This window comes from Corvus cornix, chromosome 1A, assembly GCF_000738735.6.
Source record: "Corvus cornix cornix isolate S_Up_H32 chromosome 1A, ASM73873v5, whole genome shotgun sequence".
Classification (NCBI taxonomy): domain Eukaryota; kingdom Metazoa; phylum Chordata; class Aves; order Passeriformes; family Corvidae; genus Corvus; species Corvus cornix.
Window position 1 is genome coordinate 41201534 of NC_047057.1, and position 72089 is coordinate 41273622.

General features: G+C 37.6%; 2 protein-coding genes and 1 long non-coding RNA gene across 9 annotated transcripts in view; 1 reads left to right on the forward strand and 2 right to left on the reverse strand.

The window, feature by feature from the left end:
- Nucleotides 1-28251: 28251 nt before the first annotated feature.
- On the reverse strand, nt 28252-54975 carry RASSF9 (Ras association domain family member 9). 7 transcript variants are annotated; one of them, XM_019279893.3, is made up of 3 exons: nt 54581-54850; nt 54233-54495; nt 28252-31898 (listed from the first exon to the last, which is right to left on the reverse strand). In XM_019279893.3, exon 3 carries the CDS (start codon nt 31880-31882, stop codon nt 30623-30625), a length of 1260 nt encoding a protein of 419 aa, XP_019135438.1. In that variant the 5' UTR covers nt 31883-31898; nt 54233-54495; nt 54581-54850; the 3' UTR covers nt 28252-30622. The 7 variants fall into 7 exon arrangements, with proteins under 7 accessions (XP_019135438.1, XP_019135440.1, XP_010412071.1 ...); XM_019279895.3 differs by lacking the exons at nt 54233-54495; nt 54581-54850 and adding an exon at nt 54889-54975; XM_010413769.4 differs by lacking the exon at nt 54233-54495 and having other exon boundaries at nt 54581-54849.
- A 14504-nt stretch (nt 54976-69479) lies between these two features.
- LOC120411920 overlaps nt 69480-72089 on the reverse strand; it is a 12190-nt gene continuing 9580 nt past the window's right edge. The window contains exon 2 of the long non-coding RNA XR_005604509.1: nt 69480-70794. This is a non-coding gene — a long non-coding RNA (uncharacterized LOC120411920). The remainder of the gene's footprint in view (nt 70795-72089) is intronic.
- Nucleotides 71568-72089, forward strand: part of NTS (neurotensin) — a 12655-nt gene continuing 12133 nt past the window's right edge. Inside the window, exon 1 of the mRNA XM_010413776.4 lies at nt 71568-71794. Within this exon, the coding sequence (XP_010412078.4) occupies nt 71734-71794 (61 nt within the window). The 5' untranslated portion in view covers nt 71568-71733. The remainder of the gene's footprint in view (nt 71795-72089) is intronic.

Sequence of the window (72089 nt, forward strand, 5' to 3'; positions counted from 1 at the left end):
CTTTCTCTTCATGATAGATAGGAATGGCAAAACTCAGAGGAATTATGAAAGAGGCACTTCAGAAAATGTGAGACTGGGGACTGTATAGCAGTTCCAGTGAAGGGTGAGGTTATTCTGGGGCTTGGTTGGGTGGGAGAGGTTAGGATGACTTCCTTGAGCAAGGTAGGAGGAGAACCACCTATCGCAGTATTCATCTACATCACCTCAGGACCACTGCACAGATTAAAATTTTTTAATTGTTGCAATTTGGGGAATAAAACTCATTTTCATACTCCAGAAGATTGACTATTACTCCTGACAAGATTCCAGACACTGGTCATTTCCACACCTTCGTGGGCCTAGTCTGTGTTCCTTTATTTAATCTATCTCAACGAGCTACATAGCACTGGATAAAATTAAGCAATTAATTTTGAAAAACATTTTTCAGATTATGTGTTTCACTTCATCAACTGCAATATAATAATCCATTATTTTTCCTCTTGTATATAATGCCACAGGAATGCTCTCTTGCCTAGATAAATGGTTGCATTTGCATAATTGCAGTTTGAAAATGGGGCCTCGTGAGAGTTTTAGAAGAGGAATATGATGCAAAAGTAGATATCATCACATTTTTCAGTATTTTGGATATTAATTTCAGATACATTAATTTCTTCTAATAATTGGTGCTTAGTTAAAGTCCTTTTTTAATATTCGTTACTTATAATTCATCATGCATTACCAGGAAGCTCTGTCCTATCTTCTAAGAAAAGTTTACTATCTGAAATGCTTCAATGATCTTCTACTTTTTGTCAATTAAATTCAAATTTGAAATTATTTTTATCTCTTCCCAGTGTCACAATTTAACTCTGATTTAGCTAATTGACTAAGCCTGAAAATCAGGCTTTTAGATAAAAGTGACTTTTATTGTCTCTGAAACTAGCAAAAATATTTAATAATTCTTTAAGACTATTATATCTTCTTTGTTTTAGGAATAATGTACTGATAATGAAAAGTGTTCCGTTCAATTACAAAAGAAAATGGAAATTAATTATTCAAGGAACATGAAAGGTTTCAAAAATTTTTAAGGATATATTGCTTTCTGCTAGATTTTTTTGCTAATGCCTGTTTGCTTGTACAATTTTAATTGCAAGTGTAGAATGTAATGTTTCTCAGAGGAAACCGTAACCTTAACCAGAAAATGGTCAGAAGAGTGCTTTTTAAAACAATCACTTTTATTATTACCACATACAGAGATCAATAAAACTTTAGATCATATTGCTTTTAACTTCATCCAGGCTAGTTCAGTCATCCAGAAGACAAAAGGCTCAGTAAGAGAGCACAAGCTCAGCCCATGGAACTTCCACTACCTTGAACACAGCATTTTTTCTAGTTAAAGTTTTCCACAAACAGTAAAATCTCTATCTACTATGTCCATATGCTAGAAATAAACAAAGTTCTAGCAAAAACTGTAAACATGCAATGAAGCCACCATTATTTTTGTGGCTTTTTATGTGGCATACTGACATCAGTTAACATTCTTTGTATCAAGTTACTTTTCATTTCTGAAAGCATTTTTTGAAACACATGTATTTACACTTATGTCTTATGACATGGAAGAAGAAAGGATTCATAATGAAAGTTAGAATGATGATTACTTAGAAACACGACCAACTCTTTTGTCACGTGAGGCTTTCTGATTTTCTTTGTGTGATGGTAGAAAATTAGTCAGCTGAAAGGTTCCATTCTCTTCTCTTCCTTGAAGAAGGAAACCATAGTGGTTTTCAGGGTGTACATTTACTACTGCATTTATCTTGTGCAGGATATAGGAATCTTAGGTTATCTAGTCACTTCCATTTGCAACATTATAGCATTGTATTAGTCCCTTTGCACAGACATACAAGTCCACTGTGGTGTGCAAGGCTTCCTGGATTTGACACTTAGTCTTTGGAGAGAATATCTCAAAAATTTTAATGCCTCACTAAACAAAGCATTCATGAGCTGGTGCACAAAGACATTGAGTGGTAGCAGGTCTGTTCTTCCCAGACTAATAAAGGGATTTGGATCATTGCTGCTTATATCTCAGGCACTCTCAGCTCTGAATATGTAGATTAAAAGTTGCATCCTCTGGGAAATAGCTCTTTGAGTCTGATTTGTATATGGAATTAGTGTGTTAATTGATTAAAGGTTAATCTCCATGAAAACTAAGAGCTAGAGCAACACCGACAGGCAGAAAACACAGAAATGTTACTTTGAACTGGAGATTTATGCGGCAATGGCAAATGGAATTTACCAGCAGAAGTTAGGAGTAACTACCTTTGAAACAGAAGTCAGCTCATGGAGAAGAGGTTTTCTGATCTGAAGGAGGGTCACCAGCAGCACAACAACTACCAGTAATCCTCTGTTTGCCCACATAATTCTATGTTAAGTTTCAGTTTTTAATTTTTGCAAAAGCTTCACATGAAAGACCTATTTTGAAAATTTTCAAAATTTGCTACAGAGGATTGCATAACAGCAGTCTGACAAAAAGAATCTTTTTGTAACCGTTAAGCAAGAAAATGCTGTAACATCATTTTAAATGCAGTTTTGAGACATAACCAATCTCCCTCATGCCTCAGCAAGGAAATGAAACCATGATCTTTAAGCATCTGGCAGACTCCAGTTGCATTAACAATCATAAGACAGTACTGATGTGCTCTACACATGTGAAGGAAATCTAAATACTTTGAAGCAAAGCGAGGTGTATAAACATTACTTAACATGCCCTAGACAGCTAAATATGGCCATTTCACAATGACTGGTGTCAAGAAACTGCTGACTGCAACCCTAGTCCATATAATCAGAAAATGCTGGAATAAAATCAGACACCGGGGAGTGGAGAGTGATTTTCTGTGTCTATGATTACCTTAGAAGGTGATTTAATTTAAAAAATGGGAGAATTTTTTAATTAAAAGAAACAATAGAAAGTATGAGAAGTATCATACATTAACCAAATCAGTGAAGGCTGATCATTATATAATGCTTAGAAACAGTATTAGCAAGCTAGACTTTCATCTTCCATTACAGTTCACCTCCTTGAAAGACAGAGATGATGAAACTAGAGCATGTGCTTTATATCTTATTAAGGAAAAAAAAGACTCATCTCTTCTTTTGCTACAAGACCAAGGCCATGGTTTAATATATCAATTATCTTGCATAATACTCTCCTGCGTATCATTTTAAATTCAAATTTGCTAGTACATACTGGTCAAAGAGAAGTATGTTTCACAACATATTTTATTTTATATATATATATTAAAAAAAATCTGTTCAAAAACACAATTGCAACAAAACCATCTATGAATATTGTTAGATATTGTTTCAGTATCATTTTAGTCAAGTCAGTTCCCGAAGTGCTAATCTACATGGAGTGTAAGACAAGAAAATTTTTCATTTTTCAGGGCATGAAAAAGATGCATCAGGTAGGGCGAAAAGCTGTTTAGATTAGGACAAAAGGAAGATGAGTCATGTCAAGAGGCAATGTCTTCTGTGTTTACATTCTTGCCTCACAGTCACTTGGCTGATGAACAAGGGCAGGTCAGGTTGCTAAAGGGAGGTACAACGTGTTCAGTTGTGACATACACTTCTCTGGCAGCAACCCTGGGAGCTGCCTCCACTGAGCCACCTCTAAGTAACCACTCTGTGCTTTCCTGGGAATGGCCCCTCTGCCAGGGGTGACCAATGACCAGAACATGGTTGTTCTGGACAAGTGGAAATCACGCTGAAGATCTTTCTGGGGAGAAGTGCAGGTAGCCACACTTTCACTGGCTCTACAGATTTCATGACAATTAGGGATGGAGTTCACAGTTCAGGTCTGTTCTTTATACTCTGAAATCCTAAAGTGAGAGTGTGTGTTAGGCACAACACATGCCTAGCTGTCCATTTGAGTCTGGTGTTCAAACAGGGATAGGGTATAGACAAGACACACTGTAAATCTGTAAGAACAAAATCTGGCAGTGTTCCCTCATTATGCTCTTTTTAGGCTCAGGGCTGACATTGTAACCCCTGTGTCCTTAAAGCCAGGACCACAGACACTCCAAGAAAGAGACTTGAATAGAATAAAAATAAAACAAAAAAATTAAACTGAGAATTCTGGTTAAAATTTCAGCTCCCTGGGAGTTCCCAAATTAGACTATATTAAAGGTTAGCTCAGAGTTTTCTATTTCACTTTCACATTTAGCAAGCTTGTTGTTTTTCCTGTGTTCTGAAGGGAATTAATGGACTAAGCTTCCACTGGGGAGAGGAATTGCAGACAAAGCCAGACGTCCTTCCATAAGGATTAAAAGTAAAGTTTTTGTCCTATTATCAGTGATGCAAGGTTGAAAGTCTAGTATGACTTTCAAACAAATGGCAGGTTCCAGGGGTTTCAAAATGTATTTTTAGAAGAAACATATGCTAATCAAGATATGCCCCACATAGATTAAACAGCATGATTCACAAGGGAACTTCATTAGCCTCAAAGATGAATAGTGTTACAGCTCCTGGGAGATCCAATAAAATAACTAATTTAAAAAAAAAAAAAAAAACCTGCATCCTCCTAGTTAATCCCCATGGGCTTCCAAGAGGGTTGGGGTTTTTTTCTGTTCTTCCATTACTATTTTGCTGTCACACAGAAGGTAGATTGCCACCTCAGAAAAAAAGCAGCATTTCTCTACATTCTGCCTGGAACAGACAGACAGATCATTAATGCTGTATAATAGCAGGTTGAGCATGTCCTGTCTTCAGGAAAACTGACAGGTGAGCAACTCATCATCCAAAGAGGACTAGACAGGTAGGGTCACGAAATGCACCTAAACCATAAACCCAGCAGATTTACTAGAATAAAAGTAGTCATTAATTTTAGGTAATTTGGAATATTATGCCTTGAAAAAATAATGTCTGCTATATCTGAATTATGATAAATGGAGAAAAAATGTGAAAATGTAGAATATTAAGAATAATTTTGTTCAGAATGCATTGTAAAAAGAGCAATCATTGCTAATTTGTGACGTAACAGCTACTGTATTCTTTTTAACACACAATTGTAAGTGACATTTTAAAATATTATTTCTGTGCTTTTTTTTCTGTATTAGGCTATTTTCAGAAAATGAAAATGAAATAGAAAGGAACAACAGGCAGAAAATTTTCAGCATTGTGCCAGACTTTGTACAGCTTGTGAATTTTTTCTTGAACAGAGAAGCCAAAGAGCAAAGCCACTGCTGACATCTTGCAGGCTTCATTTAAATCCTAAATCAGTCTCTCCTCTGTGACAGGAACAAATTCTGAGATACCAGAGAAAATTCTCTCCTGGAAAAGTTTCATAGGAGAGCCTCGGGACTCTTGTGATATTTCATTCCTGCACCTGAACTGTGAGTAAGGACACATGAAAACTATTCAGGAATGACTGGGAGTAGGATGAAGTCACTGTGTCTTCACTGTCAGGTCCAAAGTCAAACTGACTGACTGTCCATAATCCATTTATCTTCCAGAGCTCACTAAGGCCAAGCTGTAAAATATTAACAACTCCTAGCTTTCTCTAGCACACCCCTGGGCCATAGCAGAGAGGATTTGATCTGAAGGCTCTTGTTGGCATGAGAGGCTGGTGGAGCTGGTCTCTGGCTGCTTGCTGGGCTTTGGGCCAGGATTACCCAGTGAAGGAAAGCTACAGCTGAAGCCAGTTTAGCTTCTGGCAGCAAGAAATTAGCATCTGTCCATGGACCATTAATCCCATAATGTCTCATTAATCCTATTCTCCTCAGAACTAACTGAAGAATTCCTCTATTCTTAGACAGGAAGGTAGCTTTTCTGTGTTTCTGTTAGGGAATTAGCAAGGCCTTTCCCTTTAAAATAATTAGTAGGACCTACAAAGGATTTGAAGTTGCCACATGGCTGCTTCTTCAAATGCATGTGGACATTTTTCCATGAAAACAGTTTGCAGTTGGAACCCAAACTGAAACCTTTTTCTAATGGTAGGCATTTTTCATGTGGTTGTTCTCCAGTGCTCTGTGATTTGAATATTTCCATCTATATCGAGCCTATATTAAATTTTGAATTTAGAGGTGGAAAGCCATGGTACTTCTTTTTCCTCTCTTTGTTGTTTTGGTAATCAAAAGATTGCAGAAAAAAACTTGTACATTTTGCTTACTAAGTGTAGAAAATGGTAATTTTCACTGCCAATTGCTCTTCACCTGAGAGTTATTTCACAGTGTTACATACGCATTTTCTTGTTCAGTCACTCTAAACCACTTCTCCCTAACACATTTTAACTAGTATTCCATTTCAACTAGCTTTAGCATTCAGTTCCTACTGGTTTTCATCTCTGACTGTGTTTTCAGCTCATCAGTACCATTTCCCATCGGTGGGGAATTCAGAAGTGCTTCATTATTAACTATTAAGAATAAATACTGCATGTTAGACCTAAAACTAAATGGACTTTGCAATAGTAAAATGTAACAAACTCACAAAGTATTCTCATCCTTTAATCTGGTTATTTGACTTGGAGATATTTTTGATAGAGCTCATTACTAATAAAATATCTCTTGAGAGAACAGTTACTAAAAGTGTAGAACTAAGAGAAGAGAATTTTTGCATTGAAACTTGAAAAAGAACTTGTAAGGACAATAAAACTTATTGGTGAGATGGAAATACATTGCAGTTAGAGCCCCATGATTTGGAGAACCTTACCCAAGAATCAGGCTGTTTAGAACAGTCAGAATTTGCAATCAGAAAATATCCTAAAACATACATACTTCTCAAAACGAAATCAATGAACACAAGCTAGTCCACAGAGTATGACTTCTAATCCTCCATGTTAGTAGGGGTGGAAATAATCGTAAAGCAGAGCAGACATCACTAATCTTATTGGTTTTCTTTTTGGTGACATTAAACTTTTTCTCACAGTACAATTTTCCTTATTATTACTGCTTGACTTAAGATTTGTTTGGAAAATTTTGGATTAAAAGACTGTTGAAAAGTTAGCCCCATTAGCTGCTGATAACAGCAACTGCTGCTCTGTTTACTTTTGCATTGAAATAAAGGATGGAGTTTCCTGCTGCAGATTATGTTAAGTCCAACCATTGTTAATCAAAGGAAGCTACTTTCCCTGATATCTGAATTGAGATCTGATCAAAATATTCCAGAGAGTTACTAAGGTTGGACAGAGTTTTAATGACAATCATTTTTGGCAGATTTCCTCGAGGGCTCCTGAAAATATTAATCTTCAAGGAGAACAGTTTGCAAAGGCTGGAGAGCTCCCAGCTTACTCAGGGTGCTGCAGCTCCCCAGCTCCATTTAGCTTTGCTGAGCCCATCAACTCACAGCTCACATGGGAAAGCCAGAGAGCACCAAAGGGACTGCTTTGTGCCTTGGAAAAGGCCACATATACAGGCTCCTCATCAGTAGTAATAATACTAATAAAAACCATAATATATTTATATATTAAGAAATGTATAGATTTAATATATATAATGCATAGTATGTATTACGTAATATATTGTACATATATTTACACTAACTTTTTAGAAGAGGAAGTATTGACTGTTTTTCTCCATATTTGTACAGACTATAGGCATCTTGCATTAGGAAACTGCTTGTGCTGCTTCTCACTCTTTTATACATGAATGTCACAGGAAGGGCAAAACACTGACAGAGTGGTCTGAATTTAATCTACTGATTTTCCAGGAATACTTCAGCTGTAACACAGCTGAAAACACAGGATTTTTTCTTTTTATTTTAGTTATTGCAATCAGAACTTATATTTGTGATAATGATAACTCAAGAAAAATAGAATCACAGGACACTGTTTTTAAGTTGAGACTGCATACTTTAGGAAACCACAAAACTCCTACTTTCATATATAAGAAATATTGCATACAAACAGGAGAATTATTCATATCAAACTGTAAAGTTAGGATGATGTTTAACATCACTTTAACCTTACTGTTAAATAATGAACTGGAAGGGTGATTTTCAGTATATATGAAGAAAAATAACTGTTAGACTATGGATTCATTTGACCAATAATTGAAATAGTTATTGAACCATTTAAATGCATAATGCCAATTCCTGTTTTAAATAACTTGCTAAAATTGTTTTTATTCAGTAGCCCATTTTTCTCTTTATATAAATTTCTTACTACTTCAGCTCTTTCTACTTTTTTGCAGTTTTCTCTTTTCTGTTAATATATTCACATTCATGACACTTTCATTGAATATATTTCTCTCTCTTTCAACTGTTTCAACTTCAGACAATGCAATATAACAACAGAATATAACACCAAGGACTGGTGATATGCTGTGTATCTGGGCATACAGTAAATAACTTCATTCAAACTAAGAGAGCATTATTGCCAACATCTTCTTTTAATTTAACAAAAGGCTCAGAAGCATATATATATTTTTATCTGAAATTCCAATGACTGCCTTATAGAACATTGAAAAAAAAAACCCCAGCCTTGCTAGGTAAATGAGCTGAATAAAGGCTGCAATAGACAGAAGTACAGGGGCTCTACATATAGAAAAAGGTTCAGTCTCTGAGGACAGAATACACATATAAACTCATCACCTTTTCTCACTGAAGAATTTTAAACTTTCTTCTATTTTTCTTGCCTTGCTTTTCTGCCCATGGTACATTTTCAACTCATACAATGTTTCTAGGTTAGTTATATATTTATTTTTCAGTCTGTATTCCTTTTTATTCTTGAGAGATAACCAAGATTAAACAAGGTCCAGACCCAATTTTGCATCCTCCCTATATAGTAAATTTTCATTATATCATTAAAGTGTCTTCCTGATTTACAAATTTAAAGTGAAAAAATATTTTTAAAGCTCAGATAACTAATAGAAACAGTGTGGGGTTATTTTTTTATTTCTTTCCTTCTTTGTTTTTCCTGGGGTGTTTTCTTTTTCTTCACCAGAAAATATCTCTGATAGGGAACGTGCCCAAACACATATTAAAATCTGAATGTATTTCAGCTTCCCATTGAGAGAAAAAGAAAAATTCTGATTTCACCTGAATGAAAATCACTTTGATGTTTTCAGCATTCGTCTTTGCGTACACCAGTGTTATGCTGCTAAAACTGGGAGCTTCCAAAGTACATGCTCTCTCTCAGCCTGTGTTTCCTAGTTCTGCCTGTCTGACAAGTCTGCATGTATCTGCTGCCAATTAGAAAACTGTTTGGAAATGTAGGACATGTGTATTACAAACATAGTCCTCGCTTCTTAGAGGTACTTGTATTGAACTGGGGGCAGCTGGGTATGTAAGCACCTAGTAGTTAGCCTAAACTAACTATTTCAGGGCCCAGCTTCCATCAGTTTAACTCTCTAAATGTCTTTCAGGAAGTGGGCTTTAAAGACTTCAAATTTGTTTTTTTCCCTTACTTTCTTAAAAATCTCAATTGTGTACTACTGTGAGATCAAGTTTCCTGTCCTTGCAAGCAATAAATATTTTTAATAGAGTAATTTACTAAAGGATTTACATTAGTTTTTACCTTTCTAAAATTCTAATATTAAATGCAGTCTTTAACCCATCTATATGTGCCATGTTGGGTCTTCTTTTGCTTGTGGAGAAGTGAATTTAAGAACCCTGCTTGGCTTCATTAGATGCTAGAACTGTTCTATAATAATGTGTATGTATAGCAGGCCAAGGGACGGTGCCACCACATCTATTACAGAGCATGTATTCTGTGCCTAATGGCACTGCAATAAATGTCCTGCAAAATAATGGGACACTAGCATATGAAATAAATTTCTATATGTTTGCCTGCATTTGTGTTACTACATTTTAATGATGTTTCCTTATTGCGTTATTGTATAATATTGTATAATATGATATGATTAAAGATTAAAATTGCCGTGAGAATTAATGGATTGTCATTATCTGTTACTTTGACAAACTTTCTTTAAAAGGTGTAAGAAGCATTTATGTTTTCCCCCATATGCTGTCTGTTTCCATGATGAATCACTTAATCAGAAGGCAGCGTTATCCCTGCAATATAAAAGCAGAAGGAAGGCAGGCCTCTTCCTATTCAGGGTAAGACACATGCAAGAATCACAGCAATATGAGAAGATCATGATGCCTGGGAAAAAGCTTCAGGGCAAAAAAAAAATGGTTGGAGAGAGGAGGGAGCAAAGAAATGAACTGGAATGGTTCTAGTGTTTTGGTATGGGGTTTTTTTTTAAGTATTTCATTTAATTCTACCACAGAAGCAAATGATGACTGAAAATCTTCCTGAAAATCTACTGCTGTCTAAACACTGTTGGGAAAAATGCTGAAAGTGAACACTTTTGAATTCCAATAGGGCCCTCCCAAAGAAGAAAATAACAGCCCTATACATTGTGTAACTTTGGACCAGATACCTATGAGGGGAGCTACTACATGGCTAGGAAAATAATTTGAAACCTATTACAGAACAAGAGAGCAATTGTTTGTGGGAATATGAAAGTACTGGCAATAACAAAAAAATCCCCTCAAAACAGAACAGAGAAAATAGTCTTTTAAAAAAGCAAGAAGGAAATTTACATATATTAAAAAAATATGGGTAAATGTCAGAAATCAGCTAGTCAGTTTAGAGAAGGTAGGTAGTAATTCAATTTGTACCCTGGTATTTGAGAAACCTGAATGAGAAAATTAATTAACAATTTGTCTATTATATGTAGGTCAACTTAACCTGGAAACAATTTCTTTTGGCAGGAAAGAATGAACCAATATTTTATTGAGAGCTCTGGAGAGGATTGTGTTCTGATTAATGAGAAACTGAGACACTCAACAAGCAGCAAAGGCTATGGACCTAGTTATGATTTTAATTACACCAACATGAATAAGATTAATCTTTCTAATATGTTTTCCAGTGAGAAAGTCACATCACAAACAAGTCATTCAACCTTCAAGATCTACCTGGAAGAGGTCAGCACTGAATAGTAAAGAAAATTACTTACACTTACAAATTATACTACTTAGGAGAATCACTATGGAATTTAGAATAAAGAATAAAGGCAGTTCATTATTCCCAAAGGCCATCAGAGAAACTGAATTTCCTACCAGGGAAAAATAAGGAAAGAGTTTAGATACTACTTACACTGTTTCCATGCTCACATAATATATTTCTCATGATTACCTTGATTATGACATGCTAACTTACATAAATAAAAAAATTATATCTGAGGTAAATGTGATAGAATCAAAATTAAGATGGTGTTTTTTGTTTGTTTGCTGTTTGTTTGTTGTTGGTTTTTTTTTTTTTTTGATTGGGAAGTTCCAAAACAGCCTGAAGTGATGTGGTTTAGGATGATTTTCTAGGTAATATAGCCAAACTCCAGAGATAGCACAGCTAGACATCTCATAACTGTATTAAAAAGGGGGAAATTTTGACTGTTATTATCCATGGCCTCTGATTTAGTTTGGGAAATATGATGTATACAGGGGATTGTAGGGTTTGAGGGATTTATCATCAAAAGGAAACTGCATCTTCATAATACATGAGACCCACACAGCTCTACCTTCATTGTTTTGAACACTGAAAAAGTCTGGGTGTCACAGTTTTTTCACATATTGCCAATGTCTTTTTTTTCCCCCAGCCTCATCAATTATTTTCTTCACATTTGTTTTTTTCTGTGAGGTCTTGTATCCTGGCCATATTGCCAAAGGCTACTAGACTGTAACATGCCCTGCATAAGAATTTCAAAAGCATTGCACTCCATAGGAAAACATGAAAGAGTCCTTCATGTTCTTTGGAATAATAAACAAAAACAAAGGAAAAGATCATGTTCCTCTCTCCCATGCTACTTTGAACACATGCTCAAAATGCTTACAAACTGAAATACTGCTACCCAAAGCAGCCACAACAAAGAGCTGTAGTGGAACATTTACAGAAATGATGCAGAAACATCAGTTTATCAATTTTCTTCCTTTTCCATGAGCTTGGAAGTCCAGCCCTTATGACCACATTGTTCAACGAGTAATTTCAAGGAGAAGGTTTACAGATTTGATTGGATACATTCATAAAACGGAAGTGAAAGTAGTAAATTCAAATAATATATTCATGTTCATAGTAACTAGAGGTACATTCTCATTTTTAATTGCTGTCCAATCCACAAAAGCTCCTTAAGCATGTGCTTACTTGATTACTGTATTAAAGATTTAAAATTAATGGTCCCACTGGGGTTTTTACCATTGACTTCAAAGGGAACCAGATTAGGATTTATACAGATTTGGCTAGTAGTGCTGCTTGTTATTAAAAACCTTCTTTCATGTTGCATAAAACTTTGCCAGACTTTAACCATTTAGGCTGAAATTCCATATGCTTCATAGATGCCTCAGGCTGAATTCTTCTGGAAAATTCCAAACAAAACTATTTAGCTCTTTTCAAGAGTGAGGACTGACTTGGCAAGAAGACTGAGACAGGTAAACCGGGGAATGTGAGTGGAACTGGGAATGTCTTGAAGAGAAAACTCAGACTGGCAGTGGCCAAAGCAGTCTTGGACTACAAGGAAAAGCTGAGAGAATCAAGAAATGTATGTCCTTAAAAAAGGACAAGACTGAGGAGCTGCAGAGCAAATGTTATGGATAGGACAATATGACTGGTACAAGAAACCATGAGTAGGAAAGATGCAGAACTGGGAAAGAAGCATTAGCTTAGAGAAGCTGGAACATGAGGATGGACTATAACGCTGGAACAGCCTGTGCTTTTAGAGCACCATTTTCTCTGGAGCTTGGAGCTCCAGAGAGCTGGAGCCCTGAGCTCCATAAACTCATTGTTCATTCCTCTTGTGAGCAAATGACCATAAAAGCCACTAGCAAAATTTCTCATTCTCTTCTATGACTTGCTCATGCAGAGATTTCATTAGCTTTGATAAGCTTAAAACCTGTTTTTATTCCACTGGTATAAATAGCGGATATAAATATTTCAATTTGAGTGACTCATACATGTGTCAACAGGAAACCACATCACAGAACTTCATTTACCCCAATTTCTTCTTCAAAAAAAATTTACCACCCTCCTGACTTCCTTAGTGAAAAGAACATTATTTCACCTGTGAAATTTGAGATTTAGGGGCAGATCTGGGAAACTGTGCCCTTTTGACCATGTGATTCCTGCTGCCACCTAAACTTTTTCTGCTGAGGAATAGGAATCATATATTAATGAGACCAACAATAAAAAAAAAAATGCAAGAGACTTTTTGCAAACCAAGCAGGACAACTCAGGAAAAGAATAGAGAACTGAAATTTTAGATAGTCGCCCAAATTATTCCTAGAAGTTCTGACCTGACTTTGAAGAAAAGCGTGTATTATTTATTTGCTTCTAACTTGCATGCCTTCTTCCATATCATAGAGGGTGAGGGAGACTGCAGAGAAAAACAGAATAAGAAAGAGGAACAACAACAAGGAGATGGGAGCACAAATCAAACCACTATTAAAGATCAGAGAATGGATGTCACTAGGACAATGGAAGGAGAAAATACCCAGGGACCAGCAGGGACTGTGTCACTTACTGCATGATTGACTGGCAGACAGCCAGGACCTGTCTTTAGGGACACAGTGAACAAGCAAGTGTGACTTTTTTCCTTGCTATTCTTATTCTAATTCTCTTAACTGCATTGTAATAGCTAATCCAAAAATAACTAGAGATTTGATAGGGTTGCTTTGATAGATTTGATTTGGTTAGAATTTTTTATTTTTTACTTTAAAAACCTTAGGTTGCTCACCATAAGCAAAGGATATGAGCAGTTGGCTGAAAGATAAGCAAATCTGGGATTCTGACATGATGATGAAATAGATGTTTCAAGGGAAATTAGTGATCTTTCATTCCTTGGCTCCTAAACAGACAGAGATTCCAGAGGAAGCTCGATACGTCTTCTCGCTTTCTGACAAAGAGTAACTTCCTACGTTGTCCCCGTGCTGTGCACCACATGTGGTTGCAGTGCTGAAGCTGAATTGCTTTTCTCTCCCTCCAGCTGGACAACTTTTTCTACCTGACAATCTAATGTCTGAGACTCAGTGAAATGTAAATTAGTGTAATGTAATGTAAATGTAAAGTGTAATGTAAATTGGAGGTCAGGATTTTGAACTTCTACCTTGTATCACTGAGGGCTGTAAGTTACCGCTATGAGCCAAGTGCTGAACTCTTGTTTTACATGCCATACTAATGGAAATGTTTGACCTTAAGCTCCTTCTGCTTCAGCTTCCCTTCTTTCAAGAGCGATTTTTAAGAAGATATTTGTAAGTTTTTGTGAGTCTTATGTGTCTTTGATTTCATGGATGCTTCCCAGAATTAAAGGAAAGGGAATGAATAAGTTTTGTAATTGCCTGCACAGTGTGCAACGCATAGAGCAGGAGGCTACACAGGGAAGAGTAGAGAACAATACCTGAAACAGTGGTACATTATGTGATAAGGGCTTTACCTGCACTGCATAAAGGAAGGTCCTGCTGAAAAATAGTATGTTAATGTGATTGGTGCCTGTATATTATAAAGAATGAAGTCAAAGGAAGTGAATTCATTTTCTGAAACTAGCCCTGGCACGCTTAATATTTCAGTAAAATTACATGGTTTGAAGTGCTTTTCTTGAATAATATATTTTAGAATAAGAATTATGCCTCCATAATCTCCATGCAGATATAACACAAATATAAAAAAAGAGCAAACTATTTAAATCAACCAAATATTAATCATTGAAGAACTATTTTCATTATCTTACTTGAAAATTTACAAATCTTCTTTCATACACAGTACGTGCACATTGACAAAGAGAAAAGACAGGACTGTATTTCTTTCCATATAAATGTTATAAAGTATCATTTAACATAAGTCTGTTGCTAAAAATGCACAAAATAATTTTACTATTTAAAAGAAAGGAAGTTTTATCTTTGAAATGCTGGGTTTCTTTACAAGTAACTGTTTGCTATTTTGTACAATCCCAGAAATCTCCAAAAAGCTGTTGTTCTATTTGCCTTTTACAGTGTTCTCTGGATTGGAAGGAAGAAAATCTTCCAGAAAGAAGGCAGGGTTAAAAACCTCTGGTGTCAGCAATAATTATTCCTGAGGATCTTTTCATTCACTTAAGTGGGAATGGGTAGAAAATAATGAGTAGAAGACTCTTCTAGAACTAAATGTTCTCATTAAAAATCCAATTCTACAACTGACTGAATGGCTGAGTGATCATGGCCAGCTCCATTTTCTTCTTTGGCCTAGATTTACCTAGGAAATAGTAAAACTAACATGTTCCATACAGTGTTGTAGGGTCTCAAGATGAAAAGCATTAGAAGAGCTATGCTTCCCTAAAAGCTGTCACTGAAATGGTCAGATGTAATTAAAATGCTTCTACGTGTTATGAAATTTAAGCATTCTCGTTTTTACCTTCTTTTCTTTCCTTGTTCATCCTCCCCAATACACACCTACACATAATTTTTGTGTGTCTAAAACCACGCTTATGAATCTGTCCCACACTCCTGTGTCCAGTGGGTCCAATTGGTCCTGTGGGTCCAATGGCCTCCCCAGTATGTACCTGCAAAAGATCTCAGCTCTCTCAGAAGACCCTTGAAAATGGATTTTCTGTTCAGCTAGTATATCACAAGGGAAGCTTTCAGAACATATCCCTAGTCACTGCTTAATAGACCCAAGTCACGGCCACAAGTGTCAATGACTCTGACATTAGTACATTTCCCTCTTGCTTTTGATTTGAAAATGTTTCAAGACATGATTCTATGTTGATAAGAAATGCCAGGAGAACCTATTATATTTGGAAGAAATAGCAGATTCTCTGTGATGTTTTTCCACAGCAGGAAACTCCTAACCATGCCCCAGATGATGCATCACAAAGCAGAAAATTTAAAGCAAATCCTACATGGTCTTCCTACCTCATACCCACAGCTCCTTGGCAGTACAAAACTAAACAGTACTACAACTACAGTAGAGAGGCTGTTGCATAACCCCTGTGCTCTTGGCAAAACCTCTGCTATTGTTTTTTGAAAATGACCGTGGGTAAACATTGAGAATTTTTGTGCAATAGAGATTTCCGCATGAGCAAGCAACAATTGGCTGTAAATCTGAGGGTTATTTTATTCTGTATGAAATCAATACTCAAGGCTCAGCTTACCTGGGGTCCGTGATCAGCCATGGAGCAGGTACAAGACACCACACATGGAGAAGTGCCAGCTTGAGCTCTAGAAGGAAACCAGACCAAGAGAGATTCTTCTTCCTGGGCATTGGCACTGCCAGCCACATTACACAGTTTTTCACCCTCTTGAGAGATGAGAGAGCCCTTTTCTCCCTTCCTCTCCCACACCCTAGTGCTAGCAAGAAAGCATGGAGAGAATTTCAGTAGTGGTGTATCTTCCTTTACCTCTACTCATTTCTTCTTTGTGCTACAAAATCCATCCTCAAAAGGTCCGAAGGAGGCCTGCTCTGTTGGATGTCTGGATTGCAACTGACCCAGATTTTGAAGTGTAAAGCTTTGCACAGTACCTTCTTATTAAAAAATCTCCTTCTGAGGGTTGAGATCAGTATGTCTAAAGTGAGTAGCAACTGAGGAGGTTAGGTAGACTTTAAGACTGAGTATTTTTCAGTATCTTACCATTTTTACTTCTCGCCCTTGTGAAATGTTTTTTTCTTAGAAATCTGCATTGCCATAACTAGTTTTGAATAGTTATTCCCAGATCACTTTTCTCTCTAGCACTTTCTTCCTTTGATGTATTTATAAAATACCTTATGCTCCTTAATTCTTTCCCCGACAGAAATAGTTTGCTACAAATTACTTCACTGTCAATGTTCCTGCAAAATTTTACACTTCTAAGTCACATGCAAATTTTCTGTGATTTATTAAAAAAACCCCAACAGTCTATGCAAAGAGAAGGAGCTCATTATTAAAAAAAAAAAAAAGGGGGGGTAGGGGGGAAGCTAGAAGAATTTTCCATTTTTTGCAAAAGGTCCATAGCATAGACCTGCAAATTATACCATTTCATAAATTACTTGCTCTGGACTACTTGCATCCTAAACTGGGAGAGCATTATGCTGCATCCTGTGTGAACACACGATACTTTCACACAGAATAGAAGAGAAATTGCTTCTTGGTGCTTGTAGCATTATATAGCATTTAATCATTACTATATTTGCTGTATCAGCCTTGACATTGCTTAAAAATTCAACATAATCCTTACCGACATTTTAGTCCTGCCTATTTGAGAATTAAGTGTACCAAGTTCCTTGCCAGTTACACAAAGTTAGATCACTGTTTCCACACTGGCAACCCTTGAGCAAACCTTTCTTTTTTCCAGTGTCTCATGACTTTTGCAGGCTTCATAGTACAGTTTCCAAGTACTGCATCTAGGCTTTGAGAGACTATCAAAGCAGCAATCCCAGCTCTTCTTTTGGTCTTTACTTCTCTTTTCCCAAGAATATTGTATCATTTGCCAAGTTAGGTAAGGAAAGGTGTATTTAAATGGTGAGAAAAGTCATGCAACTCTGTATGAAATAGCTGTTCTGTTAGTAATAAATTGAGCTTAAATTGCAGATGTTCTTGTGCTTTCACATGTAATTTGCTTCTCAGCATGGGTGTGTGCATCCAGAGATCCACAGTTCTGCAGAAAAGCAGACTGTTTTCAAATAAGTTTACTTAATAAAGGCTATTTGAAAAATTACTTACCAGAGGGTACTATCAAAAAAGCACATTAGCACCAATATCTATCAATTTTTTTGTGTAGTAAATTATCCAATTTCCATTACAACTGATGGAGTGCAGCAATTAGAGGATTTCATATGAGACGATATGAATTTTATTAGCTGATGTCTTTGCTGAAACTAAAGCTGAAAAATTCACAGGAGCATTCCTACTTACTGTGATCTCACACTTTAAATGAGATCCTTCATCTTACTTTTTTCAATCAGAGTAAATGCAATTATACTGAATTTTCTGAGACTCAACTGTCATTGTACTGAGTCTTCCATGTGTTTAAACCTGAACAATGCATGATGAATTGCAGTTCAGTGCACCTGAACCTGCAGTCCCAATGAAGTTCTGTAGGTAATTTAAAGATGGATAGGTTCTGGTAACACCTGGTTTTTGAGCTCAAAAAAGTGATACCTTTATGGAAAAGCTTTTGCTTTCTTTTGCTTCACTTTGACTCTTTTAACCAAATGCTCCTTGCTTCCAATACAGATATTAGAAGTATCAGTAGACAAGACAAAGAAAGTGAGATCAGGTATTGATGCTAAATGAGTTTCAGTTAAGTAACTGCTGGTGAAATAATTTTCATAAATAATATTTTAAGTGCTCTGATCTGCCACTTTTCTTATTGAGGGATAAGTTTTCAGATGCTACTCTTCTGAGAAATATCTTTAGATCCTTTTCCAGCCATGACCAATGTGTGACGTAGAGAGAGCTGAAAGCAAGAAGGGACAGAAAGAAGTTTTTCCTACAGTTTTCTGGGGTGGGGTCATCTGAAGGAGCCATTGTGTATAAATTTCTGGAAACATTCCGAAAAAGATGAAAAGCTCATTTTCCCTTGCTGACACAAGGTTTCTTTTTTTCTGTGCAAGCTTGAGAGAGCAGATCAATACTTCGTAATATAAAAGGGTGTATGTCAATACTATGACAGAGTGTTCTCATGTTTTTGACATTTGCACCAAGCACATGTAATGTACTTCTTATTCCATAATCTTACAAACAACTTCTGAGAATTCAGTAAGCTATGTAACTGGAAGTGCAAGTCAAACATAATTGCAGCATTTCCGTTTGTGTGCTTCATGATTTAAAATGAATGTATAAAGGGTAAAATGCAAAGTCATCTTTGCAGCTAGTTTTATAAATTAAGGAAACTTGACTGTGATTACATGAAAGAAAATTTAAATAGACTAAATCAGGTCAGATTTTAACCCTAATAAAATAAGGCCAAGATTTACTTTTAGAATTTTATGTACTACACTCTCATGCAGCAGAACTGTCCCAAACCTAAACGGAAACAGTGAATGGAGAATTAAGAATTAAAATTACATTAGTTTGAAAATTTACAACTCGTTCTAAAATGGATAAGGCATGCAGCTAAAAGCTAAAGCAGAAGATAGAATTAATAGCTTTTGGCTTTGGTATTTGCCTTCTCCATCTTTTGCACGAGTGAAGAAAAGAGGCAGAAATTTTTTCCCTTCTCTTATTTTATATGGTGAATTATTTTCTTTTTGCATTCATCCATTCTCCCCATCTTCTTTTCATCTATTTTAAAATGTTGCACACAGAGTACTCCCACTCTCTGAGCCCTGTGTAGTATCACAGTTTCAGCAAGAGGAAGCAGTAACGATTTAATGTGTGCCAGGACTTTGTCAGTCTAGTTCCCTAGGACCTTTTTTCTTCTCTTTCTCTCTTAGAGTGCTCCATGATGAGACAGAATGGCAAAAACTAGATAGGAGGGAATGCCTTAACACTAGTAGCATGATAGATTCATGCCTAGTTCTATTTATTCCCTGGCTCTGACAGAAACTTCACAACTTTGAGTGACTCAGTCATCCTGAACTTAGTTTCTCACATGTAAGAAGACACTATTTCTTTGTCTGCATAGACAGTCATTGCACAGGCAGGTAAATCTCTACATGGCTTGACATGAGTGATGCACACTGTGGAGGTGTAGGCAATATTTCTTTCAACTGCCCGAAGAAAAAGTAGTAGAGAACTCACAGATCGCTTTTTTTGTGTTTATGAAATTTTTGGTTAAGACCTGACTATGAACAAGTCTGGGGATGTAATAGTACCAAACAGACAGAAATTCCCTATGTTCTTGGAAACAATGGTGCTTGGAAACAATAAGGAAAACATTTCAGATTGATGTTTCAGTCCTCCTCTTTCCTTTCATTATTTTGCTTACAAGGATTTTTTTGAGCAGCCGTAAATTTTAAGGACAGATTTTAAGACATAAGGATCATCTAGTTTGATCTTTGCCTAACACAGGCCACAAAATTTCACCAATAATTCCTGTAGTGGAACATATCATCTTCCCTTAAATTGTAAGTGAATACTGTCAAGCCCAATAACTTGTGGTTTACTAGAGCATAAAAACATCCTGTCTCAATTTAAGGAATCCTGGGGATGATGAATTTCCTTCTTCCTTGGCAATGGATGGTTACTGTCACGGCAAACCACTTGTTTCTAATTACTGCTCTGAACCAAAACCAAGTACTGGGCTACCATGTGATACTGGTGAGTATGGCCTGGGAGTTTGTCACACCCACAACAAGGAACAAAATATTCTGCTTTCTATCTTTGCATATATCCTTTGCTGGCCTTTTATAACTATGTTTTAAGGGTTTTATGCTATGGTTGGCTCCAGTTCAACCCTTACTTTACTTTCATCCTGTTTAATGCTAAACCACATTTAAATTCACTCCTTTCTCAGGCCTCACAAAAGCAGTCCCAGACCACAGAAAAGAGAAGGCAGGAATTATCTGGTATGTCATGGGCTGTAACAAACAGTGCACTCTGTGATGATCATGCTTTTTACTCATGTAAGATTATGTGTTAGGAGAAGAACTATGGTAGCACAATTCAGTTGTGAAACTCAGAGCTATCTGCATTGCGAGCCAAGCATCTGCCAAACATAAACTTACTGGCTTCTGCATAAATCACACTTGGACTTCAACTACCAGACACCACTGGTCTCTAAGCCTCCCTGACTGCATCAGACACAGAGGATCATGGAGCAGCACTGTGTCAACACAGTGGATTCCAGAAATATTAGTGTTGTTACAGGGAAACTTCAAATTGAAGAAAGATACATACAAATGCAACAGTCATAACAAGTCCATTCCCAATGTATTTCCATACTCTTTTGACTTTTAAAAAAGAAAGGAACAAATCCCCTAACCTCTCCCACGATGAAATCCCACAGATGGAGTTTCTTTATTCTCTTTATGAGCTGTTGATTTTCCATTCTCATTGTTAATCTGTGATCAGCAAAATCATGTTTTTGCCTTAGAAATAGATGTTTTAAAGTATTGCTACAAAGTCTATCTCAATAGTGCAGTAGCTGCATTAACAAACCAAGGGGTCTAAATCTGTGTGCACTGATGAGGGTCAAAATGCTATTTTGGGAGAGTCAGAATCTAAACAGAAGAAAAACCAAATGTTAATTAACAAAGTACATATTGAAACAAACAGTAAGATTATTAATTAGCAACATAAATATTAGTTAATATATAGTGTATAAAACCCCTTTTTTAATGTTTAAAAAAAGGAAATGGAAGTAAGGTAGCTAATGCTATAAAATTCTGGAAAATTAAGGGAATCACAACTAACTGTTGTGCTTTTATGCAAAAATACTGGAATATTAATCTACTCTTACAAAACAGATGAAAATATTCTTTCTTTCTTTTAGTCCACTGAATTTGCTTACAGCACATATGTGAACTACTGTATTACTCTTTCAAAATATGAAGGAGTGCAATACTTACTGGGGAATTTACAGTGATGAAACACTTACACAAGCACAGGACTTGGCCTTTCTCTAAATGCCTATGTTGCATAGCTCAAATATTGACTTAACTACAAACACCCTCAGCCTGTAATTTTAGACATCAAGAACAAATATATGAAATATGTCTTGGAAAAGAACACTGAAAGCAGCAGTAGTACATAAGTGACTATTCTGTACAGAAAGGAATAATACTATTTTTCAAGAACACTTGAGCTAAAATTCATTTATATAATTTTGCTTTTTCAAAAAAAAGAAATGAAAAACAACTCAAGATCTGCTTGTTAATATTAAGTCCTTCCCAAAGAAAGGGGGAATCAAATTTTTTGCATAGTAAAATAATCATCCAGATGGCAAAAACAACCCACCCTGAAAATAGTAAATGTTAAGATGAAGACTCTGTTTCTTGAGGTCATCATCAGTAACAGTTTCATAACAACTCTTACAACTTTCAGCCGTAAGGATACCAGAACAGTTTAGTGAACTTTAGCCAAACTGTGTATTGCTAATCTATTATTCTAGAAATGTGTGACTGCAATACAGTCCTGGGTTTATGATTGACCTGGCCCTGTTTGACATGAAAATACCAGAAAAGAAATAGCAGTTAACTTGTTGGGTTTTTTTTTTCATAGAACTCCTCTGCTTTCAGAATTCATTATTACATAAATATAGATAATGTAGGAAATATTTTAATGAAGACATTCTTATGTTACATAAAATCATCTTCTGATCCACATTATTTTTTTCATACATAAAGAAGAGCAAATTATTAGGGCAATTTACTACATACAAACGATTAAAAGGCTAATCACTTTAGTGAACTGAGATTTAAGTAGTAATTTCCTTCTCCAAGAAAGTATGTATATGTATTTTGTGAATATTTAAGCAAAATAAAATATGAAGCTACTTAATCTACAGTTTAAAACAAATGCATGGACTCAGAAACAAGAACTTGAAATACAGATGTTCTGAAGCAAAATAAGAATGGACATAACAAAAAAGAGCATGATACTTGATGTTGGAAGACATTATTAATAAAATCTGATCTAACTACCCAAAAAATTGCAGACATGAACACAATGAAGTGTTGTGTGGAGCTGAAAATACATAGGATAGATAATTATTTAAGGTAAATTATGGAGAAAAGTCAAATCAGAATGGGAAAAAATGGGCAAATAAGATTTACATTCACACAGTCAGTGGCAATTTTTAAAAGAATTAAAATAATATGTGTATTTTTCTGTCACTACAGTCTCATACAAAAGGAGTCCACACTGCTTCTAGGTCATGAATGACAAAAGCTCTCTAAATCAGAAGGTCCCTCTCTGTGCCCAGAAAAACTTGTGAATACAGATAGAAAGCTATTAACAACTACTTCCTCATAGCAAACAAATTCCTAAATAATTCTCTCCCTCTATAACCTGTAACAGAGTTGCTGTCAGGTATTACTCTCAGGAATGCACTGGTAAAGGGCTCAGATATTTTGGATCTCATATACTCTACTTTTTTGCATTGTGGAACAACACAATTTTTTTTTATCATAGCAGGTGACTGCATGACTTTCTCCATAGTTAATATTACATGATTTATCCCTCCTCAATACTTCTTAGGATTACACTGAATTCATAGATTAAACTGAACTTCTTGTACCAGCTAAGCTTTTTATTTTATTTTAACTGCATCCTAGCAAGACAATCAATATATTGTTCTTAACAAACTAAGCCCCCTCTACCCAGAATTATTATCTCCTGAAAAGTGGATGTCAGGGAATGGAGTGAACACCACAAGTTTTCAGATACTTTAAAATTTCAACCAACAAACTAGTTAAGCAAAATTTGCATATAGTCATTGCATAAGCAAAAACCTGCATTTGCATGCACCAAGATTACATTTTCCCACCCTTATGCGAGATTCAGCTGACAAGAACAGCAAATTAAAATTCTTGCTGTAAATATTTTTGAAAATGTAATGATCATATGCTTTTTTAACAAATAATGGATGCGAATCCCCTTAAATTCCAGATGAATAATAGAAAACTGACTAGAATACTAGTCAGATTTTCTTAACCTGAAAAATACATGTAAGCATTTAATTCATAATTGAAAAAAAACAATACACCACCCGGGCATAAGTAGCTATAGGTTCTTGTGAAGGTTTCTTGAACTAAACCTCGAGGTTTATAAAACATATGCACAGCTCCCATTGAAATTAGTGACTGGATTCCAGTTGGACTTGATCTGCCAGCAATGCAAGGCAGCTACAAATCTAATTCAGAAAATCAGTCTGAAATCATCTGTCTGAAACACTATATTTGATGTAAGGCATATTAACTAAATATTAGAATCTGTTAAGTATTAGGAAGAAAATCTTGATGTTTGTACTTTATACACTGTCAGTCCTCTCTTTGGAAGATAATAATTTCAGTCATGGGTAGTTTTGTTTGAGATTTTAACATAGTATAATATATTCTGAGTTGCTTATTAAATTAAAAATAAAAAAGCAAACAACAACAGTGAACTTCAGAGTGAAATTATTACACTTTACAAAATACTATATCACAAAGGCAGTATAATATTAACACCCCCCCCATACTAATTTCATAGCCTTTCAGGAAAAATTAATGGGTTTAATATATGGAAAAATCATTCTATCATAGACACTGAAAATTTAGTCATATTTGTTTTGAACTGTGTTTATGTTGTCATCTAGAGCCCTAAGAAAGAGAGCAAGTAGCAATTTATTTTTGGAAGTTATAAAAGGCAAAATAGCGTAGATATCTTTTAAAGGCCACAGTAAAATACCCAGAAGAATACACACCACAGCTCTAGGAAAAAAAAAGACTCTCTGTGTGTAACAATTTTGAACATGCCACTCTTGGAAAAATACAGTAATTTATGTTCAAGGTAATTAAACTGGTGAGACAGGAAGAGATGGTCCAAGGTAAGTTTAGAGAAAAAGTCCTTTGGATTGGAGATTTCTATTCTAAAATGCATGTTTCACTTGTACTGTAAATGAAGATGCTTATCATTACAAAAGATCTTTTATTACAAAACCAGAGTTTCATGGGATTAAAATGGAATTAATAGGTTTTTAGGGTTTTGTTTTGTTTTGTTTTCTTTCTCTTTTTTTTTTAACAGAATGAACAGTCACAAGAATACAAAAAATTTAACAAGGGATGCTCAGATAAGATTAAAGGAAATATATGCCACACTGTGTTATGTTGATTTTGGCTGGACACTAGTTGCCCAAAATTACTCTAGCCCTCCTCTCCTCAGCTGAGCTGGGGAGAGAAAATACAACCAAAGGCTCTTGGGTTGGGAGAAGGACAAGAAGGACTTTCCATCCCAGAGAAAACAGACTCAACTCATGGAATATAATTTAGTTTATTAAGCAAAATGTTAATGTATTAATCAAATCCTAGTAGGGTAATGTGAAGTAAAACCTAAACCTTGAAAGATTCCTCCCATCGCTCCCTTCTTCCCAGGCCCGACATCACTCCTGATTTGGCTTTACTTCCTCTCCCAGCAGTGCAAGGGGTTAAGGAATGGGGGTTGCAGGCGGTTTATCACATGTTGTTTCTGCTTTTCCTTCTTTCTCTCATTCTTCCCCTGCTTCAGCATGGGGTCTCTCCCATGGGAGACTCCTCCACAAACTTCTCCAGTTTGATTGCAACTTTCCATAGGTTGCGGTCATTCAGAAACAGCCTGCTCCAGCATAGGTCCACCATGGGGTCCCAAGTCCTTCCAGCCAACCTGCTCCAGCACAGGCTCCTCTCTTCACTGGGCCACATCCTGCCAGATACCCGATCCAGATACCCCAAGGAGACACTTCCATCTTTGGATGTATCCACTTACTCTCTAGCAGGGTCCTCAATGGGCTGCAGGGGAGAATCTATTCCACCATGGACCCTCCATGGGCTGCTGGGGCACAGCTCCCTCACCATGGTCTGCACCATGGGCTGCAGGGGAATCTCTGCTCCAGCACCTGGAGCACCTCCTCCCTCTCCTTCTTCCCTGACCTTGGTGTCTGCAGGGCTGTTTCTCTCATATATTCTCATTCCTCTCTCCAGCCACTGCTGCCTAGCAGTTTTTCACCCTTTCTTAAATGTTATCCCAGAGGCCTTGGCCAGACCCGGCCTTGTAGCAGTCTTGGAAACAGCTGGAATAGGCTTTGTTGAACAGGGGGGAAGTTTGTCATGGAAACCACCCTTGTAGTCCTGCCATTGCAAAAGTTTTCCATACAAACTTAATGCAATCACACAAAATCATTCAAATTACTGTTTGCTTAACTTTAGATATAGCAGTATTTTGCTGGATTAGGTGCATGGATATGAATCTTTCTCCAAAGATTAGGCAATCAGAAATAGCAATTACATGGTTTTGAAATACTGGTTTGTTAAATTATATTTATTTATATTCTTACACTGTTGGAAATACGCAGAAAATAATGATTCTGAGCACATGGAGAAATGTAAAGCAGTCTGAAGTTGCGAGCTGAAGCCCTAAACTGTGAATTTCAATGTCAGTATAGTACAATTGAACCCCTGTTAGTAATACATACATATGTATGTATGTATAGAACAGAAGTCAACCAGTAGAACAACTGCTGAATGCACAATCTGAAGACAAATATATAGTCTATATGTTTGAAGAGATAAAAGCTCTAAGGGAGTGCTCACTTTTGCAGGAAAAAAGTCAATAATTTTCTAACTATATGGTAATTTTTATGAACATAAATGGATGGTAAATAACTGCAAATTTCTATATGACCAAATGATAATTATGTTTTTTATTTGAAATAGTCATCAAGAAATTGAAGCAGGTAATTAAATTGACTCATCTACTTCCATCAAATTTGTAAAACTACATAATAAAGTCAGTCAGAAACATGAATTTGGGGTATACACTCTTCCCTGGAAATTGCTGAAATTACATTGTTTATAAATATATATGTGAGACTATTTGCATATGTAGAATCCAAAGAGCTTTATATTAGGCAAGGCCACTAATTTCAGCAATGTTAGCCCAGGTGACAGTCATTGAAGGTCTCTGCCTAGGTTCATATGAGGGACTAGCCTATCCCACCCCAAAACAGTCATAGTACAGGCTCAGTCTGGCACCTTTCACCACAATATTCCCCCAGTGCTGAAGAAAAGTAGTAACACTGTGACCAAACAAACAGCTGGTAGCATAGTGGTGTGTGTGGAAGGACCTTTCTTTGAAAGATGAGCATTCGAGTACTTGAAGAGCAGCACAAAGGAATTCCTGCCTCTTCAGTCAGCAAATAATCTTCATCTAGATCTCAACTTAAATGCCTGTATGCAAGTGCATGTAGCATGGGAAATAAACAAGAGGAGTTAGAGAGGTGTGCTATGATCTTATTGGCATCACAAAGATGTGGTGGGATGGCTGTTATGACTGGACTATAAAAATGGAATGATACAGGCTCTTTAGGAGGGTCTGGCAAGGGAGACAAGGAGGGGATGCCATGCTCTGTGCCAGTGACCAGCTGGAGTGCATGGAGCTCTGAATGCCTGGGGACAGATGAGAAGTTGACCAAGAGACACCAAGCTGTGTGATGCAGTGCACATGCTGTAGGGAAGGGATGCCATCCAGAGGGGCCTTGACAGACAGGAGAGGTGGGCCCATGTGAATCTCATCAAGTTGAACAAGGCCAAGCGCAAGGTCCTGCATCCAAGCCGGGTCAATCCAAAACACAAATACAGGCTGGGCAGAGAATGGATCAAGACTAGCTGAGGAAAGGACTTGGGGGAGATGGTGGATGAGAAGCTCGACTTGGCAATGTGCAATCATAGCCCAGAAAGCCAACTACACTGGGCTGCTTCAAAAAAGATATGACCAGCAGGTCGAGGGGGGGGATTTTTCTCCTCTGCTCTTGTGAGACCTCACCTGGTGTGCATGCTTTGGGCTGGAGCACCTCTCTGCTGAAGACAGGCTGCGAGTTGTTCAAACTGAGGAAGAGAAGGCTCTGGGGAGACCTTATAGCACCTTCCAGTGCCTAATGCAAACCTACAAGAGAACTGGAGAGGGACTTTTTACAGGGGCAGTGACAGAATAAGGACATTCAAACTGTAAGAAGGTAGGTTTTGATTAGATATTAGGAAGAAGTTCTTTACTGTGATCATGGTGAGACTCTGGAATAGGTTGCCCAGAGAATCTGTGGATATCCCACCCCTTGAAGCGTTCAAGGCCAAGTTGGATGCAACTTTTATGCAACCTGGTGTAATGAAAAGTGTCCTACCTATGGCAGGGGATTGAACAAGGTGATCTTTAAGGTCCCTTCCAACCCAAATACTTTACGTTTCAATGAAATAACTGCCCTTCCAATTTTCCTTTCCTTTTACTTTGAAATTTCACATTTCCACCCCCTGGGTAGAATTTGTCTCTCCTCTTATGCAGGACTTACTTGATCTTCCTTTTTGTCAGCAAGTATAACATAGTCCATGTAAAATTTTATAAAATAAAACCAAATTTCAAGATGATACGTCAACTGGCTTAATGGAATGACAGGAAGCTATCCAAAGTTTTTTATTGTGTATTTCCTTATGGGGATTTGAAACTAAAATAAAATATAGATAGCCAAGACAAAGGAGGAAGTAAGGACCATAAAGGTTCATAAACAATATTTTTAGCATGCTAAAACCAGGTCTAACAAGTACGTGGAAAGTGTAGAGGCAGATAAATAGCAAAGAGTGCACACAGTCTTTAATCATCTTGTACATTCTAAATCCTGAAAGAAAAAAGTTTATCTGAGATATCAAAGTACAAACTTCAAATAAATACTCCAAAACACTGGATTTTTAATATTGTTTTATTTTTTAAGAAATATTCTCTCTCAACCTATTTTTCCTACTTTCTTCTTAAAACAGTAATACTATTAGGACCTACAAGTTGCAGGGGAGGTACAATCAACCACCTAGTGTGGATAAAGATCAGTTGAGAGAACCGGCACAAGTTCCTATGAGCAAAATAAATCTGGTAGAGTATGAGTGGAAATTAATTTTTCCCCCACGCGTCTTGTACTAGCCTGCACAGCTGTGTAAATTATTGTTTCAATTCTCTATCCTCTATGTATTTATATATAAAAAAAAGGACTCAATACAAATTGTAACTATTGTTAACTAAACTCATAAGAACTCATAGAATACATTAGTCTACTCTCAGCATTCAGAGCTCTGGGCTTAACTACTTGTCAGAGTGATACCACAGAGGTCAAAAGATGCAGAGCTGCGTTAATAAATTATTACAAAGATAAGATATTTCATACATGTGTTTCCATCAGGAGCTGATGAGTCTAAATATTACACATTATTATTGAAGCATTCAAATAACACTGTATGAAAAAATACAACACAAAATATATTAAGGCAACTAGCACACTTTGCTGAAACAGAAACTATTTATAATATCCAGGATTAGGAAAAAAAACCCACAACAAACAAACCACAAAAATTTTCCTTTTAGAAAAGGCTTTGTTTTATTTTCTTTTCCTTTTTTGTTTTTCTGCATTAAATATGTGCTAATCACTAGTCCTAGCACTTTGGCCATTTTAGAAAACACAAGACATTTAGGAGAAGTAAATGATAGAAAAATAAAACCGTGTATCTGAAAGAATTTTACATTTATACCTTCTAGGTACTGTCAATTTGCTTACTTTGTAGGCTGTTAATTCCAGGATCTCTTTGATTTTTGCATGGCTGAACTTTTTTCAGAAATATTGTAATTATTTCTCAATTTAATTCCTTTAATCAGAGGTATTAAACAGATTGATCTATAAAATATAAACATGGCACCCCAAAAATTATGCATGTGTTCTCTATTAGCAGAGCCTCTAGCACAGAGTTAGAAATCTTGTTTGGTAAATGAGGAGACAATTCAATTCTACAGCTTTGCTTTGGATTTACAGCAATGTGCTGGAGAAGGGTTTGAGATAAACTACTACATCCTAAATGAAAAAAATTGACTTAACCACATAGTTGTAAAATTCTTTTGTTTTGCATTTCTTTTTTTTTTTTTTTAATTTTTTTATTTTACCTGGAGCCCAATACTTTATTAGCTATATAAAGTGGACCAGTTTTATCTTTATCCCAAAGTCCTCACTGAGGAAGTAGGATTTATGGGTTCCTGCTCCAAAACAGTATGAGATGGGATTTGAAAACCTACTTGCTACGTGAAAATAGTTGCCAGCTAGCTATTGTGAAACAGTGTCTAGTCAGAGACTAAAATGTCTGGTTCCTGCCTGTTGCTTCTGTTACACTTTTTTTGGTAGTCATGTTTTGAGGAGGCTTAAGACACTGGATCCAACCGGTGAGATAGGCAGGAGAAAGTCTTGCTGAAAATGCCTCTAGGGCTAGGTGTGAGCCTGGGATTTGAGTGTCTCGCACAAGCAGGACTTAAGCAGTTCTGACATGCCTGCTGGCAGGAACTACGTGGACTTAAACATCACTGGGGCAACTACAGGGTAACAGCAGATAAGTAGGGAGTTTAAGGATCTTAAAAGCAGATAAAAGCTGCTGAAAGAGAATTAAAATTAAAAACCCATGTGTGCAAGGTAATTTTTAAAATGAGACTTGGGAGTTTTTAAAAATATCATCCTGATATTATATATAAACTAGATTTAAAAAATCAGCATAAATGTAATTATATTTCTTTTGTTCTACATTATCATGAAAACTATTTTTTAACAGATTAAATGCTCAGTTATATATTCCTTTACAGCAGCTTCATAGCAAGGAAACTCCATCTGCATAAAGCTAATGTAACAAAGCAGAAGATCAAGCTCCTGCCCTAGTTTTCCCTAGTCTCTTTCATGTTCCTAAAACATTAAGAGAAGCAGGAGTGGATCCAAAGATGAAAGGACATGAAATCTCCAAAATTTTGGTCCAAGCCAATCAGAATGCTCCTGTTTCACAGAGTAACAATATTACAAAGTCTAAACTATCTGTCTTAACCTAGCAAAGTCAAAAACTTTGCACCTATTACCAGTTAACCAATGCATTCTAGCACAAGTATACTATTCAGGACATAAATAGACACTGTTTACTTTGCTAAAGCAGTGCCACAGCTTTAATATCTTGAAGAGCTAACTTTCAAGACAACAGGTTTACTAACTCTTATAAATATCCTCCAAAGCAAAATTTTCAAAAATGCATAACTGTTTTCAACTATGTTGACAACAGTACCATGTCCCCTGCAGTTATTTCAGAGTCCTGACTGTGTGTAGAGCTGATTCCAGTGTCAGAGTCTGTATCATTTATGTCCAGATTAGTCACTCTATGAACAAAGTCAGGAACAGCAATGCTGTTACTGGAGATGCCACTGCCCTTGGATGGCTCTTCATTTGACTGAAGCCTAGTTTCAATGTTGTCTTTAACATGAAGTGAATTAAATTCTTCTGTAAGAAGTTCATATTCTTTTTCCTTCTTTTGAAGCAGTGAGTCCCTGTACGTAAGTTCTTTCTGGATGCAGCTCAGGTATGAGTTGATTCTCAGACCATCTTTCATACTTTTTTCCAGCTCATGTTTTACACTTTCCAAATCTGAGGTTTCCAGTTCAGCATCAGCTGCTCCTTCTGTGTGAAAATCCTCTCCATTTTTTTCCGTGCATAAACCGTGTACCTCTCTTTCAATTTCAGCACACAGGTTCTCTATTAATTGTCTGTGATGTTTCAGTCTCTCTTCAACCTGTAAAATTCCCTCACTTTTGCTCAAATAGTCATGCATCTCTTTTTGATCAGATGGCCTACTCCCTTGCTGCTCAGCCTCACTTGTATTGATCATTAAATAGGAGTCCTGCACATAATTTTCTCCATCATTTGCCACACGATCTAGATGGAATTTCGCTTCACATTTTTCAATTTCCATATCTAGTTCTTTCATTCTAAGGACCTGTTGATGAATGGTATGATCTTGAGAAATGATCAGATGAATCAGTGTCTCCATATTATCTCTCTCTTGCTGAACAGTGTCCTGCTTAAGCTTGGCCAGTTTCCGGAAAGTCTTCCTCACAATTTTCTTTTGCTTGTCTATTGGCAACATCTTCATGTAGTTTGCTGGACTGAGGTCCCACTGCTTTTCTACATTTTGTACTACCTTGGCTTCAGCTGTCTTCCACAATGGAAATGAGAGGAAAGCATCTGACTTTACCAACACAAAATGCAAATTAGACTGCTCTTCCCCCCATGCCTTCCAAAGTCTCAGAATCTTTGTCAAGGGAGGCAGTACTCGCTCTGAGCCTCTCCATTTTTCTACAATGCAGTAATCACTAGGTTTTCCAAAAAGGACCTTTTTCTCTCCAAACGTTGTCTGATGTTCCTCAAGCAGTGCTTGAATCACTTCTGAGCAAGTTGTGCGCTTTGTCAGGCCACATACAATCTTCTCCTCCTGGCAAACCCAAACCACAATCTCTCTTTCATTTGAAGCCATGTCCTTGCTGGGAGATCTGTAAAGCAAGAGACCATGTATAAATTACATATCAATGGCAGAGACAGTATGAATAATTACTATAATTCTGATATGACTAACACATTGAAAAACTCCTGTATCATTGTACAAGACAATAGGCTTGCTTAAATTGCATGAAGAAATGTCTTTGGATTAAGTAACAGCTTTAATTGGCTAGTGCTTTAATATTATTACTAGTCCAGCTGAATGAGAATCTCACACAAAATGTCTTTTATCAAATATTGGTTTTGTACACATAGTAAGTGTGTATTAACAATCAGTGATAAAGTTTGGCAATCTGCCTTACACTTTCAGACTGTCCTAGGATAACATGGCTTTCAGATCTTCATATTTGTTCTCATTACAGAGACTGCACAAACATTTCTAAGCTCTTAGAAATGGCTTCTGAATGGAAGAGTGCACTGAACATAGATGGACTGAGGAAAGATGAATCTGACAATAGGATAAATCTACAGCTCTTCTGCCACACCTGCACCCACACAAGCATAAAAACATTTGTGTTCCAATTTTTTTTTTTCACTAGTAAGTGTCAATAAATTTGTTGCTCTTCCTGAAGCACCAAATAGCCTGAATTCCAGTGAGTTGTGAGAGAATACCAGCTGCAAAAGAATACATACATGGGTCTGTATTTTATCACATTTGAAATGATACAGAAATGCAAGAAAAGCAAAAAAGTTATTTTATTTACCTTGTTTATTTACTTGTTTGTTTATGAATTACAGTGAATGTGCTATTAACCTGGTACTTCCTTATACACTGAGATACCTAACTCCAGGTGTCTGAGATCCCACTACGGCTCCTGTAACTGTCTAATCAGTACAATCAGTAGTGCCCAGACAACAATTCAGTTGACCAAAGGTAGAAGTTCACTTTACAACTAATTCTTCATTTTGCCCCCATCTGGTCCTGGACTGCTGTGGGCCTATGTTGGCAGAGTTGCCTGGATATTTGTGTTCTCAAGACTCCACATGAATAATTTGCTTCTTGCCCAGACGTGATGATTTGACCTCTTGCATAAAATGATAAAACAGTAAATTTCCTGAGGAAAAATGCCTTTCTTTGGATTTTCTGGTATCCCTCGCAGTTAATTTGAATGAATGAGGTTTAACCTAGTCTGATGGAGTAGCTTCAAAAGCTTGAAAAGGAAAATAACTACTCAGGTAATGTTCAAAGGACTCAATACAGCATTTGTTTCTATCTAGGACTACATATTCATAGAACTTTTCTAGACTTCTGAGTTGTACTAGGAATGGAGTTTTATTTGGCTTAATTATGGTTATACCCTATTATTAGTAAAGCAATCCAACTTGTTCTTTTTTCTTAGTTATTACACAACATGACAGACACACTGCAATCCAATAAATTGAACTATGATTGACTCAGCTCTAGGTGCCACTCTGACCAGGAGGCAAAAATCCTTAAAAGAGAGGAAACTGCAAATGAATACTAATAAAACTGACAAGTGTAAGTTTATTACTATTCTCTCACAGGAGAGCTCTGTCCAACTACATTGCTTCAGGTCTTGGAACATTCTCTGTAAAATGTGTGTTTTGGTAGATGACTCTGAGTAATAACATCATTTTCCTTCTCCAGTAGCTCCTCCTCACAGACCAGCATTTTACAGTAATTATTTTTTGAAACTGGTGCTCGAAAGATTAATAATGTTTTCATAGACTACTTCTCAAAATAAGAAAGCATATATTACAGACACAGAAAACGGCAAAGTGGCACAAAGAAAGAGTAATATTCAAGTTTAACCAGGGGGGAAGGAATGAAGGATCATATGAGATTAAATGGCATTACTGTGAAGTACATCACGTGCTAAAAAATCAGTATCCGTAAGTCCTTTGAGATTTATGGTATACAGGATGTTATAATTTTTTTTTTCTGTAGACAGATTGCCAGTTAAGTGAAATTCAGGTAAATAGCCAGTTGCAACATAAGTCCACTGTGACTAAAATAACTCCGTATTTGCTTTACACTACAGATATGAAAAGAAAAAAAGCAACAAATAAACTACTGAGCTACATTATTTATTATTTATAAAAATAAGGAAAAATGAATTATCAAAAATACAGTGTCTCAAACCATGTTCACTACTGATACATAAATAACTGATTTACAAATATAAGTGCATTACCAGTCATTGAATTTAGATTTATAAAAGTAATGACAATAAAGAAAAACAAAGGCATAAAAGTATATGAAATACCATACTGGGAAATCTGAGGCAGTAAATTCAGGCTGTATCTTTCCTGGTTTCTTTTGCAATCAAGAAATACATTTCAGGAAGTGAAAGCCGTCTCTTCTAGCATTCTTCTGAGTGTCTTATGCAATTTGTTTTCAAATCAAAACTCCTCCTTTTTTTTTTTTTTTTTTTTTAATTCTTGTTTTTGGTTGATTGGCATACTTTCATCTAGTTGATATTTTCAGTATGTAACCAATTATGTGGATTAAGCAGAAGCTGTCTCTTCTCCTCCTGGCTCCTTTAAAGTTTTCTTATGAAGTCAGTTTCTCTCTGTGTTATTAGTAAATCTACAGATAAATCTGCAAACCCGTAGACATCCCATCATTATTGTACTGATAAATACTTTTACTATACTTTCATAAAGAATTCCCACAGAGTTCAGCAGGAGTTAAGCAAACTTCTGATGGAAACACACCGTATAATTGTAAAGCAACCTCTACAGGATCCCTGAAAACAATATGGGTGTAAAAACAACGTCTTTGAATTACTTTCCCAACCCTTTTTTAGCTGTTTATTACCCCCTGTGACTTCTTCAGTTATGATGCACCTGTCTGCCCAGACTTTACATTAAGCTTTTTTAGGGAAGGATGGTTTTTTACTTTGTCTATAGCATATAACTAGTAGTAACACTGCAGAATTGCATAATGTATGCACATGCAGGCACCCAAAGAACTCAAGTAGCTTGTACATAAAAATATGTACTTACACATACATATGTATCTAATGTATGTAACCTACATCTTTAATTATATTGTCACATTTTACAGAAAAGGAGAGAAGAAATCAAAAGAAATTCTGCACATGTCTGTAATTCTTGGATCAAAACAGAATGCTAAAGTACAAATTCTTTCCTTAATTTTTCTATGTGTTTGTCCCAACATATATTATCTTAATTTTTATTCAGTCACTTCACTCAATTTTTGATCTTTATTTCTAACCAAAAAGAAATTAGCAAGACATTTATAATCTTACATTTCCATGGAATTCCAATATCTTCTAAAATAGGAAAAGTGGTTCCTTATTATCCTCCACTAAAAAATTGTAAACTGGCACCTTACCATGGACCTTTTAAGTAAAATTTATTGTATAATTCTTTCATCATAGTTAATTCAGGTAGTTCCAAACAAAAATGAAACATGATTGTGCCAGTCACAGATTAACAATTATTAAAACTTACTTTCAGGATGCACCAAGATGCCAGCACTAGGAAATGTTAATGTTTTTTGTTAAACTGTGCTTTCCTCATAGAAAGTGAAGATTCTATTCTACATATATGAAGTGGAATTTATATGAAAGTTATGATTTCAGTGTAAATTCGCCATCAAAGTTCCTCTTTTCAAGAGAAGAGAGGAGACCTCAAAGAAGAAATCCCCACTGCCTAACCCATCTTTGATCATTGGGAATAACCATCAGATGAAGCTATTTCTCTCTTTCATTAACTACAAGAGACCTATATGGCTGCCTTCAATCAAATAGTTCATTTTCAGGTAGGTAAATTCAGGTGAGATCAATCCTGAATCAGATTGATTCAGATGACATTAATCCAATCAGATTCTGGTTTATCTGATAGAAATGTAACAAGAAAGGTTACAGCAGCAGTTGATTTAGTAAAGACAACTAAATGTGGTATCTACACATCATAACTTCACAGCTTAGTTTAGACCTTGACTATTCAATTTAGCCGGTAATTTACAAGAAAATCCATTAATTCATTACAATACTAAGGAAGAGGTCTTGAATGAATATTGGTGATTAACAGGAATTTTTTTTTTTTTTCCCTGAGATGCAATACTAAAATTTATAATCTTCAGGAACAAGATCTGCTTTTAAACAATCATTTTAACAGAGAGGCAACCTTCTCATATTTACAAGTTCCTTGACTTTCATGTCCTGCGGTTTTGTAAAGGACACAAAAGAACTGGCATTTCTAATAACCTAGCAGTTAATAGGAGTATAACAGCCAAAGTGTTTTCCCAGTTTAAATGTTTGGCTTTCCTCAAGACCACAGTAAAAATTTCTTCAAAACTAGCTAAGCAACTTATATTTTTTTTAAAATGCATTGCTGCTGTAAGCAGGCTCTGAAGCTTTCAGTTCTGGCTTGAATTCTGTTTCTTTGAATTGATCACCGAAATGTTCTACTTATACATCTAAGATTATAAAGTCTTGATGATAACAACTACATGCAAGTCTATCTTTTCCTTTTTTACAAAGCCACTGATTACTGAGGAACAGATGGGAATTTAAAACCTGACCATTTAGTAATGTTCAAAAGCACATTTCCAATCTTTTTGTTTGCTTGGTTTGATTGCTATTTTCATGCCTTCTGCTGCCTGCTTCTCTTCAAGGTGACCCAAAACCCCATCCTAATCATGCTCTAGACCTCACACAGTCTTAATTATATCAGCACAAACTGATTACTGTATGTCAGATATACAATTAGTTTATTTATTCTTCAGGCCTAGGGGAAGGTAATACATTCCAGCAACATATAGACAAAACAAAAACATGTACTTATGTCACACAAAATCAAAATATGAGATAGCTTATATGCTGGAAGGGGCACCTTTGATATTCACTGACTTTAAGGTATGTCTGGCCCAAAAATATACGTATCAAACACATTCTTTGCCTTCCTAAAACAATCTCCCTAAATATGCAATATACAGTTTTACAACCAATATGCCAACTAAATAAAGGGATCCCCCTACTTTTTAGAATTTCACCTTCATGTGTACAAATGTTTCTTTTTCTTTACTAATTTCTGCAAACATTCTGTTGGGACTAGATCACTTCCATATGATATTGTTAGCAACTTAATACAGTATTTCTGAAATATAATGGACACTAAAAGTATTTTGCCTTTGTTGAAAAAAAAAGCATAAAAATCTTGTCTCCCTTCACTGCAACAAATTCTTTCTAGACTTCCCCTCTTCCCCCCCCCAAAAATTAACTCATTTTTCAATATTACCTTATTTCTTGACATACCCTCTGCAAAGAAAAATTGAACTGATTAACTAAAAAAATACTTAGGAAAGGAACTCAAACCTGAGATTATATTTATGACCAAAACCTTTTACTAGTTGCCTCCTCTCAGTTATTGAAATAATTTATATGGAATTAATATCAGTTGGTGAAAATAGATCTCACACCAAGAAATACATTAACTTTTTTCCTTGAAAATGAATTACAGCTCTAAATAAATTTTCCATCAAAGAGTTCATGCTGGAAAGCCATTTGTGTAAAATACCTTAGTCATTTTTTCACCAATTTATTGGGAAAATCATGTTTTATTCTATGACAGCCTAAGCCCTCTCAATAGCACATACAGCCTAATCTGCAACAAATCAGATGATAATTGTGTTTTATGATTGACAGAGTGCTGTGATGGGGTCCTCAGCTGATAAGAGTATGTAGGTATGTAGGTATGCTGCTTTCCTGACCTCCTCAAAGTAAGATCAAAGTGCTTCTAAACTTCTAAGCAAACCCCTACATTATGTCAAGATACCACCCAGAACAATTCACTTTCTTCAATGGAGAAGCCAAAAAGGCTTTAAAAGATGATCCTGCTGCTGTCTACTGCAGTGAAGTCCTTGCCTAGAGATTCAGGGTTTGCCATCTCAGAGCTTTCCTAGAGTGCACTAAGAAACATAAAACTTTCAGGCAGACCCAGGCAGGGCTGTGCTCCCCGTGTTGCTCAGCAGTCCCCTTGTTCTTTCTTAAGCTGTACTCTCCCAGCTCCTCAGTAAGAGGTTCTGTGCCATGTCTCTCACCTGCCACATTGCACAGTGAGGAGCAATCTCCCAGCCAGGCCTGCTCAGTGGCTGAGACACTTGCTCTCCTTTGAAAATGTGGTGACACAATGGCATATATAATCCTGGGAGAGCAAGAGACACTAAACATTTAATAATCTAGTGTTTTCAAGGGGCTGGTCCTTGAGCATGCTGCTGGGCCTTTTGGGAAGTATGTATTTGTGCTATGGTCCTCTCTTTGTTCAACACCCACAGATGTTTCTTCCATGTGCAAGGGCCCAGAGAGCACTTGCCTTGTTTTCACGCACTTTCTAAAAACCTTGTTATCTCAGTGCCAAGATTATTAATCTCTGCTATCTCTTAGAGCTGAGCTATAACTATCATCAAAGATACGTCTGACTATCTATCAAATTGTGATGGTTTTTAATTATATTTACTTGCTGGAAATAATAAGCCAATATTACAGGGATACCTACTTGACACAAATCACCTACATTTGTAGCATAGGGCACATGCTGCCTGTAATTTGAGAGCTTCTGTTACCAGTAACTCTTACATGTCAGGGTATAGAGGGGCTAACTAATTTATCAGACACAGAATCACAGAATATCTCAAATTGAAAGGGACCTGTAGGGATCGACTCCAACACCCTGCTCCTCACAGAGCTACCTAAGATTAAACCATATGACTAAGAGCATCATCCAGAAGCTCCTTGACCTCTGACAGGCTTGGGGCCATGACCACCTCTCTGGAGAGACTGTTCTCATACCCAACCCCACCTTCAGTGAAGAACCTTTTCCTAATGTCCAATGATTTATGGAAAGGGTGTGGGAATGCTGCTTCTACCAGATGTCTGACCTAATATGAAGTCAACAACCTAATATGAAGTCAAAGCATAGAAAATACTTACATCATCACATACAATTTAGATAAGATAACATTGATTTATTGTTTTTATTTTATTATTGCTTTTATTGTATTGCTTTTATTGTTTCTTTTTCAAAATCTCAGAATGTTACCATATACATGTGTGTGTGTGTGTGTGTGTATGCATGTATGAGACAATAGATGATCATCATGAAAGAAAAGATCAAAACATACTTTGGCTTTGTGTGATTCTTATCTGTGAAATTTGCAAAAAAGTAAAGCTATTGGTGCCATGTATTGCAGCTCTTGCTTGGAAGAAACTCTAACTTCATTTGATCCAAAAAGATTTTTGAAAGTGAGTTTAAACATTAAAAGTATAGAGAATACACAGTCCATATGAAAGCTAGGGTCAGAAGTATTTCAACCTTCCAGGAATAAATGGCTCATATTGAAAGTTCATATTAAGTTTATTCAGACTATCCACATTTAAATCACCCTTTCTCTCAACTTTCTGTCCCCTTCTGTAAAGTTATTTGAAAAGCAAAAAAAGCCACATCTTATACTTGGTATGCCTCCTGACTAACTAGATTACACACTTCTGAGTTTCCTACGGGCAGCAGTGAGGAAGCAGCTACTCTCTCACTACCCAATGAAGCTGGAATTACTCCAAAGCCTTAGGGATTCAAGTGAGCCTATTAACTAACTGCATTCCCATTCCCCTTCATGAGTACCTAAAGCCAATATTAATGGACACATTAGTATCCATGTTAATAACATGTTAATGTCCACAGTTAATGTCCATGTCATAGAGGACACAGAAATTCCACACATGACATGTCAGAAACTTGGTTCTTCTTCCCTGCTGCATCACATGAAAGTCAGAGAAATGGCCACCTGAAAGGTATCATGACAAGGTAGAACTAGTACTTTAACTGTAAGAATAAAACCTTTTGATACAGGTAATCAGTGTAGTCCCAATACTGCAGGAAGACTTGGAAAGAACACCACAGAACTTCTGAAAACAAAATAATTATTATTATAGAGAGAAATAAATTTCTCTCTACCATCTGTTTCTGTATCCATTTAATGTTGCTCTATCATAAAACTTCCTCTTTTACAGAAATGTACATAGGCATTTACTAAAAATAAAATAAAATTAGGCATCTTGTGAGCCATGTGATATTTTTCAAACATACATATATACACAGTAGTTTGGATGCTCTAACTGAAATATTTCAGATATTTGAAAAAAGAAAACAATTTAAAGAAAGTCTATTTTTATAACTAGCTAGTTACAACACATTTTTTCCTGGTATAAATTTATGTTCATTTTTCTGTTCTTTTTTAAAGGCATAAATTTTTAATTCAACAAGATACCCATACTGTCAGGAAGGCTCTATGAAGCATTTTAATTAGCAACAGCTGTTGCAAATTATGTTCTATATGAATTAAAATTTATGTACTTAAAACTGTAAGTAGTTCCTTCATCTCTTCTGAAGAGAAATGCCATCACCTTAGCTACTGTACAAAATTGCATAAATTATAATTCAGCAATGATCTATGGTTGAAATTTCTGTTCACCTAAACACTTTTTACCATATTGGTGCACTATGACAAATTTCAGTGAAATAACATTGAATTGCAATGGGATAGTATTTTTTTTTTAACAGAATAAAAAGTATGACAGTTTGAACAAAATAATTGTGGTAATTATTTTATTGCAAATAACTCATTCACACCAGATTGCTTCTGACTTGAAATGTCAGACTTTGGTAAAAATCCCACAGGAAATCATGTGCTTCATTCTAATAACTGTACTTCTTGGAAACAGGTGTCTGAACAGGGACCAATTGTCAAGAAAAATAAAAGAAGGAAAAAAGCCCTGGCAGTACTTAAAGTAGATAAAAAAGGAAACTAAAGCAGCCAACAAGAAGGACCAACAGGGGCTGAGAGTAATAATTCTCTCATCTCTTAAGTGGATAGACAGCAGACTTTGTACTACATAGAAAACAAGCCAAGAAATTGCACTAACTCAGGATATTGCACTAACAGAAAGACAGAAGAGATACTGCAAGAGGAATTATACACCTGGGTCACTAGAAAAGAGTGATAGTTATGATGGGTTAACCTGAACACTCCTTTTCTGCTCTAAGTAATAATGACAGGACACTGTGTCATTGCTACAGTGGCCAATTTTTTTGCAAAACCTCATTTGCCAGGTCCGAGTGCAGATTTTCAGTGAAGCTGACCAAAAGTTTACTAGGTCCTCCACTTATTAGCTCTGCCCTATACCATGTTTACGCTTCCAATCACTTAACCTGCAGGCAAGTGCAAAGGCTGCAGTGGAGACTGCATTTGCCCCTGCCCTTTCCTCCTGTCTTACCTCTGAAATTTTCCTCTGCCCCTAAGGGTACACATTCTCTATAAATTACATCTGCTTTAAATCTACCTTCCTGTCAGACTAATCATCATTTCCCCATTGTATAGTCAAAGTCGTAAGGTTGGTAAGTGGATATTAGTCAAAAAAATGTTTGGAATTCCAGCAAGCGTGGTGTGCACACAAAATGGCATGACAGGTAACACATTTATCCTAGCAGGACTGCATTTGAAGTAGCCTGACACAGTGGAGGTGGAGGTTTGAGAAAAGAAGAGGAAAATTAGCTGTCCACGAAATATTTTCCAAGATGAGTAACATTAATATCAACAATTTACTTTACTGGCAAAACATGCTTTGATGTGTATATTGCAACTGCTACTGAGGAAGCAGCTGTTATATAGGAATGGAAGATCCAGGAAAAGCTCCAGAGCCAAAACAAACACTGACATATTCAGTGATAGTGATTCTTTAGATCATGACGGGGGGATGGGAAGATGGGCATTTTCAAATTCCTCGGTGTTAAAAAGCAACATGAGAAGTTTAGGAATATCAATACAGTAAATGCTACGTCTTGATTTTGAGCAGCAGGTAGTTCTCACTAGTGAACAAATGAAAATGCCACTGGTACCTTTCATCTACCATGAGAATTTTGCTATATTGCAAAAATACAATTTTTTATATTGCTCCCACATCTAATTTAACTTCCTATGCATATTTAAGCACTGGTTACACTATACAAGCTTTATGGAGATCCTATTAATAATGTAGAGAATGTGTCTAAAACTCCATCACTGTCAGTAGTATATAGGAAGCAGAATAATTTGTAGCTCTTTTGGAACACAGGCTCCTAAACGACAGAGTTGCTGTTACAGTTAATAGAAATTTGTGTTATCTAACTTCTCCCACTAGAATTCTCATAACTGCCTTTTAGAAGCACCCTAATTGTTTATGAGCTTTTAAGATCAAAGAAGTGAGGGGAATTCCAAGCATTGAGAGTACGAGGGGTTATTTTGCTTGTTTTGGTTTGGGTTTTTTCTTTTTTTTTTTTTTTTTTTGTGGTTCCATGAAATTCAGTTCAGCTTTTGTTGAAAGGCAGAAGTACACTGCTTCCCTCCCCTGCCTTTGTTGACATTTTGCCCAGTGAAGAAACAAACACAAAGCATTCTGAGGTTGGGTCTGAGCTGCCAAAACATGAACAAAGCTCACTGTATGTAGACAGATGATAATACGGAAAGTTAAATAATGGAATGAGATACAGACAAGGAAGTAATAAGACTTCATGCTACTTTTCCAATACTCCCTGATCTGAAGGAGGCTGGGATGGTTACCTTCTTACAAACCCTTACATGCTGTGCATGTTTTGCACTTCTCTGCTCCTGGCGGCACCATGTGAGACAAGTGCTCTTCTCATTCCTAATGAACGGAAAGTCCAGATGGACCGGGTTTCATTTTGCCAATCCTAAGCCTGAACTCAGGCTCAGAAAACAAAATAAGAAGAATATTCATTTGTGTTCTATGGTGACAGGCGAGAATAGTAGCTATGCAAACGCAATGGTAGAGAATGTCCAGAAGCCTGGAAAGGGGGTTTAGGACTGCCCTTTGTGCAAGAGAAAGTCTTTAGAGCTGTTCTACAACCTCACCAATCATCACCCTTTCCTAACTTTTTTAAATCTAATGATTTGTCAGCACAGCTTTTTTGTATATCATAAAATCTAGTCTGAGTATCTCTCTACAGTTTTCCAGGAATAAGAAAGACAGGATGGGCTTTAATATTCTTCTCCATGTATTGCAATAACTTTCACAGAGTGAACCACCCCACCTCGAAACTATATTGTATGATCTTTCCCATTTCATTTTCTTTCATTAAATCATTTTGAAAAATATCACCTCAAAGGATGTTCTATCAAGATGTCATTTACAATCAATTGTTTTCTTTTTTTTTTTTTTTAAATTTCTCCCTCAAACTTTCTGGAAGACAATTCAGTGACAAATGTGTTCCATTACTTACAGTATCTGAAGAGCTGAAAGGAAGAAAGGACAAGATAATGAAGTGGACTCTTATATAAATGTTCAGTCTAAAGAGCTAAATTGAGTACTAGATACATAATTATGCTAATGAGAAGAGTGGACATAATTTTTTTTAAAAGAAACCTGAAGCATTTTAGTGTCCACTGTCAGTCTGAGAGATTTGTGCAGCTTATGCTTTCAAGTAATTTTCTAAAATTGCCTATCAATGAATGCTTCAATATGTAGTTAGTCAGCCACAGGCTGATAGGGTCTCTGAAATATAACCACATCTTCTCTGAAGAAGCCACTGAACAAATGAAATAAATTATTAACCTCACCAACTGTGCTCTTCCCAAGCAATGGATATGCTAAAGAGGGCATAGGAGATTGCAAAACTATCTCTAGCCAGCTGAGCAATATAGATAGGAAAGGCAAAAAGGGATGAATTGCTGTCTGGAAGCAAGTTTAATGCTTGATCATAAAGATTACCAAGAGTAATGGGAAATTCATGAGATTAACGCAAAGAAGAAAGGTGTAGACAAGAGAGAGATACAGAGAATGGTGTCCAGTAGCCCCTGCCCCCCGCCCCCCCTCAAATTTTTAGCAGTAAGAAGATGAAGGAAGCTGACTGCAGAGGAGAGACATTCCATGTGATTCAGGTAAAAAGCCATGTGAATCCTAAAATATTTGAATGACTGTGACTTAAGCTCAAAACCTGTTCTATGACAGACATAATGAGTTCAGATAATGTGTTTCCAGCTGGGTCCATCTGAAGAGGCTCATAACCATGTCGGTTGTCCATCAGAACCCTCCCACTAGAGCTGAGCTTCTTCTCTGACCTCCAATGACTTATGCTGAATTAAGCCATAAAGATAAAAGCCTTGTTAAACCATCTAAGATAGCCATCTAAAAGTGATTTAGGAAGTTTAGCAGGAAACCATTCAAAAATTTAATGCAGCTGAAAAGGTGGTAACTCCTGGCAAAAGATTGGTGAGGAACAGGGAGAGCATGTATAGGCCAAAATCTGCAGTGGGCAGAGCTGAAGCTAAGCACGGCTACGTGACTGTGACCAAAGACCAAGGCAGGCCCAAAAAATAATGGTGCTAGTTTTGTGAGACACATCTATGGCAGGATAGTGATTATCCCAAGGAGGCTGTGACACCAGAAAGACACTGCGAACTACTTGTTGTCATTAGCTCACAGAAAGTCAGACTGAGTCAACATTCAAATTAATCCTGTGTTTATTTCACATATCCAAATGTCTTTGCAGGTGGGGATCCTTTCAACATATGAGCAAGTCAGATGGCTTCATAGCTCCGGGAGGATAAAAAGGCCTTCTAACAAGGTACTTCATAAGCTGAGTGGTTACCACAGTGACAGCTGGGTAAAGGCATGCTTCCCTCTGCCATGTGAACAATTCTGTCATGTTGGAAGAAATACACATATTTAGCTTTCTTCCATGACATGTGCACATTCTGTTTGTCACTTCTGACTTCTAGAAAAGTCTGGTGTGTACTCAGGTTTGTAGTACGTAGATGCATAAATATGCAATCTACAGAAGTGGCTACTTTTGCATGTATTGTTTATATATACAAAGATTTTGGGGTTGTAACGTATTTTATTGTACATATGTGACAGTATATCTTATGAGCTATACATATGCATTCCATGATCACATACAGCACAAGCTGTCATGTATGCATTTTTATACTGAATATATGCCTACCAGGCACAAGTGCTTTAGCACAAAGGAATATGTTTAAGATGCAGCCAAGTACTGAAAAATTTCTGACATTGTTGTTGAAGTTTTCCATGCTACTTAGTTCAACAAAAATTAATTTGATTCAGTGTATGCACAGCAAGATTCATTCTCTGCTACACTGGTCACCTGCTTCCCTTAAATAAATATAATCAGTTTTGTAAGAGACACGGAAGGTACTGAGGCATTGAAGACATTGAATTTTATCTTCCTTGCTGCTGAAATTCATAATACTCACTTGGACATCTCAACTTCCACAGAAAATACTACAGAAGATTCAACTCCTAACAATGGGGTTTGCTGACACCAGCAAGTTCAGCAGGAACTGACCTAAAGCAGTTACAAACATGAACAAAAGGGCAGGACTTAGATGCTGTTAGATCATGTTCAAATATTCACTGCATTTAAAAAAACCCAATAATAATTAGAACAGCAATCAAAACCCTGATTCCCTTCTCTCACTGAAGCTTTCAAGACAAATCCTTGTTCTTGTCTGCCTTACTGTAATTCAAGCCAGCACAAAATGGTGCAGCTTCAACATTAAATACTGAAGGAATTTCAGTTTAGAACAACCTCACAAGACTTTCCTGGAAAATGCACAATGAAGGAGGCACAAACTGCACAGTGTTCAGGACCAGTGTAAGACACGATAGGAGTACAGGTGGCTGGGGAGTGCTACTAGTCAGAATTGAAACACCAGAAGTTCTTAAACATTGTCTTAGGTTACTACAATTACATTTAGCATCAAAGTATCCTCCATAAAACCAGCCCTTATTACTTTTGTTTGTTCAATATGTGTGCATTTTTATTGGTATCTTTTCTCCAAGGTATGGTACAACCCTTTTAGAGGACACTTCAAAATTTAAACTTTTGATATATGCCCTTTACCATCAGATATTCAACTGCTTTTCAGGCTGACATTACTGAATTTATCTCCACATACTTTTGTAGTGAAAGAACTCCCTTTTACAAACAAAAGCTCAAAAGTTTGAAGCCAAAGAGATCCACTCATTTAAATTCCCACTCTGTCTAACTGAATTGATATCCACAGATATGTGCAAAGCAAGACATCTGTAAACTTCCTTTGCTCAGTCCTTATATGTAAGAATTTACAGGACTCTGAATTAGCAAATGAGGAACACACAGTGAGTAACCATTTCTGTAAACTGTGGTTTATATGACTTGCCCTAAATCAGGCAGGAATTTTGTGGCAGGGTCAGGGAAAACATCCATGCTATTAGGAAGATTCTCCCTTAATCATACATTATCTACCTGTAATTCACCTCTCCGTTCATGTTTCCCTTTCTAATTTCTAAAATGAGTGGTGCAGAAGATGGTTAATAACCTGCTCTACAAATCTGAGCATGCTCCATGAAAAGTGATTGGGCGGAGCTCATATCATCTACCTTAAGCTATTTAAAAATGTAGATGTGCAGTCAAAGATAATTTTCTGACCTTCCTCTGTAATCAGTGGCATAAAATAGGCACCTCCAAAAGGGTGACTAATCCCATACTGACAGCCTGTCTAAGACTGAATGAATTGCCCTCCAGAAGTGTTTAGATGTATCCATTAACTACAAAGAGTACCTTGATGACTAGATACCTAAATTTTCAGTGGCTCAAGTAGAGTAAGATGAAGCTTGACATTTGTGTTTTACTGTGCACTTGAATCTCAGGAGCGATGTGAGTGTCAGCAAAAGTACTGTGACCATCCACAACTGCAGTTCCAAAGATAACTTAGATCTTTGTCTGAAACTTGCAGTGACTTTCATGGATAAACAAACATTATTAGTTATCTACCTAATCCTTAAAATACCAGGAGTCTGGGAAAGTGCAGTAAAGTCAATATGAACCCCAAACTGTTGTTAGAAAACTGAATTTTTGCAGAGCTTTTCAGTAAAACAGGATATCAACAACAAAGTGGTCCTGAGAGATACAGGCAATAATCAAGTTTAAAAAGTATACACAGTGCCTTAGCAACCGGTACAGAGGAAGTCTGTCAACAGCTAATGTCCAAACAAAACAGCAGGTCAGAACATCAGTTTACCAATTACGAAGCCAAACAAAACATCAGCAGCTGAACATCAGCACAAGATCCCACATTTTAAAATATCACTAAACCACTCTTTGATCAGTGAGCAAAATGTGATACCTTCCTGTGCCAAACGAGGTATATTTTAGGTTATCAAAACAGTGTCCTAACTGTTGCTCTGAAAAACATTGTAGCTTAAAAGCGCTTTCTGTAGAAATAAATCCTTTGAATTGAAGGAGGTTGGGGAAAGCAAAGTAAGATGTTCTATATGGATGATGGAATCTATTAACACAAAGCAAATTGCATGTTCAAGACCCAAGGGCAGACTCTCTTAAAAATTAGTAGTCTTCACTTAACTGCATTATCCCAGTGAGGTCATACACTCTTACAAGCTGAAGTAAGGTAAATATATTTATACCTGACCAAAACAAAGGTCTAATAGATTATTAAATGTTCGTAAACCTGATTTAGTCCTTGAACACGAGAATATTATGCTTTCAAATGTTTATTTTAAGCTTTGGTATTTTTCTGTTATTAAAAGGAGGAAAAAAAATAAAATCTGCTTTTCAATAGAGGTGATTATATTTACCATTATGATCGGAAATTTGTAACTCAGAACTCTTTAAATCAATGGAAGAGAACAAATAGGGGTGAAGAATAAAGAAAGCAACTTAATCAGATTAATGATTTTGACCCTCAATATAAACAAATTATGTATTATATTCACAGGAAACACCCTCTCTATAAATATATTTTCCTCCTATGATTATTCTGCAACTTACTAATTAATGTGGAAAAAAATCATAAAAAAACAACCACAACCTAGAAAATCAAAGGCTTACACCACCTCCAAGATTACAACATAAGAAATAAGTTGGTAGCCTGGCTTCTTCCAGTGCTAACACTCAAAAAAGCATATCTATGAACCATCTAAACTACAATTTAAATGGTTCAAACCAACAGAGGCAAAAATGTACTCAGGTAGACAGGAGTGAGAATGAAACAAGAAAGTAGGTGAAAGAGAAATACATCTTTAAATAAAGGGTATAAAGAAAGTGCATGAGAGATGTGACAAACATGCACTGGAATTTTTTCTTTCAAGTTTGGTGTCTTTTCCTCACTTCCACATGGCATCAGGATTTGGGTTTCATAGCATTAAAAATATAATTACATGGCAACTCTATTATCATTACCATCAAGAACCTTCCTTTCTTTTTTGTAGTTTCTACAGGTAATTTTCTTTTCTTTTGTTCACTTCACAAAACCACCTCAAAATATATTAAGATGCACATGGCATTTCTTTATTTAGTTCTCTTTCTGAGACATTAAAAACCCTCCTCACAAGACATTTTTAACATTATGGAAAATTTTAGACCATTGAAAAATTCCTCAAAAATCACATAAAATCAAACCTAAACAATCCATAGTGTATTCTCACTTCCCTGCATGGCAGCTAGGTCTAATGGACTGTACAAGAACTAGAAAAAAATAACTCACAGATTTAATTCATACCTCTCCCACTAACTCACTTTCACACTCTGTACTTCTACACATTTTACACTGTCTAGTCATGTCCTACTTATTTTCCTGAGGCATGTAAATATTAACACCCAAATTACAGCTAAGGGAAACTAAGTAAGCTTATCAGTTTTTTGAGGTCACAAACAAGTCAGTATCATTATCACTATTGCAACACCTGCACCCTAAGTGTATTTCTGGCTAGGTCAAACCAGGAAAAGGCAATGTGGTTAATCCTGGAGCCTATTTGAGTCAAGTTCCAGAAATGTGCTCGAAAAAGTATTCTTTTGGACAAAGCTTCCTGAAACTCTTTGTCTCTTATCTGTTTTGTGTGATACCCAAGGAATTGCTAGCATGGAAACACTATACAGAAAAAGACAGAAAGTCATCATCTTCAGAGTATCAAAATACGTTAGAGAAACAATAGAAGTGACAATAATAGCCCAGTTACCTATGCACATGACTGGGTACCAGCACGTCCAACACTCAGTTCTAGGCTTCACTTAAAGTGTGGTCTCAGAATTTTTATATTGCATCATCCTTTCTGTCACTATTAACAAGTATTTATCAACATACTAAATATAGAAGCTGGATGAACTAATTAAGGCTTGTACAGCATATGTGATGTTAATGTTTTCAAATAATAATGTTTCAGACCAGAGTTTTAAATTGTTATTATTAATCATGTAAAGCAAACAGAAGACTTTTTTCTGAGCATAGGTAAATCAAGAGGTACTACTCTGTTATTATCACTGACTTTTATTAAAGTTAATAGAATTTTTAAAAGTCCCCATCTTTGAAAACTTACTTATGTCTACTGAATTAATTACACATTTAGCAATGTGTCAGAGTCTTTCTTCATGCATAATACTAGTTTTTCAACAGTAAAATACGAAATGACCACTGGCTAGCAAGATTTTTCCTCTTATTAAGCTTTTACTAAAAAAATGGGGGTTTTGTCTGAAATGTATCTCTCAGCCTGACTGCACTATACTAGTGTTTCAAATTAGCTTCAACATAACCTGTCATGCTCTTAGATGGTGTAGTATTACACTTCTATTACTCATTTTATTTACTCCTTCAGAATGAAATTGCTGCCTGCCCTCCCAGAATAGTAGATAATTAACTCTTTAGAAATAAGGTTAGTGTTTTGCTAGACAAAAGCTCTTCCTGAAAGTGAAGTGAACAAATATGTACAAAGACTATTAGAAAATGTATGCAACCATTTTGACCCGAGACAAATCTTCCAAAGCCAGACCAGAAAATAAATTATAATGTATGAAGTCTGGCTCAAAAAGGAACAACTTCTTTGATAGTTCACTAATACATCTCACACTCAGGGAAAAGTAAAAAAAAAAAATAAAAAGAATGCATTCTACCATTCTACCAAACAAGCACCATCTTTTCAATCTAAAATTTAACACAGGTAGCACCACTGATTCTAAAACTTTTATCTATCCCCTTCAACATACATACCAAATACCTCGTAGTCTTGTATCAAAAAGCACCTTTATAGCTTCATACAGACTTTTATCCGGGTGTGCTCATCCAAGAGAAGTATTAGACATCTCACATGGTCCCATGAGACTTACAGTGTGGGTCATACACAGTTCATTCAGACAAGCAGCTGATCTCCAAAATCTTTACCAGTCCAAACCTCAATGCTGAGCATTTTCAGTTTTGCTTAATCAAGGTTTAAAATGTACCGCAGTGCACTCAACCGTAGGAAGAGCAGAAGAGATGTTCAGAGTAATACACAAATCACTGTGTTAACTATATGCAATGAGAAACTACTGGAGGGAGGGAAAAAGGGAGGGATCATGGAAATGCTAGGTCAGTATCAGATAGATGAAGTCTCTAATCTAATTCACTACCCTGCACTGTAATACAAAAACTGAGAGAATAATTGAGTGTGTGTCTCACTGGGGAGGGGCCTCTGTCAGGACAGGAAGAATTCCCTCTGTATCAGGAACACTGAATGGAGATATATGCTCTTTCTTTCTACATCTGAACCAGAGATGAGGCAATTAAAGAAAGGCAGAATTAAAAAGTAGGCAAAGTAAGTCCTTGCCTCCTACAGAGAAACACTATGCTAACTCCTCTGGCAGTGAGGAAAAAATGGAAAACAGTGGAAAAAAGTAAGCAATAAAAGGTGGAAAAAATACAGAAAGGAAAAGCAAAATCAGTAAACACATTTAAACATTAATAGATTTGTAACAAACCTGTTTAATCATGAAACATTACTCTGGGTTCAGAATTGTTGCATGCAAACAGAGTGTACAAACATTTGTAGTAAAACATAGGGCCATCATGATGTACACTGGCAAAATATATTTCTCAAGGTGTGTTTCTCAGTGCACAACAGGACAGACCTACAGCATCAAGATGGATTATCTGTACCCTGTTCCTTTCAGTTTCCCAGCTACAACATGAATGAAACAGTAGAGCTTCAACAAGTTTGGCTAAGGCTTATGTGCAAAACCCAAGGAAGGGGTCTCAATGAAAGAAACAGCAACAAGATCAGTTTTCTCACTGTGACATAGATCCAGATATCCTTGAAGAATTTAAATAAACCTAAAGGCCCATTTTTTAAAGTGATCAAATCTAGCACCCAAGAGCAGAGAAATTTTAATCTTACCAAAAATCAATGCAGCATAAATTCCTGTTCTGCTTGGCAACCAGGAAATCGAATACAATGTGAAACCCTGGTACCTAAACATTGCAAGTATGTATGTTCTGTATTTCTCATATCTGGATAGAGAGCTGTTTTGTCTCTGGGCAGAGCAATGTGTTAGATCAGTACTAACCTTATGTGCAAAGAATTCAGTGCCTTTTCTCTTCCTCCACCTTCAGCTAAGCATTTTCTGCCCTCACTACACTTCTGAAGTGTGATGTGAGCTGAGCATTCCTCTCACTCTCAAAGTAAGCATCTTTAAGAGATTTGCATAAAAATAAATCCTCTTGAGTTTATTCATGTTGCAGAGCCTTACTCCTGCAGGAAACTTTCCACTTTCCTTTGTTGCCATAGAGGGTACAGCCTGTCCCTGTTGCGCACATTTGGGTTTGTAAGTGGGTGGGGCGTCTTGGAAGTATTGTTCTCCTGGGGACACACTGACAAGCACATACACATTCTGGGGACTGTGATTACTTCTGGTTGTCATAGAAGGACAAAAAATAGTGTAAAAACTACTTACAGTTCTTGAAAAAGATATCAAAATATCACTATTGTCTTTCTTGCCAAGAAACATATGTTGGACTCACAATCCTAGAGGCCACTCCCCTGAAATCAAACCAGGGTTTACAGTGATCTACTGGCTACATAGGCCTTGTGCTGTCTCTGTATGAGTGACATTTCAGCAGCCCAGGAGAGTAATACTGACTGAAAATCTTTCAAATACTAACAGTAGTTCAGCAAAGGTTTTGTCTTCCTGAGGTTTAACCTCAGTTTCTTTCTCTAAAAACTCGCGCCATAATGGACAACATCCCTTGCCTCTTGCCGAGACGCAGACTCAGAGTAACCTCTTTGTTTAAACTCTGAGGTCTAAGGGGTAGAGACTGACAATTTACAATCTGGATGTGAAGAGCCTACTATTAAACAGGGCCCTGATCTGGAACCTCTGGGCGATGCTGCAAGACAAGCACTAATTACAGTGGTGTCATCTTGTTATCTGAGCAAATGACTGTAACGCCTTCATTTTCCTTCTGGCTCTTCTTCCACCTACCTTTGTTGCCTCAACTTAGCTTTATGTCCTCATGTAAACATAGATTTTATTCCTCATTTTCTTATCTTAAACCTTTCAGGAGTTTTATTTGCATATAGCAAATGGTCGTTAAAAACTTCCAGAGAAAAAAAAAAAAGCTGAGTTTCCCAGAAAGGTGAATGACCATTAGTCCTATTTAAAAATAGCAGCAGCAGGTTAAAGATATACATTTGTGTATAGCCCTTTTGTGTCCTTCTTTACACGTAGTTAGACAAGGCAGTGAGCCTCAAGTTCTGACTTTCCAACTACCAGCCTAAACACAGTGAAGGATTTTAAGTTCACTTCTTAAGGTTTCAAATGAGTTCACCAAGATACAATTAAAATGAGAAAGAATTATTATGTAGCTCTTCAATCATACTGCAAAACCATTTTACTAACTGCATAAGCAAGTTTAATTCTCAAAATTCAGTATCAAAGCTAACATTAAGTATGCAGAAATTTAAATATCTGAGTAGATTATAACACATCTTAAGAACTATGTAGTTTTCTTTGTTCTTGACCCCCTCCCCCTACATTTCTGTGGTCATACAGCCCCTTCTTATTGCCACAAAAACTCTCTTCCATTAGAGGCATTCATTTATTTTTGGGGATGGGAGAATAAAATGAAAAGAAAGTCCTAGATGTTCACAGTAATGGTTCCTTTGGTATTTTAATTTTTATTGCCTATTTAAAGCTTTGGATTATGACTTTCTTTTCCTGAGGAATAAAGTGTCACATCAGCAAACATAGTGAGATTGACGCAATTAGTGTGAGATATTGTAAATACCCAAAAGAGAAACAGTTCCACCGCTGAACACAGTGGAATTGTGCTTTGTGATTTAATCCTTATTCAGGTAAGTGATGGCAGGAACAAAACTTCTACTTTAAGAGTAATAAATTTACAGCTCTATGTAAAAGCAATTTTGTATAAAAGTTCATATCTACTTTTCTAGATCTTCTAAACATAAAATGGCCACATGAGAATTATATCAAAGTTTTACTGTTTTCAGACACATTAGCAAAATACACTGTTTAATCAGTAACCTGCAACATTAATAATTCTAAAATAGTATCTGATTTTTAAACATTGACTTACAATGTTATAATCTTTCTAACTTATATTCCATATAATACGCTAACTTAGTATTTTTACAAAATCCCGACAAATACAAACCCCCCTACATAATTTTCAGTATATCAAATGTGAAAACCAAAACCCAAACATGAACAAGAAATGGGACGTATTTACAAGACTATTTAGAGTTCAAATATATTCCCCATGGGAAAGATCATCCTTTGTATTCTTTTAAATACAAACTAAATTTCAGTGAAGAGCACTAGGTGAAATGGGGATGAGATTACAAGTGATTTTAGAGTTTCTCACTGAGGCAAAATTTCCGTCATCTGTTTCTGTTCAGCTTTACCTGGATGGGCTCAGCCGCTGTACATTCCATAGGGTCCAAGCAAATTTACTCTTAAAAAATCTAGAGCCACCCTAGCACCTAGCATGATCACATAACCCTTTTTCTCCTTTTTGCAGCCCGTGTGTGGGGCATGTGGAAGCATGTACAGCATAAGGTGCAAAGTCCCCATAAAGAAACTTCGTGGTAGTCAACCCAAGGACCACAGCTGTCCCTCTGAAGCATTTTCTAAGCAAAAAAAAAAAAAAAAAAAAAAAAGTATATCCAGTACAAGTCCATCCCGAACTAAAGGCTAAACAAAAGAAGCATCCCCTCCTCCCCATGCTGAGAGCTCGATGCTCTCCTACCTCCCAGGCTGGCAGCCAGCGGACAAGATAAGGGACGGGTTTGCTCCGAAGGGGTTGCAGGCTGCCGCTCAACCTCCCAGAGCAACGGGGCTAAGGCGGGCGGCGAGGGGCCCGGAGCCCGGCCTTCCCACGAGAAACTCGGGCAGTTTTGTCCCGGGGCGGGGGAAGGGCTCCGGGTTGCCCGGCCGCCGACGGGACGCGCACGTCGGGGCTGCAGCCGGTTCTCCCGGGCCCGGCCAGCCTCACCTTCCCAGCGCGGGGCACCGCCACTGCTCGCCTCGGTTCAGCCGGGGAGGGTTCGAAGTCCGGAAGAGCTACCTCCCGCTCACGGAAAATATTGCCCAGGAGTCAAAAAAGCCAGAGCGAAGAGGGGCACGACAGGTCCTGGGAAGGGGGCAGGGGAAAAGCTCCCACCGGCCCGCTCCCCTCCGTTCCCCCGGCCCGGCTCCCGCTCGCAGGTGAGCCCCGGAGTGCAGCTGCCGGGAACGGCACGGTCCGGATAACACATCCTGCCCCCAGAACCAAACAAAAAGTATGAAAAAGAATGCATCCCATATCGCCCTGCCTTTTCCTCCACATACCCACGCACTTTACCTGTTTTTATGCCGGGTTTTTAATAAATTCCTTCCAAAAGGAGCCATGATCCCAGCGGCATAACATCAGCGATCCCCAAACAATTCGAGGGTGTTCCCTTCTCCCCTATTTTTTTGCCTGAGCGCCTTCCAGCTTGTTAATAGTCACCGAGCGTAGCGATGAGCTGGAAGTTGTGCAATTTACTGCTAACTTTGAACTCCAGCTTGTTGCTGCTGCTGCACCTTTGGAGTCCTGCCCAACTGCGAACTTGAAGGAGGTGTTTAGAAGCAGGAAAAAGAAAGGGGGGGATGGGGGGGTGGAATACGCACTTGCTCCTGTGATGTGAAGTTATGCACAGAACTTGCTAAACTTTCAGCCTTGTCACCCTCAGGGCAGCAGGCAGCAAATGGGAAAGAGGGGGTTTTGCTCCCGTGCGGAACTCTGTAAAGACACACACACACAAGCACTGAAAACTTTCCCCGGGAGACTCCAGCCACTTCAGGTCAAGTCGCTCAGCTTAAACACACGCGTTAATGAGGAGCAAGCTACAGTTGCCACACCAGTTTTCAATGCATAATAATCTGTCTTTTCAGTACCTCGGTACTTCTTTACAAGGTCTTGAACGAGGAAGATGAAGGAAAAAAGACCGCTGTGGCCCCTCTGCTCTCCCTGGATTTTTAAGTAAACGAGCTATTTGCATGAAAGCCTTCACAGACTAAATGCACCTTCCAAAATGTGCAACACGAAAGACTGGATTCATACTATGCTGTTCCAGGACCTTTTTTGTTATTTTAATCTGGCTTTGCCAGAAGGGAAGTGAACACACACCATGGTTCCTGTTCACTGGAACCCCCTGGGAATAAGAGATTTGGAGTAAAGCTTCAGAAGAAAAAAATCTTTTTTTTTCCCTCCTCCAGTTTAGAGCAGAAGCGAAAGAGAACCCATTGTGTCCAAAAGGCTGCTACCAGCAGGTGAAGGTCCCAGGGCAGGTAGGAAGTCCCTTGCACAGCCCTAGCACACCCCAGCCCTTTACATTTTGCAGTAATTTAACAGGTACATATTTACATATTAGATGTAAATAATTCTTTTTTTTTTTTTTCCCCTCACAGGGCAGATTCTTTATGTGGCTGCCGAAAGGTGCAGCACAATAGGGAATTGTTTTATCAACCAGGGATGATGATTAAATAGGAGCCTACCAGAGTAAGGGCTTATCTGAAAAAAAGGCTTTTTCTAAACTTCCCCTTTCCTCCCTTGTTCAAGAATTTAATTTTCCTGAAGAAAAAAACCCCAAAGGCTCATTCCATGGTTTACCTATTACTGGCAGCTCTAGGAATACCCCACATATTTTCAGTTCAGTCCCACGCCTCTGAATTCTCTGAACTGTAACTACAAAGAGAGGGACCGGAGCCTCTTGAAAGCCTTGTTTGTGTATTCATTCAAATAACACAAAAAATAGGGAAGCTGAAATGAAACAACTTTCAGATTTCTTATCCTGCTGCCAGGGTAGGTTTGAAATAGTCTGATTTCGGTATTATGAACATAAGCGCACATTAAGTCCATAGGAGTCTTTCCTTTTGCTTTGAATCAGACTATATATGGCACAAAGAGGGGATTTTCTTATATCTAAATGACTGGGAAAATTTCTCGGTCCCTAAGAGGTGTTCAAGGCATATTTGGCATAAAAATCAAATCAGTGTAGAACTTCCAAGAGAATAATTAATATTCAAATAACTATTTATATTGGCAAGCTAAAATGAAATAGCTTTATCTACAAAATAATATTCAATTTTAATTATGAAAATAAATGGGAACTCAGAGATATTTGTACCTGTTTTTATTACTTCTGAATAGTCATCTCACAATTTTAATTTATTCAAAAATTAAAATACCATGGAAATTGTTCCTCTTCCTCTAGCAAATGCAAAATAAAGTTCAATCAAATATATGTAATGTGGGTCCCTCTACACAAGTGAATCAAAATATTTGTTACATTCATGTAGCTATGCAAAGAGTTGTAGAAAAGACTCCAGTGTAATAAGCAGACATTTTCCCCTCAACTGAAGGAAAAGAGAGTCTATGCACTTTCATAATTAGGCTAGCCAAAACCAGGAAGAGAGTACATGAGTGTATGATAAAGTCTTACAGAATAATGAAGAAGAGGATCTTAAGAATGAGGAACGTAGCTCTTTCCTAAAATCAAGAGCAAAGGATATTTGGTATACCATAAAGGAGTGAATAGATGCAGTTTCCTCCAATATTCAATTAATCTGTAGAACCCAAAGAAAAGTAGCATAGGGGGAAAAAAGACTTACTTAGTTCATAGAAAAACATACAAAACCACATAAAAATACATGGATATTGCTCTTAGTAAAAGAAGGGACTTGAATTTCCTTTCCCCAGCATATAAGCTAGTCTCTGAATGGAATAGAAATAGCAAAACTATGCAGAGAGACAGGTTAATTTTGTAGGCAGTGTTGACACAACAGTTCAGTTAGCTTGTCCTTAAACTTCCAAAGTGCCTCAAATTATCTGTATCTGTATGTACATGTCTTTAGTTTTCTTTAAACTGCAGCTCTGATCTTCCAGGAATATTGTACTAACATTCCAGACCAAGGCCCTGGCACTTCCCAGCATGCCACGTGGACATAAAAAGCAACAACCACTCAAGTTTTGAGTATGATCACCTTCTAATCATACTTTCTGCATGCAAAAACCGAAAAGGTGACTAGCTGGTAACATCACATTTTTCACCCACAAGCTCACCTAATTGTTCTCTGTCACATTATGTTCCCTCTAGGAGGAGTAATGAATGAATTGCAGGCAGTCTGTTTTGCAGGACTCATTTTTTGAAGAAAAAAAAAAATACATATGTATGGATCTTGAGTTCTTCAGAAAGACGTCAACAATTCACTCTTATATTTAAAGGAGAAGGGAATTGTAAGCACTAGAGTATCACCTGTCATCTTCCAAAGCAGCTCATTCTGAGTGTTCTATTCCTGTCTGCAAAAATACTGCAGCATATAAATGCTTTAAACTCCACCTTTAACTCAGGTTTAGAATCCAGCTTTAATCATTTCAGTCTATGGGTGTAGTTTCAAATTAACTTCTTAAATGCAATAAGGAATGGGTGTGCTAGTGCTCCCTCCTGCCCTTTCTCACCTCTCTTACCCACCACTCAGCTCCAGTGCTTATCTTAAACAGCCTCCAGGATCTCAGCTGATCTCCTTGTAAGATGATGTAATCTATTCAAATTCTAACCCAGCAAAAAAGTTTGTTTATTCTATTTTGGCTGATCGCTGAGATGAGTCGGCTTACCTCGGGATCAGAAAAGTTCAGTCAGAGTGTGATTTCCAGAGCTGATGCAAGGTAAGAATACTAAGAGAAAAAAGAGGGGAAACAAAGGAGAACTTGGAAATAGGGGGAGGGAGCAAGACCTCCTTTGGCTGAGTGGTAGGGTAGCTTGGCATCTTAACGTATTCTAAGAGTGGGTTTACAAGAAAGGACTTCATCTCATCTAATGGCTTGCTGTCCTTAAAAGTGGGGAGGTCTTACTACTTCCGCCAGCCACAGACTTCCGACCCTTTTCTTGTGCCAAATCTAGTTTTCTAACAGGCTTTGTGCTCACACCATTCAGCTTTTTAAATGGATAGAAAACTGACTTGACACAGGAGAGCAAAATAACAGGTTTTTGTGGGCTAGGTAGTTAAATTGGCTTATTGAGGTATCAGGCTTTTGGCAGACCTGGTATGTGAGGAGAGAAACAGGACGATAAGGCCAAGAATGTGGGAAGAGAGATGTGGGAGGAAGATGTCTTGTCTGAGCATCCCTGAGTGGCTGGATTGGTTCAGCCGCATTGTGTAACTTCATTCTGGCTGCAGCAGTGAGCAGCACAATGGAGACAGCAAAAGGTATCTTAGGAAAAGGATAATTGCCCATTCCTTGCTCTGTGCATAGGCTGGTTTTGGTACCTTGGCTTCCTCATTTTAAACCTCATCAATATTATGTCTGCTCGAGTCAGCCAAATATATGAATGAAAGACACTAGACCACATGGTCCAGTAGTGTAAGAGGGAAAGGTCAACATTGGGATTATAACCCACTGAAAGGCATAAAAGTTGGTGATCAATATTCAGAGAGGTTACGGATTTGTCTGCTCAACATGAGAAGATTTGTGTAAGGAACTCAAGAGCACTAGTGGCTGATAATAAAATGGCAGGTGAGGGTCATTTTGATGAGTGTGGAGTAATATACTCAGAAGAAAATCTAAACAAACCTTTAAATTAACTGTCACATCTTGGAAATGTAATTTATTTGGAACAGTTCACGAAAGACCTTAGGTTAATGTTCCATACTGTCAAAACCAGAACTAAACCAAAACAAACAAAAAGAGAGAGTTAACAATTAATGAGAAAGGAATGCAGAATGAATTGGAAAAGGTTGTTATGCCACTGTAAACTTTCATTCTGAGTCTACATTTTGAATGACCCAGGTGGCCCATCTGAAGGAGGGTATGGAGTACATGGCAGCAAGAGAGTTTTAACATACAGAATAGTTTCATGTGTTAGGAAAAATTAAGTAGAGAGATAAGACTCTTGGCTCTGAAGAAAGGTGAATATCTGATTGATTTATAACAGCCCTATGATAATCTACATCATGGAGAAAATAAACATGAAACAATTCTTTCTCACTGTGTAAATATAAGACCCTGCTGAAAGAAACAATCATAAAGCAAAGTTAAATATACATAAAAAGATTGTACTTGTAAGTAAATGACTTTTACTTAAAGATAGAAGTGCTATCTGACTGCAAATAATGAAAAATCTGCCATCTGACTGCAAATTTTGGGAAGGAAAAAGGTAGGAATATTTAAAAAGAGAGATTAGGCAAAACGGTGGATCTTATGGCCAAGTCAGAAAAATCACTCTATTCTGTATCTTTATCTCCTCAGTCCAGCTGTTTCTCAAACCTCTTTTTCTTTTCCCTTCCTTTCCCTACAGCTCACTAGCTACTCGCATAGCCTAAAGTATAGCAAACCTCACAGGTTACTTTTGACTTGCAGATTGGGTCCACATGAAGCATCACCTTGGCTGCTGTGCCCTCTTGTAGAGGACTTCCATGTAAGGATTTTCCTGTGCTTTACTACAACAGTGAACAAAACAGTCAGCTTGATCCCCTGAAAGCAGGTTTTTATTCAGTGTTGTAGATACAGAACTAGTTTTTTATATTCTACAAGCCCCAAGTACTCCTAAGCATAGGCAAGGAGAACACCCCCAGATATGGAGTCAAGTTCTTTGTCTGCACAATCACAGTCAGCCCATTCTTCATCCAGCCCCAAATCTCTTTCTCCCCTTGTTTTCATTAGCTGCTGGGAAAATATCCTGTGACTGGATTTACCATTTTTCCATTTCCAACGCTCTCCTCCCTTATGTATTCCTACTCTTTCTGTAATGGTTTAAATTTTTGTCAGTTAGGTGCTTGGAGAGTCTGCAGTAAAAGGTTGAAGAAGACTAAGTGAGCAGAACATCCTTCTGTCTGTAGTGGGGTTTATTAAATATCATGGTCCAAATAAGCTTTCAGCTAGCTCTCAAAATCTTTGAATTGCTGAGTACCTGATGCTGGGAGTAAAAAACTCTATCTGATATTTGCCTTGCTTTTGCACTCTTCCCTAAACATGTGCTAGTGCCCACCTATCAGAGACAGGGTACGATGCCAGCGAAGTACTTGAGATGCTCTCCTAGAGCAGTTTTTCTGTTAATGATTGTCTCTTAAAGATGGGTATAACATGAAAATTAACCTTTTCCTTGTGTCTTTTCTCCAGCTCTCCAGCAGATCGTTTTCCTTCATTGTAAATTTGATAAAAATGCATTAAGAGACATGAACTAAATTCTCAGCTCCTACGGATTTGCACGTTTGTCTTGAAAAGAGCAGACAGGGTTAAATGATTTACCTAATACCCTATTTTACTTTTTTTTTTTTTTAATCCTCCTGTGAAATAAATTATTTTATTACTTTTCATAACAGTTTTTACAGCATGTTGCAATAGTACTTTTGGCTAAATTCTTCGGTGTTGAGTGCCTGACTTGTGACATCTAAGCCAAAGAGAGCAGTTTAGATGAATTGCTGAGTCCCGAGCTGCCATACCTGGGTTAACAATGCTTGGTATAGAGGATTTATCACCAAACCTAAAACTGATCTGAGTACACTTCCAGCAGCCTTAGCTCAAACTGCATCCATTGAGAAAGACACATTGGAAACATACCAGGTACGCCAAAGAAATTGTCTGTGACTGGAAGGTTTTAGAAGCTGAAGAGACAAAGAAAATATTTTTCCTTTTTTCAAAATTGTGACAAAAATGCTTTCCTGATACAAATATAATATAGGGTTCTGAATATCTTTCATAGAATTTTTTCTATATAACAATATTTTTCTTTCAAAAGTTATATGCTAAATTTGCATAATGTGCTATAACCTGCTGAAAAAAGCCACTTATGCTGCCTACATCCAAGGATAATCAATGGCAGGGCTTGCAGCACTAGAGGAAATATGATCATAGGATTTGTAGATAAGCAACATTTAGGAAGGACAAACACCACCTATCCACCAGACAGCCTCCAAGGTAAGGAGCCTTCATGCCCTGTGTATAGAGTTTACTTCTCTTCCTGAAAGATGTTTTTAAATTGCTTCTTAGCATTGTCACTGGAATTAAAGATAAACTGTTGATACACTCATGGTCAGATGTGATTCCTGAAATACACGTATAAAGAGGAAATATTTTATTTTTCTTGTGGCTCTATTGCAGAAGTTTTTTGCTCAGTTGAGCTGGATCAATTGGTTCATTATCTAACTTCAGGTCATTATTTAATATTTTACAAAAGGAACTCATTTTTCGGTAATTTAAGTAGATTTTACTGTGTTTTGGGAAACTGACCTTTTCAATTGAAAATGATTTTCAGAAATAAACAAGCCTCTGAGGTGCTCTTGCCTGTTGAATGAAAACACCTTTTAGAGACAAACATCTGAAACAGATGTCCCCTGGAGGTGTACCCTATTCCAGTCATTACAGAGGGAGTACTCATGTTCTTTTTCAGTGCCAGTCCCTGGGTTCCTGTCAGTACCTGCACCCATTAAGCCTATCGCTTTGCAACTTTACACAAAATCCTTGATATTGTTTTCCTGCGTAAGCTTCCAGCATGCCTGTTCTCGTCCTCCTGCACAGAGAGACAGAGATCTTCACATGTCGTCTCTCAAATGGGCCAGACACACATTAAAATACAAGCCCTCTTCCTTTGCTAGATTCCAGCCATGCATGGAAAATACTCAAACCCTACTTAGATGGGTTAGATAAATCCATCACTGCAGCCTGTTTTTCAGAGGAACAGAAACAGATTTTCGTACTCGCCTTCACTCATGTTTTCTCATCTAGGAAAGCATGGAAACACCACTGAAAATTGCACAGTGGCAAAAAGCTGCTGTTTCATAACCTTATACTGGCAATATAACAGTTCATTAATTACTTTTAAAAGTAATTAGGGCATCATGAACAACACGGAATCTTCTAATACACAACGTATGAAAATTCTAGGTTGGAGCAGCTTCTAAATGTATCTCTCACTCCATTTCTAATAATAAAAATCCTAAAACCAGCAGGGTAGGAATCTGCATATGATGTAATACCTGGAGACAATCAAATTCACATTTCTATATGCTTTTGTAGAAGCTTTTTCATTGAAACCAGTGGGAGTTTTGCCTGATCAAGGTCTTCTTGCACAAATGAACAACTGCAAATGTGTTAGGAAGGACTGATATCCGGGGCAGTGAATCACAAGTGGTTTGTCTCACTTAGAAGTAAATAAAAGAAAAACCCAACCAAAATTTCTTGAGACGGTTCATTAATTCCTATCCAAAAGAATTTCTTACTTTTGTCCTCTGGAAAGAAGATTTATTGCACAAACCATTAAATTAATAATAAGCCTGGTGTTGACTTGAGACTGAAGCAATTAAAATAAAAACAATTTAAGACACAGAAATGAAAAAACCAACCAAAAACTGTATTGAGCTTACTCTCTAGATGGGGCAGAATATTTTATATAGCATTTTCTAGCGTCTTTGTCTATTTCAAGTACAATAATACAATCAAAACTATCTGAGTCATTCAGAAATATGCTCTTTCACAGATTTAACATCAGTTCCAATAAGGAACGTAGGTCTCTAATGAAAGTTTTGGTGGATTTCTCACGCCTGAATGTTTCTGACACAGATGCCAGAGATGGCATTTCAGACCAGCTATCATCAGAAATATTTTGAAAGGGCAGAAAACCATGTGGGCTGCATGTTTGCATCCAATAGACCAACACAAAGCAGCAGGATGAGACAGTTTATACAGCAGAAGTACATATGCCAAGACATTTATCTTCTCCTGAAGATATTCTCGTGTATTGCGCTGGGCTAAAATGCCTTGCAGGGAAGGATACATGGCTCCTTTTACACGATTGCTCCTGTGAAAATTTCTTTTGTGCCTCTTGGTCAAGTACATATTTTTTCACAGCTAAATTGTTAATTATTATTTCAGCGAGAGTATTCCCTGAGGCCCAGACACCTAAACTCTAGAGAATAATAGGAATGTACTCCACTGGTTTCTTCTCTATTCTGCTGGCTGCTGGTGTCCTAATTCCTGAAGCAGCGTAAAGGAAAAAGATTGATTTAGTAAAAAGATATAGAGACTTTTGACTTAGTATTGACTCAGTCCAAACTCACAAAGTGGTTTAGATAATTAATGCCGACTGTATGGATACTTTCACTATTTAAGCCTAGCTCCCCTGTGTTAAAAGATGGAGCACTAGATGGAAGACAGGCAGTCCCTGACTGTGACTGTGGCTTACTGTGCAGGCCTGTGTGATGGCTTCAAAGCCTTACTCCAAAAGGATTTATTTGATTGGGAGCATAAACCTATGACCCGGACTGCTGTAAAATCATCTATATAAACACAAACAGTATGATCTGGCAAGAAACTGCTGCCATTGAACTTTATATGCAAAAGGACATTACAAATACGGATGACAGCTAGCAGTAATGTGTTGTGGAAGGGGGAAATGGAATGGTTGCTATGGATGGCAGAGAAATGTACTGTTCGCTTCTTGCCTCAACTACTGTTAGAAACTCACACAGACTCTCACCCTGGTACAAGGGCTGTAGGCTGTGTTGTGATGATGCTGGTGTCTGCACACTGTAAGAATTTCAAAACACAGGTGTCCTATTGTATGAAAAGCTAATGTACAGAATCACCCAGCACAAGCTATCTGGTGAAGTCAACATTATATCAGAACTACATGTTATAAACAATTGTGTAAATAATAGCGAACTTCTTATCTCTAGATATGCTGGTGTTGGCTGGGATAGAGTTCATTTTTTTCACAGTGGCTGGTATTGGGCTGTGGGTTGGATTTGTGTTGAACATAGGGTTGATAGTACAGAGATGTTATGGCTGAGCAGGGCTTAACAAAGCCAGGGCCTTTTCTGCTTTTCGTACTGCCACACTGGCAACGAAGTTGGGGGTACATGGGAGGTTGGGAGGAGACACAGCCAGGACAATTGACCACAATCAAGCAAAGGGTTATTCCAGACCATGTATAAAGGTACATAAGGTGGGGGGAAGAAGGAAGAAGAGGGGGACATTTGGAGTGATGGCCTTTGCCTTCTTTAGTCACCATTACATGTGATGGGGCCCTGCTCTCCTGGAGATGGCTGAACACCTGCCTGCCCATGGGCAGCAGTGAATTAACTCCTTGTTTTGCTTTGCTTGCATGTGTAGCTTTTGCTTTCCCTATTAAGCTGTCTTCATCTCAACTCATTAATTTCCTAGCATTTTCCCTTCTGATTCTTGTCCCCAGTCCCGATGGTGGGGGAGTGAGAGTGTTACCTCTGGCAGGCTCACAGCTGGCTATTCACACAGCAAAGGGATCTCATCTGTGAAAATAAACCTATTCCTTTTAGTGATATTCATTGAAATAGAGTCAGAGATATTCACTTCCCATGCTTTACCTTACTCCTAAAGATACGGCCCTATGGAGAGAGACCATTGTAGCTACAAGTATACAAAGGTAACATTTACTCGTTAGCCCTAACAGTGAATGTCCATCTGTCTCATTAGTTTTCAATGAATACAGTTGGAGCACTTGTTCATCCAAGGGAGACTGGTGGCAATGAGGAGAAAAGCTGGAAGTTTGTGTCTGCACTAAGTATTTATTCCTAAACTATAACTAAAATCAAGAGTTGGAATTCAGGCCTCACTGTTTAAATCAAAAATCCATGTTCCTCTCAGTGTGGGTACATGAAATTTACAGATACAGACAAGCTTAAGTTTTAGCATTTGAGTCATGCTGCTCATCTTCTTAAAATTAGGCATGTATGGAGGTGTTTTCAGGATTGGGGCTACATCATCAAGTGATTAGAAAACAGTCCCCTCTGGGTCTCAATTAAACATGGCTCCAGTAGCAGAAATCAATGTACTGGGATAGTGATTTGAAGCTGAGATCATGTCTACAGCACAAGGCATGGCTGACATCAGTGTGTTAATCTGGGGTGTGAGCACTCTGTGCTCGCTGAATCTCTTCGTTTACCTGCAGTTATAACAGAGCAACTGTTCTCTTGCCAGTCTAACATATTTCTCTTGGGAGGGGAGATGGGGGGAGAGAGGGAGAGAGGAGTCAGTACACCAAGGCTCGATGCCATTATGATATGGATGGTGATCACAGATGTGGAACTGCTGTCAGGACATATACCCAGGACGATGCACTGCTCTGGATGGCTTTGATAAGGGATAAACACTACCGATCTTGAGCATTGCCTGTGTTAAACCTTAACAGTAAAATCTAAGCTGCTATAGGCTGCTAAAGATGACAAAATTTTTCTAGAGCAGTGTACATTTACAAGCTGTATTCTAGTTTAGACATGGCTATAGTTAATTCATATTTATAAAGCACTGAAATTGAAAGGTGTTATGCAAATGCAAAATATTCTTCAGATGCAAACGCTCTTTATATTTTTCAAAAAGGGTTCTTTCTTTCTTTGTCGGTGATGTTCTTGCTTATGTTGTAAATGATTGGTTGCCTGTGTTTGCTGTTGTAACATGTATTCTTATTACCACTTTGTTTGTCTTTATTGGGATGTCTGCTTTTCAATCTCCAAGGAATTTCTTAAATACTATGCATGCAAATTTCAGTTCACAGATGTGCAAATTACATAGACGCTTTCCATCCCTCATAGGTAAAAAAGCTGGAAGTTGCAGAGGTGGTGTATACTTGGTATGTGCATGCTGGCACAGTACTGAAAACACAGTTCTGTGAATCCGTATTTTGTTTCTGAGTATCACTCCTACATCCAAAACAATTAGCTTTAACAATGATTTTTAAATGATCTGCTCATAAATCCTCAAGCCAAAAACCTTGTATATTAAGAATAAATTTAAAACTGGTGCTTTTGCCTTGCTTAATGAAATTTCCTGAAGAACAAAAATAACTAATAAACTGAAAAAGGAAACACTTCTAAGTGATTCTTAGTCTTTTCTTATGTTGCAGTGGAACAACAGTGGAAGGCTGTTCAGGACTCTTTGAGGTTACCTTTATTTAAAAAAAGAAAAGAAAAAGAATAAAAAAAGAGAAAGAAAAGGCTTCTGTTTGTTTGGAAATCTCTTAAGGACTCCTGGGGAAGAACTTGTATCTCATCAAGATGAAGGTCTCAGCATAATCTCAGTGATTTATGGTAATAATAGCATATTGCCTCTTTACTGAGCACACAGGAAATATTCCTCGGTATTTTTAATTCAAAATCTCTTCATGGCTGTGCGATTTTAAATAACTAGTTAAAATAAATTCTCTTTTGGGTACAAGGAAAAATCATGTTTCTTTGAGAAATTTGTGAAGGAAGCAGGAGAGATGATTTCAAAAGTTTCAGTATGGAGTTCAATTCCTACTTATATGGCATAACTGAACCAGAGTAATTTAACAGTGCATACTTATGTCTTCGGTTACCATGTTCCATGGAATGCTGAAGAATAATTTCAGACAAAAACTGAATATCAGGGGAAAAAGAGAGTCAACCCTCTGAATCCACATCAATTTCATTTTGCTCTTTCAGGAATTGTCGATAATCATTATTATCAGTCCAACAATAACAGTATTAAAACAGTATTTTGCACATCTTAACTATTTCATCAAATTAACGCAAAATTTCAAAGCATGATCAGTCTGATGAACAGTGGATTACATGAATATGCAGTACTCAACAAAGTTATATCAGGCTTTTCACCCATGTCTCTTGTATATATTATACCCTGGAACCTAAATTAAAATATTCATAGCTCACTGGAGAGAAATGAAAAATTGATTAACTTAGGTATTTGGGGAAAATGTGTAATCAAAGAAATGAGAAAGATGCAGTCTGGCCTGGGAATGAATTGCTGAGAGGTGAGAGTAAGGAGGAGGTGCCCGAAGCATAACTCCCATGACACACTGTGGTGACACTTCTAACTGCACTGTTTGCTTTCTCATATAGAAGGATTTTAGTAAAAGGAAAAAAAAAATTAAAAGTAAGTGGAAATTAGGAGTAGGAGTGAAGATTGTTTTCTTATGGCCTTTTTTATCCAAATTGACTTTTATTAAACAATTTCCAAGTAGTTTTTTATATATATATATTTGTCCTAAAATTTTTGATTTTCTGTTGTTTTACCAGTTGGTGTGTAGATGCATATATGCTGTGTTTACTTTATACTAATGTAAATATAGAATCTATTTTTTCATGAGAAGGGTTAGAGAATCTCTAAGTTCTGGAAATGTAATGGCTGTGCTTTAATGGGAAAAAATTTAAAAGAAGAAATGATACTTCAGATTATTCTGCTGAAATGATATTTTTAAATTTTCTGCTATTTGAGGATCATTGTCCCCTGGGGTACTGAAATGGTGTTGCTGTTTGAAACCCCAAAGCATAAAAAAAAAAGCTCTGTCATGCATGTGTACCTCATATGCAGAAGATACACAGAATGCCTCTTTCACAGTTTTAGACCCCACGACTTTAAAGCACAAAGGGTGAGCTCATTAGACATCCACGAAGTTTCTACTGATTTGTGGCTCCTTAAAAATGTAGCAGAAATTTGTTGTATATTAAGAATTCTTCTGATTCAGACAATAATGTGGCTGCTTATATGTTTGTTTGGGTTTTTTTGATATATATCAGTAAGTTCTTTAATACTGCTCAGTCAACTTCTCAAGGATTCCTTAAAGTGCACAACCTCACAAAAGTAAAAAATTGAGTCACAGAATGACTAAAGGAGATTGGCTTTGAAGTGAGAGGATGCTTAATGTTTTACTTAAAAATGATCCAGTGTGTTAAGCACCATCTGCCTTTTATTTCTGAATGTTTTTCTGATATCCTTTGCAGCAGAGGTGGTCTCCAGGACTTTCAGCAGTTGAATACACCATCGAGTTTTGAGCATCACTGTGCTGACCAAACAGAATAAATGCCCTAGACCTATTTTTAAGCTCAGGGAAAGAAATGCTGAGAATTCACGATGACTGGAAAATTCTGCTGCAGTGTCTGACTAAATTCATTATTTAAATGTGCTTTGAATACCCTTGCCTGTCCATCCTGTTTCTTTGCTTGAGCTTGTCCCTTGACCAGACATGATAGAAATTGAGTTGTCAATTTTCTGCCCAGCATGTTAACCTAAACTGCTGGTAGCCAAACTGTTGTAGGGGCAAAGCAGCTTAACCACCGCAACTAAAATCAACTTTTAAGATTTTGAGTGAGTATCTTTAGCCAGTTTGCTGTATGAAACGTTTTCTGGATGACCACCTCCAGAATGATCCCTCTTGGAGTTTTCATACTTGTATAACTACTGCTATATATATGTATAACTATTAAAAAAACATTAAAGAATTCTCAGATGTAAATATACTTAATGGCAAGATTGAACATCTTGATTTTCTTCCATTCATTCTCACTGTGTTTATTGCTATTCCAAAGGCATAAAACTGGTAACTGGAACATTGAGAGTTCCTTATTATAATCTCCAATACCTTCTACAGCAGGAACATTAGCAGAATGGTACTCTCCTTCTGTTTGGTGATTACAGCTTTTCTGTTTCATGTTATCCATATGCTATGATGGTAGTTTTATGACAAAGTAAATAGAGGTTTATGTATCTGTTCTTCCATGAATCTGCCATTTACCTGTTTGTTTTGTTATCTTCAGATGCCTCACAGTTGTGAATTGACCTGATTTATAGGCCTGGACAGGCTGTCTAAATCACATGCTGAGGGCAAGTAAAGATAAACCGAGTTGCCCAAACTGACTGACACTAATGAATAGTTATAATATTTTTTTTTTAGCTAAGAGTGTTTAAAAATAAAGAGGAGAGAGAGAGAGACAGATCTGCAAAGAGGTTGTTTTTTTCCTTATAAAAGCTTCTCTTCTTCATTGGGAGAAATGTGATATGAAGATGACTTGAAGAAGTTTAAGTTATTTAGGAAATTAACTGTTGAAAGAGTTAAAATTCCCATTATACAATTCTTTGTGAAGTAGTACAAGGTGCAGATGTAGGAAAGAGGTAGAAAAAGTAAGTAAAGGAGCATCGGAGGAATAGATGACAGCTGAGTTCTATTGAAAAAAAAAAAAATTGTCCAAGCTCAATTGAGCCTGATCCAGGGGACTCAAAGGTAGTATGTCAGGAACATAAAACATGGTAAGAAAGCAAAGATTTTCAACACTGAAGTTTCTGCCTTTTCAGTTTCCAAGAAAAAGAAAATGGAAACAGACCAATGGCAAAAAACCCGTAATGGTTAAAAACATACCATACATTTGTCCCCCTCAAATCCCTAGCACTTATTAACTTAGGAAAAAAATAAAAAAGAAAACCAAAAAGGCAACAATTAGGTGATCACAGATTTTAATGGCAGGCAAAATGACAATTACTCTCTTCCTGAAGAAAAAAATTCATTTCTTTAAATTCCAGTTACATAAGAATATGGGTAATTAGATTATTGAAGAACTCTGTGACTCTGTAGAAAGTGGGCACTAGAAAATATCTATGAAATATGATTCTCATTCATAGAACTTTCTGAACTACTGAACACCCACAGAGCAAAATTAGCTGCAGATTGGTCTTTCTGTATAATGGAAATAATAGAAAATAGGACTAGAGCGAAGTGCGAGTGTCTACCTCATCTAACCTCAGTGCTCAGACAGATGAATGATATCTGAAACTTTCTGGTAGACTAGCACAGCCCATAAAATGTGATAAATGTGTTTTGGGGACTTGGGGTTTTTGTTTTTTATTTTCTCTCGCAGTAGTACAGAAGGGTGTGTTTCTAACTGTATGCAAAAATCTGTGTTCTTATAACATCTAATACCACAGCAGTGCACTCAGTTTCGTTTCTGTGTGTATTTATGTCACCATAAACCAAAACAACATTAGAATTTAAATTCCGTTGTGCTGCAAAAGTTGTTTCAGGGCATAAAGAATTCAGTTAAATAACTTTTTTCACCAGGTGTTCCTTGTGGCAGGATTTGGAAAATTCTGTGTGTTTCTGTGACACCTATTCAGTCGCAGAGGGTACGGGAGGAAAACAACACCCATCTCTGCTTTTTGCAATTTAAAGGAACATTTCTGCGATGAAGGGAACATCCACGACAGAAGAATCTACTTGCAGCGTGTGTTTCTGCTACGTGTGACACGTGTATTTGTCCTTAAATGTATTCAGAGAGACAGAAATGTTCTGCATTGTATCTGTATCTGTATTCAACATATGGAGCATTCGTCTGTATCTGAGAAGAAAAAAACAAAAAAAAAAAATCCACACAGCAAAAGCAGTAGAGCAATGGAGGCTGACGCCAGTCTTCAGCTTTACGTTTTTATTCTCACACACGTTAGAGGTTACCCTGCCCTCACCTTCGGGTCATTTCTCTGGGCTTTACGGCTCAGGAGCTCAGAGCTGGGAGGCAGAAAGCGAGCCGGAGCAGATACGGGCTCCCGGGCACAGACGGAGGGCAGGGCATGCGGTGGAGAGACGGGGACCCCGCGCCCCCGCCCGCGGCCCCTCCGCACCCCGCGCCCCGCCCGGGGCAGAGCGCGCCCGTCCCGCCGCCGCCCTGCCTCCGCCTGGGGTCCCGGCGTGTCCTGCCGAGTCCCGACCTCTGGGTGCTGTAAACGGAGCCTGTTCTGTGCTAGGCGTTGAGGAAGGATACCTAGTGGAAAAATCAACAGGGAAAAGTGCATCGTAAGAGAAATGTCTCTTAGGAACGCTCGCTTTCTTGAAACCGCAGCGGGTGGCTTGTAGCAAGCGCTCTTCAGAAGTAATAGGGAGTCTCGCCTGGTCGGGTATCATTTTTTTGCGCATCTATGAAAGACTCTGTCAAGTGGCTTTCCCGTTATCTTCCTCCATCTCTCACGCACACAGACTTCCCTTTTTGTTTCTTCCCCTCTTTTTCCTGCTACCCGTGCCCGATGCAATACTCCTACCCATGGCCAGGGTTATATCCCCGCCGTGCCCCATGTCACGCATTCCCTGCCCATCCCCGGTTTAACATCCCTGCCCGTCACCAGTGTGCGGTTCTTTCCCTTGCTGTAAGGAAAGGCTCTACAGATGAAAGACAAAGGGCGTCAACCGCACGAGGACGGCGGCGCGGTCGCTTCCCACCCCTAGCCCCGCGCCGGGGGACGAGCACCTGCGGAAACTTTTTTTTTTAAATAATAATAATAATAATAAAATCCCAGGATAGTTCCCCTTCGGGAAGAGCCGTGCCGGGCGCGCCTCGCGGCCGTGGGTGCGGGGGTTCGCTGCGCGCCCCGCGGGGCTCCGCGTGCGTCAGGCGGAGAGTGGCGTCAGCGGCGGCGGGCGCGGAGCGCGGGAGGGGGCAGCGGGAGGGGGCAGCGGGAGGAGGGGGGAAGAGGGAGGGAGCTTCTTCAGGAGGCGATGTCGACACCGCCGTGACATCACCCCGCGGCTTATATAGTTGGGCAAGGGTCTGGGTCCCCCGTCTGGTGCCTGCAGCCGCCCGTCAGCACGCGTGCGGAGGGCGAGGAGCGGCGGGGGTCTGTCTGTCTCTGTCTCTCTGTCTCTGTCTCTCTCTCCGTCTCTCCCTAGGATTTATGGACTTTACTTTCTAGAGGGCGGCGCGGCAAGGATGAGAGTCCAGCTGGTGTGCGTGGTGCTGCTGGCCCTGGCCTCCTGCAGCCTCTGCTCAGGTAAGTCCCCGCCGCCGCCTGCGCCGGGCGCGCCCCGCGCCGCCCGGCCCGGAGCCCCTCGGACCGCTCGGCGCTGAGTCGCTCCCGGAGCCGGGACCTAAAGGAAGGAAGTGAAGTCGCTTCGGGCTCTGCCGGCTGTGTCCATTAGGTGCCCGGGAGCTGGCTCTGATAACGGGCTCTGGCCAGCATCATATTTTTATATCACTTCCCTAACTTTCTCCCTTCGTAGAAGCCATTCCTCCTCACAGCATCCATACCACGGCAATTAGTGTAGACTAGTCATTGGAAATACAAA

What these genes read in the sequence shown, in the direction of transcription:
- RASSF9 (XM_010413769.4), bottom strand. Translation starts at nt 54,627, where the DNA reads ATGGCTCCTTTTGGAAGGAATTTATTAAAAACCCGGCATAAAAACAG. An exon ending in AAAACCCGGCATAAAAACAG is followed by an intron (nt 31,899 to 54,580) that starts GTAAAGTGCGTG and finishes CTTGCTTTACAG; the next exon opens with ATCTCCCAGCAAGGACATGG.